Source organism: Magnolia sinica, chromosome 4 (assembly GCF_029962835.1).
Source record: "Magnolia sinica isolate HGM2019 chromosome 4, MsV1, whole genome shotgun sequence".
Lineage (NCBI taxonomy): Eukaryota > Viridiplantae > Streptophyta > Magnoliopsida > Magnoliales > Magnoliaceae > Magnolia > Magnolia sinica.
This window is the reverse complement of record NC_080576.1, coordinates 65267673-65339761: the sequence shown is the minus strand read 5'-3', so window position 1 is coordinate 65339761 and position 72089 is coordinate 65267673. Positions and strand designations below refer to the sequence as shown.

General features: G+C 41.1%; 1 protein-coding gene and 1 long non-coding RNA gene across 2 annotated transcripts; both read left to right on the top strand.

Moving 5' to 3' along the window:
• The first annotated feature begins 32416 nt into the window (after window positions 1-32416).
• LOC131243176 (uncharacterized) lies at window positions 32417-46903 on the top strand. The gene is made up of 4 exons (XM_058242324.1): window positions 32417-32760; window positions 38034-38136; window positions 46364-46525; window positions 46609-46903. Exons 1-4 carry the CDS (start codon window positions 32480-32482, stop codon window positions 46774-46776), a joined length of 714 nt encoding a protein of 237 aa, XP_058098307.1. The 5' UTR covers window positions 32417-32479; the 3' UTR covers window positions 46777-46903.
• On the top strand, window positions 32775-36213 carry LOC131243177 (uncharacterized). The gene is made up of 2 exons (XR_009169924.1): window positions 32775-34536; window positions 34578-36213. It is a non-coding gene; the product is annotated as an uncharacterized LOC131243177 (long non-coding RNA).
• Window positions 46904-72089: the final 25186 nt, after the last annotated feature.

Below are 72089 nucleotides of genomic sequence, written 5' to 3'. Positions count from 1 at the left end.
GAGGATGAGCTTCAGGCATCTCTACATCAAAAACACGAAGAAACCACGTTAGGGAAATTTACAAAATTGTCCCAAGTATTGAAGCTCCGTCAGAAGTCTTATCGAAGGTCTTACCAGTGAGCGTACAGTCCAGACCCGAACTAAGAAGCAAGTCGGATTAGAGAAGAACTCTCCAAGACCTTTTCTCCTCCCCAGTGCTTTTGCCCCTCTGATCCGAGTAAGCGACCCACTGTCGAGTAAAGGAGCATGCTTGGAAATAATTACAACAAAACATGCACAAACAAAATTTAGTAAAATTTGAAGAACGAGCAACTAAAGATGATCTAACAAACAACTACGTTTGAGGAACACTTATTTGGGTCGAAAAACGTGGTGGGAACCAAGTGCTGATCTGAGGTCAAAGGTAGGTCAGCTACCTCCCAACACCTAGAGGTCCATAACCACTTATCCCTCTAGTTCTTGTTGGATGATAAAGGGTCGGTAATAAGGATCCCCCCAGTCCCCTATCAAGTGGAGAGATAGTACTAGCCAAGTTGCAACTTATTCAGCTTCAGTCGGTACAGATGGAGGAACTCTTCAATGGTTAGTTTGGGCTGCTCTAGCTTGGACCACAAATCGCATAGCCAATCAGAGCCCCTCACCCATTGGGAATCATCTGTCCTGGGGCCATATTCAGGTGGGCGAGCAAACGCCTCACCAAACCTTGTAGAGGAAGCCGCAGGCCGCACTGAAGGGCAACTTGGAAGATCACGACAACTCCCTCTGGAGGCTAGTCTGGAAGCTCGTCCGGCGAAGGGAGCTGAAGGGTTACATACTCGGGAAATGTGATACCCGAGCTTGATCCGGGCCAGTTCCTCAGCTGTGAGGGTTGAGGGCATAGGACCCCTCAGACCCTCCTCAGCAGACTCTTCCGGGTTATCTTCACAGGAAGGGTCACGTTCCACGGTTACTAGCCTCTCCGCCGAGGACCTCTTCATTGCTCGTGACACCAAGAAGTCAACGTCCCACATCAACACCAATAGCGACGGTGGGTTTGACATCACCCGAAGACTATTGACCCCACTGTCGCCGCTGGAGGCCCCCTCTCGTGAACTAAAGGAGTTTGACATTACGGCTCTATATTGATGATTGAGAGTTACTGATTAAAAAGGGAAAAAGAAAGGAGGAGGGGGCAAGGATTTGGAGCTCACTAGGGAAGAAATAGACTTCTGAGCGTCAATGAGTACAGTCGCCGAAAATTACTTCTCAATGCTAAGGAAGATGACTAGATGCAAAGGACAAAATGCAAATGAGTGACGATGAAGGGTTAGGGCTTCCCTTATATAGGGAAGCCATGTGGCGTCAATTGAGTATGCCCATCAATGTTGGGTTGTATAGTGTCCTTTCGGCTACCCCTACCGACACGTGGCGTGACCCTAGGTGCTACTCGACCCTAATATCGAGTAATAAGCCACATGTCACACCCTTATTCACCCATCACTGAAACGACATCCTGCCGCCCCACGTGACCTCGAACTAGAAACGAAATGCCATACTTAATGACTGACATGCCTCGAGCATCGTGCTGGCCGTCATACCTAACATTTATGACTCCACAACTCGACCTAATCCCAACTTAAACCCGACCTAAATCGCAATAAGCTTACTTTCCAAGCCACTATAAGTTGGCTCAAAAAGTAAGGGGGGCTTACTGTTGAGTGAAAAATAGTTAAGTCGCTAGGTCGACTTATGGAATGGACCAGCTCTACTCACCGGAACGAACCCTTTGAGTTCCAGCCCCAAGGGGTGTCTACGTCTAAAAACAGACCGACCAACTAGGAGGTTGATGCAACTGTAAGGACATTCAAAGAGGATGCAACTATAAGTCCACTTAAATGGCCAATCGCCAACCTAACCTATAGGTCGGCCTTAGCTCGGCTATAGGTCAGCCATAACTCAGTCGTAGCTCAACCAAAGCTCGATCATAGCTCGACCAGAGCTCGGTTATTGCTCGAGTGACCTCCGAGAGAAGGCAAATACCAGCATGAAAAGCTCGGTAAACGACCTATCTCCAGACCAATAGTCCGAAGATCTTTCCAACGGCCCGAAGATCTCTCCCAAGATCTTCGGAGGATCAGATCAGATCCCAAGAACTTCGGATCGCAATAATCCCGTAAAGATCTCGGATCTGAAAGGATTCATCTCTAACGTATCAGGAAAGGATCCTTACGCCATAATCTTCCTTCCCTTATAAATAGAGTATCCCCGATCAATGTAAGGTATGCACATTCATACCCTAATACTCGATTGGTGACTCTTTTTCAAAGAGATCCTACCCTACAAAAAGACCCCAAAGTCCTGACTTAGGCATTGGAGGGTCCCCTGTGCAAGCCAGGGTCTCGTTTGTCTTTTGTTTTCATCTGTACAGGTATCAAAGGATCAACCAAGGAGAGTCTACCGGAAAACTACATCAATAACCATCAAGGGAGCAAAAGTTCCAATTTGCAGTGGCTCAAGTAAAATTGTTAGGGAAAAATAGCTTACTTATGGATGTTCTAACAAAATAGAACTTCACATATCTCATGCTCGAGGGTACTTTGGACTTTAGAGAAGCATTTTCTCGATTGAAGCAATGTGATCCTGACTTCAAGGTAAATCCATCCAATGAAGAATGGGAGATAAGAAGTGTTATTAGCAACTGTTTAAAGGTTTTCTATGAAGCTACTAATAACTTTTCAGGTTCCAAATTTTCAATTGTTAATATGTACTTTCTCAATGTTTGTGAAATTAATCTCAAATTAGTTAAATGGGAGAAAAGTGATTGCGATTATGTTAAATCAATGGTAAATAGAATCAAATTAAAGTTTGATAAGTATTAGCATGAGTGAAGTTTGGTTTTGGCAGTGCATTAGTTCTTGATCATCGGTTTAAAATAGAGTTGGTGGAGTGCTACTACTATAAAATCTATGGTGGTAGTGTTTATTTCTACATTAGCAAAATTCGACATATAATGATTGATCTTTTCTTATAGTATAATGGTGTTGACTTGGATAAATCAATGACAACTTTTGCAACCATTGGTGAAAGTAGTTGTAATAACAATTTTTCATCATCTAGTGGTGTTTTGGATAATATTGAAGATAAATTAGAGGATTTGATAAGTGGTATTCTCATACACATCCTGGCAGTCAAGCTTTATTTAAAAAATTAGAAATAAATTAGTATTTGGAAGATCCACCATTTCCTCGTAATCAAGAGTTTAACATATTAAGTTGGTGACAAGTCAACAATCCAAAGCTCCCAACACTTTTAAAAATGGCCCATGACATTTTAATGATTCCTGTCTCTACTTTTACATTAGAATCAACATTTCCTATTAGTGGTAGAGTGCTTGATAAGACTCATAGTTGCTTACTTCAATAAGTTGTGGAGGCTCTAATATGTGGACAAGATTGGCCGCGATATCCAAAAAAGAGTAAGTAGATTTTAATTTTATTTAGTTTTTAATTATTATTATTTTTTCCATACAAAATTTTCTAATTACTATTTTTTATGTATATGTTAGGTGTTTCTTCTCCAGTCACATGTACTAGTATAAGCACAAGTTAAAATTGTAATGGTTAGTCTCTTTGACTTGATGAAGAAAAATGTGTATCATATTTTCTTGGAGTTGATACTTGATAGAGTTTCATGTCTTTGTTTCATTTTTGTATTAGTTACTTTTAGACTATTATTTTGACTTGATGGAATTGATATTTGATATATTTTCTTAAATTTTAGAATAGTCCCGAGCTTGACATGGTAGATGTTGATCCATTGACAGGACCTGAATAGGTGTCTAGCAGATCCGATTCGGCTCCGACCCATTGACAGATTTGGCAAGGTAGGTCTAAATCCACTATATAGGTCCTATGAGGTAGGTCTGGATCTTAAAATGTTAGTCTGCTTATAATCAGATCGGTTCCAGATCTTCCTTGATCCAATCCGGCTCAAACTTGTTGAGAGGCCTAGATCTGCCCTAATCGATCAATTAGATGCCCGTGTGTCATGTTTTGAATCGTGTATATGATTTAATGGGGGTCAAATGAATTCAATAGCTGATATTTAGTTGAAGTTTACAATGGAGTGTCTATCGATCCCAAAAATGAGGAAGATCCAATTCTCAGGTGGACCATAATATAATAAACAATGGTGATTGAACGTCCTACCATTAAAAACTTCCTAGGGCCTACCTAATATTTCTATAATACTTATTTACCATTCAACCGGTTGATAAAGTCACCTAAACCTTGATGAATCTAAAAATAAATAAATAAATAAATATCAGCCGAATCTAAAACTTTTGCGGCCAACTAATGGTTAATCACCACTATTTCCTATAATATGGTCCACTTAAGAATTGGATCTACTTCATATTTAGGTTCATGCACTAAAATTATCAGGGCAAAATGTACGGACATTGTAGATATAGAATACATGCATCAAAGTGGGCCCTATGGTAAGGACCACAAGTGAGGTCGAGCCATTTAATCTGCTCCCTAAAATCATTAATTGGAAAACTCATATGGCCCACATACCAATGATGTTGATGAGATGCGATCATAGGTTTCTATGTGGGGCCAAGTATATATTCCATCAAACCATTAATCATGGATAACTCATTGAAGATGCAAAATACAAAGCTCACATGGTGTGAGTGCATGGGTGTGTGTGGTGTGATTGCGTGTATAAAAAAAATAATACAAAACTCATGTCAGGCCACACTGACTAATCTTGAGCGGTTTTGGGAGAAATTTCACATTGTTCTCAATTGGTGTGGCCCACATGGGCTTTTAATGGGGCTTATATTCTGTAAGTACTGTCCAAAAATAAATAACAGTTCTTACCTGATGGATGAAGGGAGTAGATTTCACGTATATAACATGGTGGAACCATAGAGCAGCTTGGGTGGTGTTGATTGGGTACTAACCCCACCAAGACCTAGTTAGAGACGAACAATCATGTGAGGAGCTCTATGGGGCCATCACAGTGTATATATTTCATTCACGCAATTCATCTATTTTGACAAATCATCTTAATGCATGAGTCTAAAAGATTCGGTTCATAAAGTCACGTGGAACTCCTACTATAATGAAGACTTCCTAGGGCCACCGTGGTATTTAGGGGGCATTTGGATCATAAGTTGATTAAGATAAGCTACTTATACGATGAGTACCTTATCTTAGTTTTTACTTTTAAGTAGATAAGTATTTTTGTTAAATAACATACTTATAAGTAAAAAAAGTAGAAAAGTATGTTTGGCTTTTAACATCATAAGTAATTATTCCTCAAGTCTGTTTGGTCCCCCTCTTGTCCACCGTCCATCATTTGTTATTGCAAATTATAGAATTTACAATTTCTATAAAAAATAATTAAATCAAAAAAATAAGGACAAGCTTAAGCATGTGTGAGCATGCTGTCCTTAAAACGTTATTTGCCCCTTCTTAAAAATATTGAGAATGCTGATAGGTTTCAGGCAAACAGCTTCTAGGATACGATGAGCCTGGGTGTAGATCTGTGTTCAACAAATACAAAGAACCATGAATGGAACTCTATACACAATTTTTCTAGCAAATAAATAAAAGAAAAATCCCAAATTCAGAAAGAGAATTAGAAAAATTTAGACCACTGGAATGGTCTGTTTCTTGAGCTTTTCTAGCTAAAGTTCATATGAACCTTGCTGACTTATCAGAGTACACTATTGCTTCTTTGCTCTGGTTCGTAAGTGGGTATGGTTTGAGTGTTGATGATGGTCTGTTGAACCATCCAGGCACTATTTATATAGGCTAGGGTGGCTGACCATTTTGGTCCAAGGCCATAAACCAATGTGACCGCTTTCTAGTAGTTGGTGTAGTTGGTGAGAAACTAGCCGTTATTGGTAGTTTCTGATCGTTGTGCATGTGAGATAATTGTTGTTGCATGCTAGCCGTTTAGCCTCATTGGCTAGTCATTTAATAGCTATTGGGCTAGCAACATGCAGTACTTTCTGCATGGTCCAAATTTATGTTGCATGAGGAGTTATACCTCACTCCAACGGCTAGTTTCCAGCCTCTATACACAGGTCTCATTCAGATCACTAACTCATTCCAACTACTTAACCCATATTCCCTGTCGCATTGGTTCACATAAGGTCACGAAAGAGTGACCCATCTGCGACACGATGCGCAAGTGCAAATTGCACCACTAGCACCTCTACAGCCACACTATCTCACATACCCACGCCCTCGCACTAAGACTGACACTAAGCACGAGCACAAGCCCGTGCCCATGCATGAGTGTTCCAGTGTGAAAGTCCTAATACTCCACAGATTAACCAAATAAATATAAAGGTACTCCACACCTCACATATAAACTCCATTTTTTCTTATCTCCTTTCTGATATGGGACTATTCCCAAAAACGCCAAAACGCAAATTATTTTTAAAAAAAAAACACTTATACTTATATATTTTTTTATTTCTTTAAAATATTTTAATCAATATTTTTTCACAACAATCCCCCACTTGACTAAAAGTATTTTTTGAAAAAATATCTGTCAGAATAGAAACAACTTATATGTGTAAAGAAAGATATCTTTCGATTTGAATCTTTCGTTAGTGTTATTATCTCAAAGTTCTATCGAAATTACTGGTAGTCGCAGCGTTGAACCAGTTATTCCTATATAACAGAGCCAGAGAAACCACACACATATTCACTTTTGTGTTTGTTAGAGTTTCCACAATCTTGCTCAGCAATTTAATGGCCATATGCTTATCCTATTTCATAAACGATCTCGAGAGAAACTCTAATTCTCATGAGAGATGACACCATCTCTACGTTTACATAGGTGAAATCCTTCTAGTTTCTTCGTTAATATTAAGACACTTGTCTCTTAGACTGGATTTCATTAAGAGTTCTAAGACTCAACCATCCTTTTATAATGCTCATCACTTATCTATTATGGATAAGGTTGTATATAATTTTAGTGCTGAAACTTTCCACATATCAATAACTTGTTTTTATCCATTAAATCCGAAATTAGAGATTTTTCTGATTTTAGGTTGGGTTACCATCACTAGTGAAACTTTAATTGAAGAGCTTCAACCTTATCCCTCTAGATGTTACCTTTACTACCTTTCTCGTTAGAGCTTTAGTAAAAGGGTCAGCTAAGTTATTGCTTGATTTCACATAGGAAGTTGTAATGATTCCATCTTGAATCAATTGTCTCACATAATCATATCAAAGACTTATATGTTTAGACTTTCCATTATAAGTGCCACTGTAGGCTCTAACTAATGTGACTTCACTATCACAATGTAGTGACACAGCCGGTATATGTTTTGCATAAAAATAGATTTTTAATTGAAGATCTCTTAGCCACTCAGCCTCTTTACTTATTATAGCCAAGGCTATAAACTCAGATTTCATAGTCGAGTGAGTTATGCAGGTCTGTTTCTTAGATCCTCAAGATATAGTTGCACCTCCTAGGGTGAATACCCACCCTGTAGTGGACTTGTTGTCCCCTGCATTCGATATCCAGCTCACATCAGTATAACCTTCTAATACAGTAGGAAACTCTAAGTAAAATAACCCTAAGCCTTTAGTTGCTTTTAAGTAATCAATAACTCTATTGATAGCATTCCAGTGTTCCACACTGGGGTTACTAGTAAAGCTACTGAGTTTACTCACATCATATGAGATATTTGGTCTCATGCATTACATAGAATACATTAGACTGCCTGTAACACTTGCATACTCAAGTTGTGCGATTGCTCTTCCGTTATTCTTATTCAACTTGATACTTGGATCAAATGGGGTTTTTGCTTTTTTTATATTGAGATTGTTAAACTTGTTTAGTATCTTCTCAATGTAATGAAATTAACACAAAGCATAACCCCCACTATATTTTTTAACTTTGATACCTATGATGATATCTACATGTCTAAGATCCTTCATTTTGAATACGGAAGACAGAAACTTCTTTGTTTCAGTTACACATTCCATTTTATTACTAGTTATTAACATGTCATCAACATATAAATAAATAATAATTATACAGCTACCATCAACTTTAGAATATATGCATTTATCAGTTACATTATGCATGAAACCATGAAATAATATTTTTGAATTAAACTTCTCATGCCACTATTTAGGTGTCTGTTTTAATTCATACAAAGATTTAATTAATCTACAAGCTTTATTTTCATTTTTTGGTAAAACGAATCCTTCCGGTTGTTACATGTATACCTCCCCATTGAGGTCACCATTGAGGAAAAATCTATTTGGTGGATGTGAAGATAATGTATAAAAGCTAACGCAAATAAAATCCTAATGAATGTTATCCTAGCCACAGGAGAATATATGTCAAAATAATCTATCCCTTCTTTTTGTATGAACCCCTTAGCTACTAATCTAGCTTTAAAGGTTTGGTTAGTTCCATCAGTGTGATATTTCTTCCTAAATACCCACTTACAACCTACGGATCTAGAAGCTGGAGGTAAGTTAACTAGTTCTCATGTTTGATTTAATACTATAGATTCCATTTCATCGTTAATGACTTCCTACCAGAATGTTGAGTCTCTAGAAGACATAACCTCATTGTATGTTTTAGGGTCATCTTCTATAGTTATTATTATAGGTATTTTTCTGATAATATTTTCTCTATGTCCTTTTACAAGATAGAAAAAGATACGCTGAGAGGCTATCTGATTAGCGTCAAGACTCTTCTTTATTCTTACCCTCTGACTCCTATGAGGTTCGCTTGGAGCTTCCACATCTTATTGAGTTATACTCATTGGTTCTCTATTAGGAGTTTGAACTTCATTATCCCTTGACTCTAATGATAGTGAGTTCTCAAAGAACTCAATAGCTTTTGATTCTATTATAGTATTAGACTCTTGATCTAAGAGTCTATAAGCTTTGTTACTTTATGCATACCCTACAAAGGTGCACTTTATAGCTTTGGGTCCTAACTTGGTTCTTTTGGGATCAGGAGTCTTGTAATATGCAGGACACCTCCATACTTTAAGATATTCTGGGTTAGGTTTTCTACCTTTCCATATCTCATATGGTGATATTTTATGTTTCTTAGAGGGAATTCTGTAAGACCCGTGTCCTAATCCTTACTGTTCCGTTGGCTTCCGCGGTCCTTCCGGTCAAATTCCGTCAACCTTCGTACCATATCCGGTGTTTGCACACGATCCTAGGCCAGGTTCCGCGCACCGATGATGGCTTGATCCGAAAGTTGTATCATAGCGACCGCTCCGTCGCTGCGGTTCCAACGCCGCGTCTTGTGCGTCAAACCGACGCTTAGATCATAAGTTGGGGGCTATGCATTATAATGACCGTGGACCGCGTATTGCGGGGCCCACCTATTCCATGTGGCACTAATCTCTAGGAAATTATGAGAACGATGACATCACCCTACCCTAGCTATAGCCACCCTACCCTAGCTATAGCCACCCTACCCTAGCTATAGCCACCCTACCTACCCCTATCCCTTCTTACAAGCATTTAATGCTAGCCACCCTCTCTTACAACTCATTATTACCTACCTAAGCTACTCTCCCTCTCTCTTATCTCTCCCTCTCTCCTTTATTCCTTCATTTTTTTTTTCAAGCAACAAATCCATACGTATGAGACTCTCTCCCATTTCTCCCAAGCTACTTGTGTGGCCCACCTTTCCTACCCCTTCATCTCTCATCTCAACCATCCATTTCCCATCTTCCTCCATCAAAGGGTAGCACAAGGAGCTAAGGAAGCCAAGGGAGCAAGAAGATCAAGTGGTGGGTGCCTTGATAGGGTAGATTTTCATATTTTAAAGATGGGCCAAGTGAGGCCAACCGATCAATGGTTTGGATCTCACTTTGGACCCTAAGATGTGGCCGATGGCCCACTTGGATCATCATGATCATTCCATGATGGGGCCATTCTCCATGGACCCCATCATGATGTTTATTTTCTTGTATGCTTAGGGTCATCTAGACCATCCATTTTAGTGGAGAAAGGATCTCCACCGTTGGATTTCAATTCCATGGACCCCACATGTAATGGGACCCACTTGATGTATGATTTAGTGCAAGGGAGGGCCCATAGTGCCGGGGTCCCTCCATCACACGGTCTCACTCTCTATATCTCTCCCTTTTTGTTTTATTTTTATTTTATTTTATTTTTATAAGGTTGTATGGCCCGCTTGAAGGGACCCCACCATGTAGTTAAGTATTTTATTTGAGTGGGGCCCACCTTATAAGTATAGTACCCACGCCACTCATCAGTGGTGGCCCACCTGAACAGGCCCACCTCAAATGTCCAGACCGTCCAGCGTCCCTGGACGCTGGACTTCTAAAAGGGAAGACACAAATACCATCTTTTGTCCCAAGCCTTGGGGTGGTCCACTTGTGTAGGCCCCACCTTGATGTATGTATTAAATCCATGCCGTTCATCCTTTTCCCAAGATGGTTTTAGGCGTTGAGCCAGAAGATGAGACCAATCAGACTCCCAGGCGGGCCATGACACGGCAAACAGTGGGTATACCATTGAAACTCCCTCTATCACTTCTATACACTGAAACAGGTCCAATATTGGGCTTGTTTTGACTGTCGTGAGGCAAGGAGAACTATTGGACGGAGCAGATCTGCAAGAGGTGGACCCCACCTGCAAAATCCAAGGAAAATCAAAGAAATCAAAAAAAAATATTTAACAGCAGCAGCTGTTGCTGCTGCTGTGTCAGTGCAGCAGGCGCTGCCTGCGCCAGCGCCAGCGACCGGGCGGGCGGACTGGCCGCCGTACAGCCACCCACGGCTGCAGCCACTCTCTGAAGTGGGCCCATCTCAAAAATCAGCTCGATCCAAAACTCAGATGGCCCACACCATAAGAAACAGTGGGACTGGACTTCTACCTTTGAGATCCTTTTGGGGCCCACAGAAGTTTTGGATCGGGGTGAAATTTGTTTTCACCGTTCATCTTGGCCCATGTGACCTTATCAACGGGTTGGATGACATAGAAGCATTGCGGTGGGCCCCACATGGAGCCCACCCAGATGTATGTATTTTATCTCCACCGTCCGCCTGGACGGTGGAGCCCTGTGTGTGTGTGTGTGTGTGCGGGTGCGTGTGTGTGCTGGTGTGTATGTGCGTGTGTGTGGGTGCGTGCTGGTGTGTATATGCGTGCGTGTGTGGTGCGTGTGTGGTGAGTGCGTGCGTGGTGTGTGTATATTTTATATATATATATATATATATATATATATATATATATATATATATATATATATATATACACATATATATAATATTATATTATATGTAATATTATATGTACTGAATATATATTATATATTATATCATATAAAATGCAATGGTGGTGGGAGGCCCATCTCAGTAATTGTTGGTCCATGATTGAGGCCCACTTTGATATGCATGTAAGGTCAATGGGTCGAGGCCCATTTAATGTATTAGGGGCCCATGGGTCGAGGCCCATTAAGATGTAATGGGGCTAATGGGTTGAGGCCCATTTGATGCACGTATGGGGCCCATTGGCGGGGCCCATTTGATACATATAAGGCCCATGTGAGTAGGCCCATTGATGCATATATGGGGCCCAACTGTCGAGGCCCATTTGACACATGTAAGGCCCATAAGATTAGGCCCATTTGATACGTTCTAAAGCCCACGGTTTATAGTCCATTGCAATGTACATAAGGCCCATTGGTGCGGCCCAGTGATGTGGCCCACTTGATGAATACAAGACCCCTATGATATGGCCCATTTGACGTATTTAAGGCCCAATGGGACATGCCTGAGGTCCATTGCAATGTACGATCCTAACATAATTTATGTAATGATGTTTATGACAGTTATGCCTTGGGAGCAATGGTGGTTTGACGTCCACATTGCAAGTATAATGTGGTTAAATGTCCACATTATGACTTTCCCTAGGGCCCATTGTTAGGCTCATGCGTGGTATGTGTAGGCCGTCTAGGCCCACTTTCGGTATGCACGTCATCCACCCCATATAACATGTTTAATTCCATGATTCATGATCATATGCATCATATGTATGCTTGATATGAGAGATGACTGATCATAGCATATGTCTTTGGGCAGATTGTTTAGGGACTCCCGTACAAGGGGTGTTGCCCTACATGAGCGCATGATACGGCAGGATTGTTGTATGACTGGATAGTGTGATTCATGCATTCGCATTGTGTGATATGGTTACTATACGCCCTAGCGACATCGGGTCGTAGCCTCCACGGATGTATCGTGGTTGGCGGGATTGGATACCTGGAAATCTTGTTCTACATGGGGTGCGATAGATATCCTGGGTGAAAGTCCCTAAACCCTTATGGTACCGGAGGTTGCTCCAACGTCTGACCGAGTGGATGCATGAGCGCCGAGTGCCGATTACCGGACGGTTGCGCTTTCCACCGTGTCGTGGTCGGTTGGAAGGGGGTGCGGCCTTACCCGCCCGAGAGTAGGGGGCAATCCTAGGCTGAGTCTCTGACCAGCTCGAGGAATGGGTCCGCTATTGACGAGCCGAGCCCGATATTGGCAGGCGGATAGTGAGGTCTTTTCCACTCACCTTATTGCGCGCGATGGGGCGGCAATCTGGCTTGGAGTGTACTAGACCCCGGTGATATTTCAGATTTTTAGCTATATTGATATGTGGACTTAGATGAGGATTTGTATGCTTGAGTTGCATTTCGCATTGCATGGTCTTGGTATGGCCGACATCATTCTTGCACCGCATGGCCTTGGTACGGCTAATGGGATTCTTAGCATTCATCAGCATGTTCCGCATGACTCTGATATTGCATAACTACATTATCACCTTGAGCATACACTTTCACCACCCTCTAAGCTTTCTATAAGCTTATGCACGACCGTTGCGTGCAGGTGACGTTGGATCGCAGCAGCGCTGAGGCTTGGACGCGTGGCTGATCTTTTGGAGCTCTTTCTTTGTCTATCATCATTGTATTTCCCTTATGCTCATTGTACTTGTAAAGTTTTTGATTATAGTGGAAATGTGATGGAGTTTTTGGTTGTTGTTTGTGGGTTATGCCTTTGGTTATGCTTATTACGAATCAAACTGATGTACAAAATCCTCCTTGTGGCATCCTAGGATCGGAACCTGGCGAATGGGCGCTGGGAGCCGAGAATGGGGTTCTACGGAGGCTGTCGGCGCCAGATTCGGCGATCGGAAATTTTGTGAGCCCGGTTTCCGAGTTTGGGGCGTGACAAATTCTATTTAGAATGTGACACGCTGCAAGCAATGCCTCACCCTATAGACTGTGTGACAAGTTTACTTGTATTAGCATTGAGTTGATCATCTCTAGTAACATCATATTCTTCCTTTCTGTTATACTATTCTGTTGCGGTGTATATGGTGTAGTACATTGGTGTATTAATCCATGTTTTTCACAAAAGTTAAAAAATTCATTTAAAAAGTATTCTCCCCCTCTATCACTGCAGAGAATCTTTATTTTTTTATTTACTTAATATTTTACTTCTGTTTTATATACTTTAAATATGTTTAATGCTTCATCTTTGCTCTTTAAAAGGTATATGCACACGTATCTAGAGCAATCGTTAATAAAGGTTATAAAGTACATTCTACCTCTACGAGTAAGAATGTCGTTCAACTCACAAATATCACTATACACAAGATCCAATACCTTACATGATCTGTTGACGCTAGGAAACGATTTCTTTATCATTTTGGATCGTATACACACTTCACATTTATCGTTCTCATTATCTATGTATGAGATTAAATCATTTTTAACCATGAATTTTAAGATACTATATCCTATATATACTAGTCTACCATGCCATAGTCCAACAAATTCAACCATATACATAGAAGTGCTACTTTCATTCAATAAAAACTTTATCATACCGTTACAAGTATATCCCTTTTCGATAAAATTCTCATTTTTTGACAGAATCAATTTTCCTGACTTGTACACTACCCTTATTCCAGGTTTACCCAGAAGATCCCTTAAAACTAGGTTTCGCCTTATGTCTGGGATATGCAATACATTTGTCAAAATCACTTTTATTTCAGAATAAATACTAGTTCCACAGTTCCTTTGTTGACGACCTTTGATCAAACTTCATTGCCCATTTAGACTTCTTGACTATTGATCAATTCCTCATAGGTTTTGAAGGCTGACCTATCATAGCAGACATGTACTGTAGCTGCAATATCATACTACCAAACAAGAACTTTTCTTTGGATTGTGTTAACTTCAATGATCATTGCCACTATATCGCCTTCTTCTGCACTTACTTCCCTTTTTTTATTTACAATATCAACAAACTTGAGCATAATGCCCAGTTTTCCCATAGACATGGCAATGACCTTGGAACTTTCCATTCTTCTTTTGAGTTTTCTTGAAATTTCCTTTATTGGGTTTTAGGAAATCGTCCTTCTCAGGATTCTTGTTATTAGTATTTTCTACTGTGTGTACTTTGGACGAGCAATTCCCATTTTCAGTCTTTTATCATGGTTGTGGGATTCTTCCTCAATTCGAAGATGTTTCTGAATTTGTTCCAGTGTAGTCCTCAGTCTTATGCAACAATTTCTTTCTATAGTCTTTCCACATCAGGATCAACTTTGCGATAATAGTCCCGACTTGGAATGATTTGGGAAGATTAATTTTAATAGTCTTGATTTTATTCACTATTAGTTGCAATTCTAAGATTTGGGGCAGCAATGGTTTATTATTTACCCTGTTATAGTCAAAGTACCTGGCTATTAGAAATTTGTTAGTACATTCTTCTTCAGATTTGTATTTGAACTCCAGGGCAGTCCAAATTTCTTTTGTAGATGATATTTGTGTGTACAGATCGTACAGTCGGTTAGAGAGTGCGTTCAATATGTGTCAATAGCATAAAAGTTTATCTTCAACTCATTTGTTACGGGCAACAACTTGTTCAGGTGTGTCCTCGTTAGTAGCTGCAGGCAGTGGTTGCAGATATGGATCTAAAATATAATAGATCTTTAAGGTCGTTAGGAGAAACTTGATCTTGTCTTACCACCTAATGAAATTGGTTCCATTGAACCGATCGAGGTGAATCAGATCTTGATTCATCAGTTTGATGGAATATACACTTTTGGTTTCCATTCAAATAATACTTTAAGATTGTTATCACAAATTACAGAATTTAAAATTTCTGTAAAAAATAATTAAACCAAAAAAGATAAGGACAGGCTGAAGCACACGTGATCATGCTGTCCTTAAAGCGTTATTCGCCCCTTCTCAAAAAGTTTAAGAATGTTGATAGGTTTCAGGTAAACAGTGTCTAGGATATAACGAGCCTGGGTGTGGATCTGCGTTCAACAAATATGAAGAACCATTAATGAAACTCTATACATGATTTTTCTAGCAGATAAATAAAAGAAAAATCCCAAATTCAGAAAGAGAATTAGAAAATTTTATACCATTGGAATGGTCCATTTCTTGAAGTTTTCTGGCTAAGGTTCATATGAAACTTGCTGACTGATCAGAGTACACTATTGCTTCTTTCCTCTGGTTCATAAGTGGGTATGGTTCGAGTGTTGTTGATGGTTTGTTGAACCATCCAGGCACTGTTTATATAGGCTAGGGTGGCTGATCATTTTGGTCCAAAGCCATAAACCAATGTGACCGTTTTCTTGCTGTCGGTGAGAAACTAGCCGTTATTGACAGTTTCTACCATTGTGCATGTGGGATAATTGCTGCTACATGTTAGCCATTTAGACTCACTGGCTAACCGTTTTATAGTTGTTGGGCTAGCCACATATAGCCACATTGCCTCCCACACCCATGCTCATGCCTACGCCCTCGTACCGAGCCCAAGCCAAAGCATTAGAACACTTGCACACGTTCACAATGGAACACGCAAGTCCTAATACTCCATAGATCGACCAAAGAAATATATAGGTACTCCACACTTTACATATAAACTCTATTTTTTTCTTATCTCCTTTCCGATATGGGATTATTCCCAAAAATGCGAAAACGCAAATTGTTTTTTTTTTTCAAAAAACACTTATACTTATTGTTGATGCTAAAATCTGGATCACCCTTCGCTGAGCACTGTGTGCTTGGAGCTAACCCTGGTCCTACACAAGTAGAAGACAAAGGAGACCTTGTCCAGAGCAGGGGACCCTCCGATGCCAAAGTCAGGCTAGGAAACCGGGTCTAAGTAGTGTAGAGTAGGGTGAGAGTACTAGATATTATGTACCTGTTCCTATAGAAATGATTCATATTTATACCTTAGGGTCATGCTGAACGTGTCCGATAATCTCGGCACGATCATCGCCATTACGCGAGAGCTACGTGTGTGTGGTCATTGGCCGTTACTCGGAGATTATGTTCTAGGCATTACTCCTATCGTACGTTACTAGATTTTGTCCATTAATGCCATTGCTAACTGAGCAATCATCCGAGCCGACCTCGCGGCACAGATTTTGTTCGGCGACCCGAGTCCACGAATGAGCCGATTATTGACGCGCTAAGTAAAGAGTATCGGGTTAGAGGTACACTGGACAGGTGTATTATGGTCTATTCAGGATGCTGAGTTGACATGAGAACTCTCACAAAAGGACTCGGAGGCAGGTTAGCTCAGATGTATTGCTACCGTTCAAAGATCTTGCTCGTTGGATGTGTGACAACTTCATCCGAGTCTTAGGTGTTGTAATTCTACAAGAGCCCTTGAACTCAGCTTGGGTCGAATGCTATTAGTTCGAGGCTTTGCTCATTGGTGCCTCCAAGTTTGACCTCAATGCTACTCGGTTCAGATTCACCCATAACAGAAGCCCCCTACTCTTTGAGTCTGAGCTCGGACTTAGAGAGTAAAAGACTTGGGGAAGCTAACCGCTGCTCTCCTCATGATGATAAGCTTAAGCGAAGCATCGCAATGATGTTCTTCGAGATTCTTCCACCGTATGGCGGTTGCCATTTCCTATTCTCAAGCCGTTGGGCGTTGTACACATGAAAAAAAGCGTTGGGACGATTCGACTAAGGAGGTGAAGAAACTGAAGGTCTAGCTGGGAGAGGGCCATCTGAGGGAGCTGGGGCTCCAGGGGGAGATCAACGAGCTGCAGTCTCGTGTGGACTTAGCTGAGTTCAAACTGGATAGCTTGAAGGCGGACAACGCTCGACTGGCTACCAAGCTCGAGGTTGTTAAGTATGAGGCAACCGAAGGTCTAGCCAGGCAGTGTTCCAAGCTTGAGGCTTTGGCCGCCTCCCAGGCTGCCACAGCTGTGGAGGAGTTTAAGTCTTCTAAGGAACGGTCTGACAAGCTGGACAAGGTCTACAGCTTCGCCTACAATGCCGCTTATAAAGCATGCTTAGGCGAAGTCCAAGGCATCTATCCTAAGCTAAACCTTGATGTCTTGGCAACGGATGACGCCGAGGGCACCCCGGAAGCAGTCGAAGCAGAGGACCTCCCAGCAGCACTGAAGATGATAAGGCCCCCAAAGCTGAGCCCTAAGTTGATCTAACTTCTCAGGAGAACTAACCCCTCTTTTTTTTTTTAACTTGTAATGGAATTGTAATCGGGTGCTTTAAATTTTATAAAGTTTATCTTTTGCCTTAGTGTGGATGCTTTCTTTTTATGTTGTTATGACATGTTTTTGCTTATCGCATTTGTCAAATGATGAGCCGACCTCTTCTTTAAGGGGTCGGTTCGTCAAAGGGTTTCATTTCTGCACCTAAGAAATGTCCCTTCGTAGCGCACTTAGACAGGGGAGTGACCGTTTAGTAGACCATTGTCGAATGACGAGCCGACCTCTTCTTTAAGGGGTCGGTTCGTTGAAGGACTTCATTTCTACACATGAGAAATGACCCTTTGTAGAGTACTCGGATAGCGAGACGACCATTTAGTAGACCAAGTAGAATAATAGAAAAATAGGCGATCTTTTATTAAGAGTTGAAGTGGCTAATAGATTCGACTCATACATAGCTTTCCCCTTCAAGGGTAGTAGATCTTCAGGTGCTCGGCATTCAAGAGATGGGGTAACAGATGTCCCCCCAAGTCTTCCAGACGGTAGGATCCCAGTTTAGCCGAGCCGACTACTTGATAGGGTCCCCCCCAGTTCGGCCCAATGGACCCTACTCCAGGTTCTGTAGTATTCTGGAAGACGCAGTGAAGGACTAGATCTCCTCATCGAAATCGCCTCGTCCTAACTCTGGAGTTGTAAAAAGGAGCAACTTGTCGATGCCGAGCGGTGACTCAGAGTTTAATGACGTCTCACACCTCTTTAAGTAGTCCAAGCTCGTCGCGATCTAGTCTGCATTCTACTCTCCTTGATAGCTCCTAACTCGAGCGGTGGGGAGCCCTATCTCGACTGGGACGACAGCCTTCGAGCCATAAGACAAGGAGAAGGGGGTTTCCCTTGTGGATGACTGAGCCGTAGTCCTGTAGGCCCAAAGAACAAATGAAAGCTCATCGGCCCAACTACCTTTAGCTTTCTCTAGCTTTGTATTGAGGTGATGCTTGATGACTTTGTTCACAGCTTCCACCTTTCCATTGGATTGCGGATGATGAGGCAACGAGTATGCGTTGGTAATATCGAGCCCCCGACACATGCCTTGGAATCAGTCATTATCGAATTGTCTTCCATTATCAGACACGATGGTGCACGGGATCCTGAACCTACAGATGATGTTCTTTCACACAAAGTCTATCACCTTTTGCTTGGTAATCTTCACCACCGGCTCAGTCTCAGCCCATTTGATGAAGTAGTCGACTGCCACAATCACGAACTTGGTCTGCCCCTTTCTAGGAGGCAGAGGTCCGGTGATGTCAATTCCCCATTGGGCAAATGGCATGGACTGCTCATGGAGGTCAGCTCTTCTGCAGGCTGCCTCGGGAGGGTAGGAAATCTTTGGCATTTGTCACACCTCTGGACAAAGCTTTTGGAATCTTCTCAGATCGTTGGCCAAAAGTACCCTTGACGAAGTATCTTTTGAGCTAAGGTGCGGCCCCTAGAATGATTTCCACAAATCCCTTCGTGGACTTCTCAGATCACATAATCCGCTTCGTCGGTTCAAAGACATTTGAGGTATGGCTGAGAGTACCCCTTTTTGTACAATGTATCATTCAGGATCACATACCGCACTGCCCTGATTTTCAGATGCCGAGCCTCCAACTTATCTTGAGGGACTTTGCCAGCGGTGAGGTACCTGATGATCGGATCCATCCAGCTCGGAGTTGCTTGCGCTGGGTTGATCATCTCTTAGTCGGTTCGGTCGATGCTCGGGTTATCTAAAAATTTCATGGGAACAATCCTTGAGATCTTCCCCTCAGTAGTGAGGCTAACTTTGTGAGGGTGTCAACCCAAGAGTTATCAGCTCTCGAGATCTGACTAATGACGCAGTCTTTGAACTTCCCTGTCAACTTCCTAGCTTCGGCCAAGTAAGCTATCATCCTTGCCTCCTTGGCCTCATACTCTGTTGATATATGGTTTACGAAGAGCTGAGAATCGCACCCCATGTCAAGGAGCTGAACTCCCATACTAGCAGCTAATCTGAGTCCGGCCAGCAGGGCTTCATACTCTACCTCGTTGTTCGATACCTTGAAATCGAACCTGATTGCATACTGGATGGTGGTCGAGTCAAGAGCGACCAGAACGATCCTCGCTCCAGCTCATTTTGAATTGGATGACCCATCCACAAAAAGGGTCCATCTACTACATTCCCCTTCTGTGTCCACGCTCTTGAGAAGAGGACGTGTTGGGGGAGCAACAGGGGCTACCTCGGAACTTGTCAAGGTCTCCAGACCGGTGTCTCCGATCTCGCAACTCGGAGTCATGAACTCAACTATGAAGTCAGCCACAACTTGGCCCTTAATCGCAGTCCTCAGTCAATATTGAATATTGAACTCTCCAAGTTCCACTGCCCACTTGGTCAGATGTTCGGATACTTCTGGCTTTTGGAGCATTTGTCGGAGAGGTGAATCCGTGACGACGATGATGGAATGCACCTGGAAGTACGGGCGCAGCCTCCGAATAGAGACAACTAGGCTTAGAACCAGTTTCTCCATGCTCAGGTACCCGGTCTCGGCCGGGACCATAGCCTTGCTAGTGTAGTAAACAAGACGTTGCTTGCCTTCCACTTCTCGAATGAGTGCCGACCTGACAACCGAGGTGGAAACTGCCAAGTAAAGAAATAGGGGCTTGCCATCCTCGGGCTTGGACAGGAAAGGTGGTGACCCTAGGTACTGCTTCAACTATTGAAAAGCTTGCTCGCAGTCTGAGGTCCACTCCTCTTTCTTATTACCCTTCAACTGCTGGAAGAAGGGGAGACACTTGTCAGTGACTCTGGATATGAAGCGCCTAAGCATGGCGACTCATCCAGTGAGGCACTGGATTTCTTTCATCGTCCGAGGTGAGCTCATGTCGAGCAAGGCCTTAATCTTGTTGGGGTTTGCCTTAATGCCCCTCTGACTGACCTGAAATCCAAGAAACCTGCCTGAGCTTTGATATGGTCGGATGCTTTGACACTTTTGATGAGCATGTCGTCGACGTAGACCTCCATGATTCGACCAATTTATTGGGAAAACATCTTGTTTACTAGCCTTTGATATGTCGCCCTAGTGTTCTTTAGGCTGAAGGGCATGACCCGGTAACAGTAGAGTCCCTTGTTTGTGACAAAGGTCGTCTTCTGCCTATCTAGGGGGTACATTGCTATCTAGTTGTAACCGGAATATGCATCCAGGAAGGTAAGAAGCTCGTGCCTGGCTGTGCTGTCGACTAACTGGTTAATCCGAGGTAGGGGGAAGCTGTCCTTGGGGCAGACTTTGTTCAGATCCGAGTAATTCACACAAACTTGCTACTCTTCACTGGGCTTTTTCACGAGGACCACATTAGCGATCCAGTCTGGGTAGTGGACTTCCTCAATAAAACCCACGCTAAGGAGTTTCGATACCTCCTCGGCTATGGCTGCGTACATCTCAGGCTTAAACGCTCTCCTCTTTTGTTTAACTGGTTTGTGTTTTGGGTTCACATTTAGCTTATGGACCATGATCTCTGGAGAGATAGCCAACATGTCTTGGTGCAACCATGTGAAGACGTCCTTGTGTTGTCGAAGGAAGGTCAGCATCTGGTCCCGCTGCTCAAAATTCAGTGATGACCTGAGCTAAATTGTTCTACTCGGATCGGCATCCTCAAGTGGGACAGTCACAATTTCTTCAGTGAGGGAGTCCTCTACAGGATTGTCTTCTCTGGGGTCGAGTACATTTATTAGGAGGGCCTACTTTGGGGAGCCCTTTCTCACTGCTACCATAATAGCATCTTCGTGCCTCGAGCTAGTCTCCTCGGTCATATCCGACCCCTCCCTTAGCAGGGAACTTCATCATCAGATGATACGTGGACACGACCTCCCCATGATGACATTGTGCACTGATGGTACATTTACCACCAGGAAGTCTACTAGCAGAGTCACCTGGTTTTGCCCTTCTCCCACTCTAATTGGGAGGGAAATAGCGCCTTCGGAGATCACCTTATCTCCGACGAATCTGTGCAGCAGAGTCTTCACAGGTCGTGTCACGCCCCAAACCCAGAAATCGGATTCACAGGAATCACGATCGCCGAGTCCGGTGCCGACAGCCTCCGTAGTACCCCATTCTCGGCTCCTAACGTTCATACGCCAGATTCCGATCTTGGGATCCTACAAGGAGGATTTTTTTTTGTACATTTAACTCATAATAAGCATAACCACAAGATTACCCAATTCACAAAGGCAACATCATCATCATATATCCACTAATATAATCATTTGAGTACAACGCTGAAAGGGAAATACATAAATCAAAATCAAAGCTCCAGAAGACAACTGCACGCTCCAAGCTCAACGTTGCTGCAACCTAATAACACCTGCACGCATCTATCGTGCATAAGCTTATAGAAAGCTTAGAGGGTGGTGAAAGTGTGTGCACAAGGTAAGTGCCAAGTAAGCAATATCAGAGTAATCAGAGTAAGCGGAAATACTGATAAACCCATAATGATACAATATCAAAAACACTAGTAAAATCATAAATCATACGAAATCAGAGTAAGCAGAATTATACTGGTATGCCCATGAGTCATACGATATCAGAGTAAGCAGAATTATACTGGTATACGATATCAGAGTACGCAATTCAGATTAGCCATATAAATGAGGAGTCAAAGAGAGCCAAATATCAGATACCGAGGGTACAAAGTAAGATGTAAATCCTGCTAAGTCCGTCTAGGCCATATAAATGCAGAAACATAGTAACCCGAAATGATAAGTACTGCGGATGCAATGTAATATACAGTGCGAATGTAATGACCATGCTGGAGTGTGAAGTCGGGATGATGGTACGTAGTATCGCAGACTACGGGGTCCACCACAAAGGACTTCTATCCAAACCAGTCCCATACCTAAATTTGGATAGTCAGACTCAATGTGGTAAACTCCTAATCTCAGGTTAGTCGCGCGCCCAACCGAAATCCTGGTCATGCGAAGGTACACATAACAAATAGTTACGCACCACCAGCCCGAGTGGATAGTGAAGGAATGAATGAATGAATATGCAATTCCTGCTCAATAAGTCCACATATCAGTACGGTTACTCTCTGGGATCATCACCGGGGTCTATTACACTCCAAACCAGATTGCCGCCCCATCGCGCGCAATAAGATGAGTGGAAGAGACCTCACTATCCGCCTGCCAATATCGGGCCCGGCTCGTCGATAGCGGACCCATTCCTCGAGCTGGTCAGACTCAGCCTAGCATTGCCCCCTCCTCTCGGGCAGGTAAGGCCGCACCCCCTTCCAACCGACCACGACACAGTGGGAGACGCGGCCTAATGGTATACGGCCCTCATGCGCTCATGCATCCACTCGGTCTAGACGTTGGAGCAACCTCTGGAACCAAGAGGGTTTAGGGACTTTCACCCAGGGATATCTATAGCACCCCATGTAGAACAGATTTTCGGTGTCCCATCTGGCCATCCACGATATGCCTGTGGAGGCTATGACCCTGATGTCGCTAGGGCGTATAGTAATCATAATGCAAGATGCATGAGTCATACAATCTAGTTATGCATCAATCTTGCGCATACTGTGCGCTCATGTGAGATAACCTCCGCCTATCAGGGGGTCTCATAACAACATGCTCAATGACATATACAAAGATCAACCACACCTCATAACAAACATGCAGATGATGCGTATGGGTAGATAACATGATGCTATGCTGTCACATACTCATAAATCGATATCAACAACCGACATCGACAATCGACCTCGAAAATGTGGACATTTAACCAACATTACCCCCAAGGAATGGCCCACATAGAGCCTAACATATAGTGGACTCATGGCCTCACACAAGGACCTAATATACAACACCATAGGCCTTACTCAAAGGCCATATATATACAACAGGTGGGCCCTGCTCATGAGCCTCAAATACATGACATGGGGGCCCTACACATGGGTCATGAATACATCAAATACCTCATACATCATGGGCCTAATACATATCACAATAGTCTTGCCCATAGGCCACTAATACACCACAATGGGCCTTGCCCATGGGCTATGAATACATCACAGTAGGCCTCAACTACGGTTCGCATATACATCATATAGGTCTCGACAATCGGAATCGGCTTCGATACTCGACCTCGACAATCGGGATTGATCGATAATCAAAATCGGTAAATCGGTCACGATAATCAGCCTCGATCACTAATCAGAATCAGCAAATCGGTCGCGACAATAGGATTGATTGATAATCAGAATCGGTAAATCGGTCACGACAATCAGGATCGATCGATAATCAGAGTCGATAAATCGGTCATGACCATCGGATCGATCGATAATCAAAGTCGGCAAATCGGTCACGGCAATCGGATCGATCGATAATCAGAATCGGCAAATCGGTCATGACCATCGGATCTATCGATAATCAGAATCGGCAAATCGATCACGACAATCGGGATCAATCGATAATCAAAGTCGGCAAATTGATCTCGACAATTGGATCAATCGATAATCAGAATTGGTAAATCGGTCACGACAATAGGATCAATCAATAATCAGAATCGGTAAATCGGTCACAATAATCGGATCAATCGATAATCAGAATTGGTAAATCGGTCACGATAATCGGATTAATCGATAATCAGAATTGGTAAATCGGTCACGATAATCGAAATCGACCGAACAAGACATAAGGGAAGGCCACATGTGGGCATTAAACCATCATTACCTAACAACGTGGCCATTTAACCATCATCGCTCCCAAGGAGTGGTCCATACAAGGGATTCATACACAACTTAACGGGCCATACAAACATTGCACTGGGCCTCAACCATGGGCCTTGAATACACAACAGGTGGGCCCTGCACCTGGGCCTCAAAACACGCAACAGGTGGGCCCCGTTCATGGGTCAAAATGCATCATGATGGGCCACAAGTATATCAAAGTGGGCCTCTCGAATGGGCCACAAAATATATCAAGGTGTGCCTGACGGATGAGCCACAAAGCCCAGCAAGGTGGGCCTCAACAACGGGCCTCATACACATCAAGGTGGGCCGTATCAATGGGCCGCACTAATGGGCCTTTATACACAACAAGTGGGCCCTACGCGTGGGTCTCATATGCATCAAACGGACCACGCCAATAGGCCTAACATATATCACAATGGGCCTCATCACATGGGCCGGGTATACGTCACTTTGGGCCCATATCCAAAAAGGGACAGTTTGGGTGTAAGACAAATACATCAACGGTGGGAATAGAACTCATATAACACGGTGGGTCACATAAAGATAATAATAATAATAATAAATCAGATAGATAGCGGGGATAAAATACGTACATCACGTGGGATCCACAGCCCTTGGGTGGCTTGAATTGAACCCGTACATCCTGGTGGTTCCCACCGTCCAGGAAGCTAGACGGTGTGAATATAAAATACATACACCATGTGGCCCCACATCCCATGTGTGGACAGCACACATAAGTGCAAGGTGGGTACCACCGTTCTCTGGATGGTGTGGATGTAAAGTACATGTGTCATGAGGGTCCCTCGGAGAGACGGTATGAGTACAACGCATACAAGAAAAAAAAATGGGCCGCATAAGTGGACAGTATAGATGAAACGAGTATAACATGGTGGGCCCTGGGATTACACAACGGGTGGGCCCACCCATCATGGCCGGACAGTGTGCATCATACAACACATATATCATCAGCTGTGCATGTTCCATGTGGACGGTATGGATGACCACACACGTGACTGGCCGACAGATGGCCAGGATATAAAATACATCATGGTAGGTGTCGCAGCACTGTCCAGAGATCACTGGACGGTGTGCATATAGAACACATTCATCAAAGTGGGTCCCACCATCTACACGCGTGACATGTGCAGGGTTGGCCTCAAATGGGTGGACGGTGTGCATGAAATACATGCATCAGGATGGGGTCCACCTTCCTGGACAGTTTAGGATATAACGCCTACCCCATGTGGGCTCCACCAGCAGGAGATGGGTGGACGGTATAGATGGATCCCATGTCTCACATGAGGTCCATACATATGGACGGCGTGGCCAAGGAATACATACATCAAGGTGGGGTCCCACCGTCAGGACAGATGGACGGTGAGGATGTAAGACGCATCCATTACAGTTGCGTCCCACAGCAGCCATATGCTGCTGTAGTCCAACCAACCCATAACCAAAAAGGTGGATCCCACGTGGGGCCCACCATAACGTTTATTCTCCATCCGATCCGTTCATAAGGTCACAGAGACGGGAATTAAGGGGAAAAACAAATTTCAAATAGATCCAAAACTTCTGGGACACCCAGAAAGGATTGCAATGGCAGACGTTCTATCTCACTATTTCCTGTGACGTGGGCCACCTGATCTTCACATAAGGTTGATTTTTGGCGGCCCCACTGTTCCAAAGGGGACCCACCAAATGCACCGAGTGGATGTCCTACACACATTATGGTGGGGCCCACGGCTGGGACCCAACAGTCCCTGTCCGTTCACGCCTGGCGCGGCAGGACGGTGCTGTCGTCCTCTGGACGTTAGCAGCATCAACTGCTTCTTATATTCATTTATTTTACAAAAATATCATTTTCTAAGGTTTTTCCCACGTGAGGCCTGCATCAGGTGTATCCACTCTACCCATTGCATTCTACATCTCATAACAGATCTAACAAGCCCAATATTGAGCATGTTTCAGTGTGTAAAAAATATCTGAGTAGTTTTCAACGGTAAAATCACTATCTTCTATGATATGGTCCGCCAGATGATCGTATTGGCTTCATATTTTGGGTCAACACCTAAAATAATCTGAAGAATGAAATGTACGGCATAGATTGGACCCATACATCAAGGTGAGGCCTACATGAGCGGCTCAGCCCAAAGCCTTCAACTAAGCTGATTCTGATTTTATTTTATTTTTTATTTTTGCTTTGCTTCACGGCAACGTCCAGATATTGTTGGACGGTCTGGACAATGCCAACAGGTTCTTGACTGGCCATGTTGGGGTCCACCAAATGCATTCTCTTTCCCATGATCTAGACCTTTCAAGTAACTGGGTAGCAAGGTGGGTTGATCCTACCGGATGAACGGTAAGGTTATTACATGCATCATCAGGTGAGCCACTTATCATAAAAGAAAGGGAAGAGAGAGAGAGAGAGAGAGAGAGAAATACCCACAAACAATGAAGATCCACCCACCTTTAATCTCTTCTTCCTTCTTCCGCCAACACGATCTAGAGCTCCAAGGGGACGGTTTCAACGGTCAAGATGATGATCCAAGGGTTGGATTGAGTGGTATGAAGGTGGGCCACACTTGGCTCCTCTCATGGAGAGCTAGGACGTTGGAATTTCATGGTTGCTTGAAAATGAAGAAAATGAGAGAGAGAGAGAGAGGTGTGAGTGATGTAAGAGGGTGATGGGTGAAAAGGTGAGTGATGGGTGATGTGTACTTTGACATGTAAGGGATGGGTGGCTTTGACTTTGGAGTTGCTTGGGGATGGGGTGTGAAGTGATGTGTATTTGACCCTTGATTGATTGATTGATGTGACATTGGGTAGAGACCCTCTTGGAATTGCAAATGCGCGGCGTTTTCTCAAACTGAACGCGGGCCCACATCTCCTGGCCTGGGTATTGGGTCGGTGCACGAGTCGCGACGTTGGAACCGCGGCGATGACGCGGTCGCAATGGTACAAGTCTCGAATTAAGCCGACTCAGATTTACAGGATACGACTTAGGGTTGCACGCAAACGTCAATCATAAGTCGCGGGTTGCTGGAATTCGTCGGGAAGGATCGCGAGAGTCTATGGAGTGGTACGGGTTGGGATACGGGTCTTACAGGTCGGAGGCGCAACCTATCTATCCCCATCCTGTTGAACGCCTCTGAGTACGGTATATTGGTCGAGCTTCCAATGTCGACCAGGATACAGTAGACCTTGTGGTTGGCTATTGTCATTGCAATCACCAGGGTATCATCATGGGAATGTTAGATTCCCCGTGTGTCGTCCTCTATAAACGTAAGGCTACAGGGGCTTACTCGGAGCTCTTTCCTTAGCCTTTCGGCCAAGTAGACATAGTACTCGAGGTTGGCGCTCCTGGAGTGAGCTTTACAAGCCCGATTCAAATCTCCGCCATCGGATGGGCCACCATAGATCATTCGGATCTCTATGGCCTCATCTGCATCTTTGCGAGGCTGGTCATCCTTCCCAGTCTGCCTCTCCTCCTTCACGTACTGGAGCAGATGACCCTTGCGAAGGAGGGTCTCGATCTCTTCCTTTAAGTCGACGTAGTCACTAGTGTTGTGGTCATGGTCGCGATGGAAGTGGCAGTACTTGCATTTGTCCCACTGGCAGTAGCCTCTGATCTCGAATGTCTAGCAAGATCTGTTCTGGAGATGTGTTGAGATGAGTGTATGAGTTAAACTTGCTCTCGGGCCTCCTACTCGGCCTCCTGTCCCAGGAAGCATTGTCGTCCGACCTCCTTTTGTTTGAATGTTGCAGCACTTCATCCCTCCGTCTCTTCCCTTTAGATGAGGGCTTAGAGGTCTGGTTGCTCTTGCGTGAGCTAAAGAATTCCTCAATATTCGTATACTTTTGTGCGCAGCTGATAAGTTCACCAAGAGTTGAAGGTGGGTTCTTCCCTATCAAAAACAGGAATCTCCCTTCCTTGAGTCCGCTAATCATTGTGGACAGTGCCATCTTGTCGAAGTAGTCATCTACTTCCGAGGCGGCCTCATTGAAACGGGAGATGTAGTCTTTCAACGACTCTCTGCTCTTTTGCTTGAGGATAAGCAAGTGGGCCGATGGCTTTCGACTCTTCTTGCCAATAATGAACTGAGTCAGGAACGACCTACTGAGCTTGGTGAAGGTGTTGATCGACCTCGGCATGAGCTATCGATACCAATTCCTTACGGCCCCAATAAGAGTTATCGAGAATGCTCGACACATCATCACCTCAGAGGCGAATTGAATCTGCATCCACGAGCGGTAGGATTACACTTGCTCTGTGGGGTCACCGGACCTCGAATACTGAGCAATGGGGGCATCCTGAAGCTCAGAGGCATTTCTGTGCTCATAACATCGCTGGTAAAGGGAGGTTCAGTTTCTTCCATCATCGCTTCCACCGCAGTCGAAGCCGAGGTCTGCTGGTTCCACTGCAGGGTCTTGATTTGATTCTAGAGCTCGTTAAGCTGAGCTTCCCATGGGTTCCGATTTTTCAACACAGTCTCCTGAGGAAATTCAACCTCAGGCGTTCTGCCCCTTCTCCTCTCTAGCTCGTGGCGAAGGTCTGTCGGGGCAGCACTAAGGTCGCAGATACGTAGGTCGGCTCCACATGCCGTGTAGGGATCCGGGGCTTGAGTAGATAAGTCTTAGGATGCTCTGGCATGGGAATTCACATGCGGCAACTCTTCCTCAACCACAGGGGCCATCTCTTCTTGATTGAGAGGCGGTTGTTGTCCCTACTGTTCTTTCATCTGGTTGATCTTATCCCTTAACATCTGTACCTCACTCTGCAAGGCCCTGTATTTACCTCTTCGGCTTCGGGTCCACTGAGACGGCCCCATCAGAGCCGACTCGGTATGCAGTAGTGAAAACGAGTGAGGTTACCCGCTCGGCTCAGGTTTCATAGTCGTTACTGAGAGCACTTTCTTCTTTCCTCTCGCCATTTCTAGTAAAGCTTTCTCGTCTTTTTATTTGATTTCCCACAGACGATGCCAAAATGTTGATGCTAAAATTTGGATCACCCTTCGTCGAGCTTCGTATGCTCGGAACTAACTCCGGTCCTATATAAATAGAAGACAAAGGAGACCCTCGCTAGAGCAGGGGACCTTCCGATGCCAAAGTCACGTTAGGAAACTGGGTCTAAATAGTGTAGAGTAGGGTGAGAGTACTAGATATTGCGTACTTGTTCCTGTAGAAATGATTCATATTTATACCTTAGGGCCATGCTGAACGTATCTGATAATCTCGGCATGGTCATCACCATTATGCGAGAGCTACGCATGTGCGGTCGTTGGTTGTTACCGGGAGATTGTGCGTTAGGCATTACTCCTGTCGTGTGTTACTGGATTTTGTCCATTAATGCCATTGCTGACTGAGTTATCATTCGAGCGGACTGAGTTATCATTCGAGCTAACCTCGCGGCTCAGATTTTGTTCGATGACCCGAGCCCATGGATGAGCCGATTATTGACGTGCTAAGTAAAGAGGATCAGGTCAGAGGTATGCTGGACGGGTGTGTGACGGTCTCTTCTGCATGCTGACATGAGAACTCTTGCAAAAGGAATCGGAGGCAGGTTGGCTCGGATGTATTGTTATCGTTCTGAGTTCCTGCTCGTCGGATGTGTGACAACTTCTTTCGAGTCTTAGGTCGATGCTGTAATTCTGCAAGAGCCCTTGAAATCACCTCGGGTCGGACGCTATCAGTCCGAGGCTTTGCTTATTGGTGCCACCAAGTTTGACCTCGATAGGAGCAAGAAACCATAACACTTATATATATATATATATATATATATATAGATATATATATATATATATATATATATATATATATAATATTTTTAATCAATATTTTTTCATAACATCATTTGGAGCCAACCTTTGATGTGGATTGTTCATTGTGTGGGCCCCACCTTTAATGCGGGTCATTCATCATGTGAGACCCACCTTGGATGCAGGCCATTCATCATTAGGGATTGGCCTTTTATGTGCATTGTTCATTAATAGGGCCTCATCTTTGATATCAGTCATTTATCATGTGGGGCCCACCATTAATGTTATTATCATCATGTGGGGCCCACCTTTGATGTTGACAGTCCATCTTGTGGGTTACACCTCTGATGTGGGTTGTCCATCACGTGGAGTCCTCCTTGATATGGGCCATTCATCATTAGTGCCGACCTTTGATGTGGACCATCTATTATGTGGGGACCACGTTGATGTGGATCATTCATCATGTGAGGCCCACCATTATTAATTGTCGGTCATGTGGAGCCCAAATTTGATGTGGACTATCTATCATGTGTGTCCCACCTTCAATGTAGGTTGCCCATCATGTGCGGCTCGCCTTGGATGTGGGTAGTTCATCATTATGGGCAAACTTTTGATGTGGACCATCCAAATGTGGGCTCATTGCAAATATGGGCCATCCATCATGTGTTGCTCGACTTTAATGTCCATCGCCCATCATGTGGAGCCCATTTTTTATGTGAATCGTCCATCGTGTAGGCCCCACCTTTAAAGCCATCCATCATATCAGCCTGCTTTGGATATTGGCCTTTTATCATTACGGGCATACTTTTGATGTGGACCATCCATAAGTGGACCCTAATTAATATCGGGCCATCCATCATCTGGAGCCCAGCTTTTATGTCAATTGTCCACCGTGTGAATCCCACCTCTAATTTGGACAGTATACCTTGGGAGCCCTCCTTTGATATGTAACATGAGAGAGCCTCCTTAGGTATGACCTGGAGAGAGAAAATAGAAAAGCCATAGGTTTCAAAGTTCTAAAAATAATTTGTTAAGTAGCTTTTAGTTACAAGTTATTTTTTAACATAAGTTAAAAAGTAACTTATTCATAAGTATCCAAACTGAAAGTCTATGTGGAAGAGTGAGCCCTCAAGATTTGACGGTCTACACAATATGAGACCTCCGCGAAGCCGAAGATGAACAGTCCAGATCTAGCGGTCCATCTAACCACTACTAGAGCAGATGAGTCTAATCACCCCTCTAATTATACCGTATAGATAGTCTCGTCTTATGATCTATAGCTTAGATCATTCTAAGGATAAGTTAAATGGACAAATTTTAGTTTATTGCTTTATTCTTTTTACTCTCATTGTTGCTTAACATGTTATTCACGAGATAGCCTCTTCCCATTTATAAAAAAGAAGGTAGAGCTTGGATGAGACCATAAATTATTTGGTTCTCTTTGTTTAAATCTTTATTTAAACTAGAATTTGAAATTCAACTTCATATGCAAATAAGAAAAATATAAATAAAAAGAAGCTAAACCCCAATGTACTCACCGACGGGTGATTGCCCACTAGTGAGCCCCACTAGCCCATGTCCAACACAAGGGGCTCTTTCCTCCAACGTGTTAATATGGTTAGGTATGACTACCGGTGAAAACTTTCATGGGCCGACTGCAATGTCTATTTGCCTCAAACCTGTTTGGCCGGGCAGGCTGGATTGGATTAGATTGTATTAGAAGGGATTGGAAGGAGTAATCCCGGGATTGGCCAGGCGTGCCAAACAAGGACGATGAAATTCTGCCTGGATTGGAGCAATCCCATGGGATTGCCAGCAATCCACTGACATCACCATCATTACCTTGAAATCCACCCAATCCCTTCTAATCCCACCTAATCCCATGATTTTTGCCTGGGACATGTTTAGATGAACAAATTGGAAGGGATTGGCTGGGCGTAATCCCGGATTGACCAGGCGGGCCAAACATACTTGGTGGTAGATTCCCTGGATTTAGGGATCCCATGGGATTGCCTGCAATCCACTGACACAGCCATCATTGAATGCAATCCACCCTATTACAATCTAATCCCGTGGGATGGGCCTGTCCAAACACGCCCTAAATAAGCTCGCATAGAACTCGATGGAGGGAAAACAGAAATTGTCAGTTTGACCGAAGACTTCCGTGGCCGCTTGGGAAGTTTTAAGGGTAGGCTTCCAGTCTCCGCTGTTTCATGTGGTGTGGTTCACTCGAGCCTTTAATCTTTCTCCAATTTAAGCAAATTCCGTAAAATCATCTTTCAAAATGAATGGACGGCGTGGATAAAATATATACATCATGGTGCTCCACAGAGCCCCTGACGGGACCGTCCGTCTCTTTATCAGGTCCGGCTGGGGGTAAGTATTTGCAGGAAATACCGCTGCATACGTAGAAGACTCCGATTCTCTTATAAATTCGTCGTATTTGCAGGAAATACCGCAAAACGAGAAGAGATGTCGAGTGGGCGTGAGAAACGAAGAATCTTATCCTCCTTCTTCCTTGCTTTGATATTCTCTTTCTTAGGTGGACGGACGGCGGATGCTCAGGTCGCAATCCCGCCCAGGTACGATGGCTTCCTGTACAAAGGCCACTATCCTGGACCGGACTCCATCATCATCGATGCCTTCTTCGACCCTGTCTGCCCCGATAGCAGGGACTCTTGGCCCCCTTTGAAGGAGGCCCTCAAGCACTACTCCCATCGGGTCTCTCTCTTCGTCCACCCCTTCCCACTACCGTAAGTATATCGGTTCTTCCTCGCCATCGCCTTTTCTTCTGCTCATTTATGTGCTCTTGATTGATTTCCCCTTTCTTAGTTTTTCGTTTGAGTGTATGCCTGCTTCTTTTCATTTCTAACCATTTTTTAACGCAGATTCTTATTTACTGTGATAATTAGTACTTTCAGGTGTGAAGTGTTTACAGTCTGTCCTATAAAGTGTTTAAAAGTAAACAGTTTTCTGTGTCTGGATAATCTGTAAAGTGCTTACAGCCTGTAATGAGGTATTCAAAGTAAATAGAGCTTGGAGTGGGAAATCCCATCTAAGCTTCATTTAAGATGAGTCATTGGGTTTAACCCATCTTGATAAAGCCTGGGCCGATTTTTAGGCTAGATCAAGCATTAAGTGTGCCACAAAACTGGGCCCACTGATTCAAATGTCCTCAATGTTTGACTCTTTAAGGCAAAAAAATCACCCAGTCAGATGGGTCACACCACATGGAACAATGATGATGGGATGCCAAACATAGGTTTGTGTGGGGCCACCATGATGTCCGTATGACATCAATTCTGTCTATTAGTTTCTCCAGCTCATGTTAGGATGTGAGCCTGAAATTGAGGCAGATCCAAAAATTGAGTGGGCCACACCACAAGAAAAATTGGGAATAGGAAAGTCTACCATCAAAATTTTCGTGGGGCTCATCATGATGATTATATGCCATCTAGCCCATTATTGGTGGTTCCTGCAAGGATGAAGGGAAAACACATCACCCATTATTATGAGCTGGAGAAAGTGATGGACAGCGTGGATGTCGCATGGACACCACAGCGGGCGCCATCGAACTTTGGGTTACATTGGCTCCGAATAACAAGGGCTAACAAATCTTGCATCCAGTGTCTTCTTCTTTACGTGTTCCTTTCCCTTTCTCTCCCATTTTAGCCCCTCCAAACTCATTTGTACATCTCTCTCTCTCATATATTTGAAGCAGGTGAGATCTTCCACTTGAAATGGGGAAAAAAAAGAAGAAGAAAAAACATACCTGCAAGTGGTGTGTATGTTGGTTGCGAGAGCCACAATAAAAAATAAATAAATGACTATTGGTCTGTAATCAGATTACCTGTAATACGAAACGCAACAATTTTCCAAGATTCCAAAAGCTCTCCTTTCACTTAATAGACAAAGTTAGGCATCTAAACAGCCTTGTAGTGTCTTTACTACAAACCTTTTATAACTAAAGGATTGTACAAACCCCTTATGTTACTACTGTTTTCTATGTACCGATTTAAGTGGCTGACCGTTGTTTCGTTTGCCACATTGTGTTAAATGGTGATGACTTCCCAGCTCATGTTGTACACTTATGTAGATATGGACTATTCATGTGCAAGATGACCCTGCGCAGGTACCTACTAGGTTTACGTTCTCTAACATGGGGGAAATGACTTATGTGCATGAAATCCATTCCATCTATCAGGTACACCACCTTTTGTTTGGCCTTGATATTAAAGATTAGGCACTCAGGTGAGTCACCTTAAAATGATACATGGATCCTCTAACATCGTGTGGCCCACCTAAGTTTTGGAATACTGTAATTCCGGGTAATTTTTTCATCCAAATGAGTCACATCAGATGAATGGATTGGATGGCATGCATCACCACTGTTGGTCCTTTATGAAACTAATGGTGGGTGTTCCAACACAACTATTTCCTATGGTGTGGCGTACTTGAGTTTTGGGTTCCATGCTTAATGCTGGCAGCATAGCTGATGGACGGTGGATCTTCATTAAAGTTCCAGCCACGTGGCTCTAGGTTTGCGGAAGTAACACCAATAGGTACCTAGTGTGAGGTATGCTAGTGCGGTTGCCGTATTGTGGATGGAACATGCACCAAGAGTCGCACTGATCATATGATCCTAAAATATCCACTTTGTTGCCATTGGATGAATTGGTAAAGACCTTCAGTAGTAATTCAACAGGTGAAATAAGATGGTTATGGTATTGTCATCAGTGTCCTTCTTTAATTGTGCTTGGTCCCAGATTTGTACTGCCCACACTGGCATGCATGGAACTTGGGCCATTGCTTAGTTACCATCAGTAAATATTATATATGGTAATGCATGCACACAAATATTTCAAACTATCAATGAGTTGGTGCACTTTACAAGACACAAGGTCATGCACAATTGGATCATTATTGACCAAGATGTTCATGTAGAGCCCTTTGCTTTTATTATTATTATTATTTAATTCTTTACAAATAATGAAGTAACTGACTGCAGACTAAGGGTGTGTTTATTTGTACTAAATTTAATGAAATATCATGAAAATTTGCACCAAATTACACTAATTAATCATGAAATGTCATGATATTGGGTTAAATCAAACGCATCCTAAACCAAAAGATGATGGATGACAAGCTAAGACAAAGATAGAAGTTCGGAGAATGAGTTCTGTATTCTTACTCAAAGTATGCAGAAGCAGCAACCCTGCTGCATGGGTTAAAGTGGGTGTCTCTCTTTTCCCGTAGCCAGCTGATCTTAGAAGGTGATTCTAGTGTAGTTATTAAGTGGCTTGAGAGCGGTTGTCATAATTCAAAGTGCTTCCCCAAGCGCATACTGTGCAACACTCATTTCATAGTCCCACTCATGAATGAGTCATCCTTCCCCAGGTGTATGCTTGCTATAAGCACCAAAGCTCACTAGAATGTAAGAGAGGCACAATGAGTGTATGGCAGAGCATTGCATATTTCATTAAAGCTCTCAAAACTATAACTTATCTTAGATGCTCTCCAAATGAGGACCCCTCATATGGAGCTAGGAAGAATGTAGAACCTACACATGTATGGCTAGGATTATACCACATGGCACTCATCCAACAGCCAAGAACACTCTAGAACTTTCCTAGAACATTCCACTCTTCTCTCCAAGACTCTACTAGAGTTCTTTAGAAACTTCTAAAGATCTCTGCACAATTCTACACCATTCTACACAACTCTAGACCTCTCCACACAATTGTAGAACTTTTTATAAACCCTCCTACCATTCTCTACAATTTTCACACACTCCTAAAATTCTCCATAGTACAAACCTCTCCAATGTGCAAGATGAGAATATATTTGGCGGCCAAGTCCACGAGTTAGGTCCATGGGAATGATTGGTCTGTGACAAGGTTCTGGCCATGCGAAATTGCGAAATTAATGGAAGAGGCAGTGGACAGCTGTTTGTCATGTTAAGTTGTTTGTAGGTACAGTGGGAAGACCAAGTCTCTAGGTTTTGGAAAGGGGTTAATGGGGACTTTGGTAGGAGGTGATGCTACTGCTGTTGTATTAGCATTGCATTTTTTTGGTGCCTTGTTTAGGCACTGGTTGTATCTTGTTTTGCTGTTTTCCCTTTTTATTTTCTAACAAGGTATCCATCCATTCATCTGATTCAAAGGTAAAAAAAGTATCCATTAAGTAAAAAATAAAAAATAAAAAAACTCAAATTCAACATGGAGGTTCCCATATCTTCAATTGAAGCTTGTTCGAAGCCAAAATCCTTCTGCTTGAGTAGAGTTTGCAATTGGTTCAAGCAACTATGAACTGTGCCCTGGTTTGACCCATTAGCCAAGGGCCCAAGTCCAAGCCCAGCCCAGTATGCCGCTAAGGAATTGGGCTTGGGTTGGGCCCACAAGGCAGATATCCAGCCCATTTGTTAATATGTCAGGCTGAGCTAGGATGGGTCAGCCTATTGGGCCTTGGCAGTCTCAAGCAAAACTCGGCTTGATCAATTGTTTGGTTTGGAAACTCAGCCTGGTTCCAACTTATGATTTTCTAGTGACAGCTTAAACACAGCACAATTTCAGCTGAATTTGCCCCAAGTCCATCCAAACACGGTGTAGTTGCAACCGTATGGATGAGCTTTTGAGGACCAATGATCCTTCTCTTAAGGAAATATTCATTTGTAGAAGTTGACATTGATTGAGATGTTAGATATCAATTTGTTTTTATAATGTTTTAGGGATTTCAATGATATGTATAATACTCTCCAAAGATTTCAAATAAGAGGTGGCAATAGCAAGATGAAAGTGCAATAGTTTCTAACACCATAATAGATAATGGATGGCATAGAAAATAAAGTATCCGTCCATTCATGTGATTCAAAAGAAAATGCTAGATTTCATTGGAGGTTGGCCAATGTCATGGAGGAAATTCTGGACATCTATCATGCTTTGCAGTTGTTCATGATTTCCATCAGGAAGCGTGGTTGCAGATCTGCTAGCCAAACATGGGGCTTCCCCTCTACCATGATCTGTGCTGATTCACCAATCATTTATCAAGCACGTTTATATTAGTTGTATCTTGTATGGTTGTTGTCCATGGTCCTGTTGTTGGGCTGTGTTTTTTTTTTTGGTTCGACTTTCCAGCTCCTAGCTGAGTCCTTTATATATATTTTTCTCTAATATAATATTCAGTAATTGATAAATTTTTTCCAGCTCCTATTGGGTCTTCTGTAATTTCTTCTCTAATTAAAACTCGGTAGAAAAAGAATGTACCGAAAAGTGGTCACGGTCCCATGTTTACAAATTTTGAAATGACCCATGATAGAACCTTTCAGTGAAATTTTCGTTTCCTTTTTCTTTGTGAGAACCACAGGTTATTGGGATTCAAATTTTGTGACCTTGGGTTCTTGAAAGAGCCTCCAAGAGTCAATTGGAGTGAGGCTTTTCCTAGTGGATGGGTTGCCAAAGGGATAGGGCTGTAAGGATAGCATTCCTGGAGTGATTAGATCTCTGCAAATTCCTCTTCGTCATGTATAGCGGAGTGGTATTCTTGCTTATTGATCTGGTTTACCCATTCAATATGAGGTCTCTTCACTTATTTGGTTGACCCATTCAATATGGTATCTCTTCAGTTCTCTTAAAACTTGAAAAAAGAGTAAATAGTTTATTGCATCTTTGAGAATTCCCTTTGTTAAATCTTAGTAAAGCTTGGTATGTTCCATCCCTAGCATTTCTGTTGTCTTAGGAATGTTATGTTGTTGCATACCACTCAATCTTCTTGGAAACATTCATGCACTTACTGCTGCAAAGTGAGATAAAAGCATGCATAACTCGATCTTTCTAATGATGTTTTCATCTGTTGGAACGTGAGGAAAAGGCTCATAATTCCTAGCACTGTGATAAATTTCCTTCTCATTCTCTTTCCGAAGCAGGGTTTTATTCCATCCTTAGAATGATTTCCTTGGCTTCATAATGTGTTTGTTATCATTTCTCTGTGTTTTTATTGTTACTTATTCTCATCTTTTTATGATATGCAGTTACCATGACAATGCATATGTTACTTGTCGTGCATTGCATATTGCTAATAAGCTGAATGCATCTACTACATACCCATTGTTGGAGCTGTTCTTCAAGCATCAGGTTGGGAGCCTCTCTTCTTTTAAAACCAGCTTTTCTAGGTTAACTAATCAGTCCTTTTCAATCATGGATGTTTTTATTATTATTATTATTATTATTTTATAAGAGCGCTCTAGTAGTATTGGTACTGGGCAATTGTGGGGCCCACATGATGTGTGCAGGACATCTAACCTGCCCATTAGTTGTATCAGCTCATGCTACATCCAGATCTCAAAAAATTGACCCAATCCATCATTCAGGTGGACCACAGCATGGGAACATGATGTCAAGGAAGGCACACCCTTGATTTGCACCATGGTCTACTTGAGTAGCAAAACAGCCTGATTTTTACCTTAACCCTTGATCCAGGACCGATGAAGGTTCTGAATGGCCTGTATTGCATACACACAACACGGTTGGCACCCCATGCAAATCAAGGGTGGGCACTCCTTTCCATATTGTTACTTGTTCTGTGGCCCCTTCCGGAATGAGGAGGGAGTTAGAGAGGTCATTTGTGAAGTGAAACATCTGGTTTCAGATTGGGCTGTTTGTGTCAAGATAGCTCCTGCCGTCCCTTTCCCTTTGTAGTTTTGTTTTTCTTTGTTTCTTTTCTTTCCTCGTGCTTTGCGGGGTTTTAATAAAATTTGTCATCTTTCAAAAAAAAAAAAAAACCTGTGCTGTGGCCCACCTGATTCACGGATCACCCAGATTTTTGGGTGTTGGGGGCAACATGAGTGGATGCATCCGATGGCCGTCTTGGATTGTGTCCATACATCATGTGGCCCCATATCTGTCCCATACCATTGTAGCTTACAATGGTACAGTTACGACTGGAGCGTGCTCCTCAGGGAAACTTTTTTTTATAGTTAGTTTTAAATACTATTAATATAATGTATTTTGTTTACTATTTTGTTGGGGTATATAAGGTATTCTGTAACCGTAATGGTGGCCGTAACGGCCACCACCATTACCTTTTTGATATGGGGCATAACGGCTGTAACAGCCGTTACGGTCTTTCTTTTTTATTTTGTTATTTATTGAAAAAACCCCCAAAAAACATGTATCGGCCCCATAATGTTGATTAAAAAGTATGAAAAACCTCGATATGTCCCATAATAGACCATTACGGGGCTATTATGGCCTTTATAGGGGATGTAATGTGCCGTTAATGGCAATTATGCGTCATTTTTTTTTTCCATAACGGCTCTTATGCCTGTTATGGCCCTGTAACGTGTAACGGTTGCCACCGTTACCTTTACGTAACGGCCTTTACAACACACCATGGGTATATTCCATTCCAAAGAATTTTGTTAGTTGCATTAATTTCCTAAACATTTGGCTGAGTTCTATGATAGCAATCCACATGATGGGCTATAGAGAATGCTAGTGTACTGTGTATGTGGTTAGTGGCCCTTAGTGTAAGTGCATGTGCACACTTCCCTCTTCTCCTGCAGTATACTATGTGCTTTATTATAATAAAATATTATGTGTTAGGGCAAGTAAGCCTAACACACCATCTCTCCCAAACTCTCCTTCTTCTTCTCTCTCTCAATATTCTCATCTCTTCTTCACATTATCATCATCAAATCATTCTCTACTTGGGCCACAGACATATTTTGTGTTAAACACCTCTCTAACTCTATATTTAGTTGCAGGAATATGGTGTGTTGTAAAGGCCGTTACAAGGCTGTAAAGGTCGTTACGTAAAAGTAACAGTGACAACCAATTACACGTTACGAGATTGTAAGGAAAAAATGACCTGGAAATGCCATTATAGCCCCCATAATGGGCCGTTACGCCGCCGTAAAAGCCGTAATAGTGATTATGGGGCCGATATAGGTTTTTCAGTTTTTTTTCAATATAAAAAAAAAAAAAAAGAGACTGTAATGGCCGTTACGGCTCCATAACAACCGTTACACCATGTCGTAAAGTAATGGTGGTGGCCATTACAGCCACCGTTACCGTTATAGAATACCTTGTTAGGAACCTTCTCCCTTGGTCCTACTCCGGCTTTGAATCATGCTTCGGACTCACACTCCTGTTTCCACTTTGGAGCTATTTATACTTGTTAACATTTTGAAGCATCTGCTTCCTCACTACCACCCTTGAATTTGTTGCCGCCCGTCTTGCCAATCCTAGATCTACACCCATAAACCCCAAAGCAGCCACTACATCCTAGCCATTCAAGAAAAATTCTTAGATCTGCATCACCAAATAAGAGAGGAGGTTGTGATACATTTTAACTTTTAGGGCCTGTTTGATTTTCCAAACCAATGGTAAATACAGGGAAAATGGGTAATAATGATTTCCCCAAGTAATTACAGCAGCAGTACCAATGCTTGATTTGACGCTGGCTTTTTTCGACACAAAAACCGATTGTGCTGTGAAATATACGTGGGGCCCACAATGATATATGTGACTTATCCACACCGTCTATCCATTATCCCAACTGAAATTAGGGCATCATCCAAAAAGATGAGGAAGATCCAAAGCTCAAGTGGGCCACACCACAGGATTTAGGAAATCAAATACCTACCTTTAAAAATTTTTTAGGGCCACTGTTTCCTTTGGTGTGGGTCACTTGAGTGTTGGATCGGCCTCATTTTTTGGTTCATGCTTCAAAATGTTATGCTAGAATGGATGGACGGCACAAATACATCATATATATCACAACAGGGCCCACAAATTTAAACCAGTCCATTTGGACCAGTTTTCCAAGCAGAATTACACATGAATTTTCAAATAGATGTAAAGAGTAATCATTACTCATTTACCGTGTATTTACACTGTATTTGAAAAATCAAACATGCCCTAAGATTTGTTGTTGGAAGCATTATGTGGTTAGATCTGTAATTGGATCTGCTGTTTGGCATGTTGTGTGTTCCCAATCTGCATCCAGATTTGTTGATTTATGTGATCTACGTTTCAAATTCTACGTTGAAATCACTCTATGATTGGATCTTTGATCATATTTTCTATTGGACATGTTCAGTGTCCAGATTTGCTTTTCGGATCTACCTTTGGAAATGTCCTACATTCTAGATCTGTGCTCTGATCTGCTATATTCCGAGCCAGGTTTGCTACCTTGGGAATTGCATGCACATGAAAAGCTAGACTTCCCACAGTCCTGAAATGGCGGGCGAAAGCCAAGGACATGGCGAGACCCATGCAACAATTGATGAAAATATTCACAAAATAGGTGAACAACCTGAATAATCATTTGAAAAAATAGATGAGTGACTTGGAAGGCCGGATGATCAATGTGGAAGAAAATGGTATGAGATACAAATGCTGACCCCGATAAAATGAAAAGCAACGCTGAGGGATTTATGGAATTGGGAAATAACTTCATAAGACAACTTGAACCATGTACACCAGAGAAAAAACAACACAACATTATTACCCTCGACAGGATCCGAGAGTACCAAATTCCCCGTGACTCTTTTCCATTTTTCAAACCTTAGCTTGAGTGGAGATTAGCTTTATTGGTCGGAATGTGGTGAGAGTAGAACAATAGATGCTTCCCCAATAGAAGTTTGGGGGCTATCGATGCGTTCAGGAGGGCCAGATCCTATGTAATAGATTGAGCTTCAAATATTAAGGGTCCGAAGGATTGTTTTTGTTGCCCTCTTCTCGGGTGTGTTTATAAATTCCGAGGCTTACGCCTCTTCTCAATAAAATATCAATACCTTTTGAAAAAGAGGGCTTCCCTTCCTTCCCATTTCTTTTTCACATCCATTGTTCCTCTTCGTCCCTTTTCATATTTTTCTCTCTCCTTTTATAATGGCGCACATAGACTCCTTTCCATTTTTCAAACCTTAGCTTGAATGGAAGAAATGCTACTTCATCTAGTTCTGGTATTAATTGGGGATATCGAACTTTGAATGGTGTTATGCCTATGGTCCAAGTTATCATGTATTGTATCTACTAATACACAGAAAATATTGTATTTATTTATTTTTATTTTTTTTTGAAACTTTGCATTTCTATTAATAAACTTGGCCACAGCCAAGAAAAAAGAAAAGGAAATATACCTATACAAAGAGAAAGAAAACAACTACAACTTTACCTAACTTTCAGGAAAATGAAACTCTGCCTTGGATGCTTTAACCCATTCCACTACTAGCGTCTTCACCTTTCTAAATACTTCCTCTGCTCGGCCTTCATGATTCCCAAAACATCAATTATTCCTCTCTAACCATACAGAGCAAATCCCCACCAAAAGGCATAGCCACCATACTTTTGACCCAATTTTGCTCCTCCTCCCCACATCATGAAAAATTGGCCTATTGATTTTGGCCCAACCCACATGACTTGGAATAGATGAAGGAAATTTTCCCACACTTGGCAAGCAAACTTGCAAAGGATGAATACGTGGTCCAATAATTCCTCATCATGAAGACACAAGATGCAAGCATTTGGAATTATCATGTTTCTCTCACGAAGATTGTCTAGTGTGAGCACCTTGTTACTTCCCACTAACAATGCTAAAGCTGCAACCTTTGTAGGAGCCCTGTAAGTCCCATACAAACGCCGTTGTGGAAACCCCAGAAGCCGACACACCTCCACTAAGCAATTTGAAGAATGATTTTACTGAAAATTTCCTGGATTTCTCTTTTAGCCACACTATCAAATCTAGCTTAGATGGAGTTGGCTTTACCTTAGATAAGAGATTCGACAAATTAACAAATTCCTCTGCTTCATCGTCATTTAGATTCCTTCTACATGGTGGTGCCCATATTACTTCCTGTCCCCTCATGGAGAAACAACTAGCCACTAGAATCCCCTCTTCTCTTGTTAGCTTTGCTAACCTAGGAAATATATTCCCCAACTTCCTCTCATCCACCCACATATCGTCCCAAAACCTGATCTTCAACCCATTGCCAAAGGAGAAACCCACCCCTTCCCATACCTTATGGAACTTACCATTTTCCACAAGTATGAAGATCGATACGGAGGTGAAGACCATGTCCACCATCCCCCAGAATCGGACCCATACTTCCTCACTATTATCTCCCCCCATAAACTCACTCCCTCCACCCCAAATCTCCATACCCATTTTCCTAGCAATGCTTGATTGACCACCACCAAACTTCTCAACCCTGCACCCCCTGGACTTTGGCTTACAAACGTCTTCCCATTTCATGAGATGGACCTTTTTCTTATCCTCCAAACCTTTCCAAAAGAAATATCTCCTAATTCTTTCCAATCTAGTGGATACCAACTTTGGGCATTTGAATAGTGACATAAAATAGATCGGAAGATTGGACAGCCGCTTGAATCATAGTTATCCTCCCCCATAATGACAAATATCTGCTTCTTCACTACGATAATTTAGTTTCAAATCTTTCGATGACTCTATCCCAAACCCTGTTGGGAGGCTTACCTACAACACAATGGTAGCCCAAGATATGTAGTTGGAAAGGACCCTTCCTTACACTCAAATAGCCTTGCAAAAAACGATGTCTCAGCTCCTGATATACCTACCCCCAATTGCTCGCTTTTGCCAATATTTATCTTTAATCCAGACACCACTTCAAAGCAAACCAGAATATATTGTATCATATCAGCTGGTACACAAATAAATCAGTCATATCAGTGTGATTTTTTTTTTTTTTTTTGAAACCCAAAAGTTTTTGAAAAAATATGTAAGCTACGGATGGCCCTTGATAGAGTGGAATGGTGGAAAAGGATTTATGTAACTGACCCCAATTAGTTGAGATAAGGCTTAGATAATGACGATGACGATGAGGAACTTTAGATTGGGGCTTTACAATTACTTTTTATTTATTTTTTACATCTTACCATCGTAATCTCTAGCTTTTAATTTGAGTCCATTATGATCCCACTTACAAAGTTTTTTCCCCCTTCTCTCTTATATTCTTAGACCTCATTTTCGTTGTGAATTTAGCGTTAGAACTGCTCAAAATTCCCCCAAACAAGCAGGTCAAGGTTTAGACTTTTTAAGTGGAAGGGCTAGGATACCTTGTACCAATAATGTCATGAAAATATTTTGCAATGATTGTGACAATGGCGGGTAATAGGTTCAGTGCGGTCTATTATCCTACGGGACCTGGATGTTGGTCGAGATACAATATTGTAACTGTGCCGAGATTGTTTTTTATTTATTTATCTATCTATTTTGTTTTGTTTGTGTTTTGTACCGGAGGTTGGGGTTGTACTTGGGGTGAACTTGAATTTGAGGCTGCACATTTGTTGGACTTGGTAGACCCTGAGTTTGAGGTTGATTCTGTTGGTAATACTCTCACACTCAGTTATTTTGGCCTTGCCAAGGTATCTGGTTGTTTCTAAAATTTCCCCCAGGCCTTTGATCATGATTGGTTGTTGCCTCTACCCCTGAAAATTTGGGTTGTTTGCAGCAGGGGCAGCATATTAACTTGATCTTTTCATCTCCTTTTCTGGCGCCCTTTAGGATTGGATTCCACTTTGATAGTTGTGTCTTCTACGAAAAGGCACCGAGATACCATTCTGAATGTTGGTTTTCATTCTACAAGCTCTATCATATAGCTTGGCAAAGGTCTTTGTCCACTTGATTTATTATTATTTTTATTTTTATTTTTTTTTAAATCATGTGGACTGCATCCCTTTCTTCCACGTTCACTTTGGACTTGGCAGTTGCTGTTCTCCATCTTTCTATGGTTGCATCCCTTCCTTACATCTTGACTTTGGACTTGGTAGCTGCTTTTCTTCACCTTTCTGTGAAGGTTGTGAATTCTGTCTGGTTTCTGATTCACATCTTGAAGATCAAAGCCATCCTCGAGTGATTTCAGTAAGATGGTTGTATTGTTTTAGGAATTGCTCCACAGTGTCTTCAAAAGCAGTCTAATTCATGAATTGGGATTAATGAGAACCAACTTAGAGCATCCCCCTCTAATGACCTTTGGAAATAATCGATAAGGGTGGAGTGGTTATTTCCTATCATCCTGCACTCAATGTAGAAGGCAACTTAATGGTTCTTCAGGTTGCTCGTCTCATTGAATTTAGGGACCTTGGGTAGTTTATTTGGAAATAAGACTGGCACATCTAGGTGGTGACAGAAGTCCCTGTATCCTAACCTATGATATTGGGAGGAGTATTTGCATTATTGTTTGAAATAGGGCTTCTAGTTCTTATGCTGTCCTAATAGTTGGGTGGCTTAAATGGCAAGTCCAATTTGGTAAGCAGTATTAAAGGCAACTCCTCTGAGTGGGAAGGGTTTATGAAATTATAACCATTGCCGAATTGAGTGGGGTAAGTTATTGACATAACCCGTAAAATATGATTTTGAGTGGTCTAGGTGAATGCCAATTATGAGAATCGTAGGTGAAAACCTTGGCTAGGTTGACGAAAGGTGAATTGGGTTCCACCAAATTGAACTAATCTCCTTGTGGTTGGTTGAATTGGAATTTGGTGCCTTTGTTCCTTGCATCTGAGGCATAGTACATGTAACTTTGGGGGGTTAAAGGCAACTCCTCTGAGTGGGAAGGGTTTATGAAATTATAACCATTGCCGAATTGAGTGGGGTAAGTTATTGACATAACCCGTAAAATATGATTTTGAGCGGTCTAGGTGAATGCCAATTATGAGAATCGTAGGTGAAAACCTTGGCTAGGTTGACGAAAGGTGAATTGGGTTCCACCAAATTGAACTAATCTCCTTGTGGTTGGTTGAATTGGAATTTGGTGCCTTTGTTCCTTGCATCTGAGGCATAGTACATGTAACTTTGGGGGGTTAAACCCTTAATGATGCGTTTAGGTCCCTTATTCTGCATCCAGGGAAGACTACACCAAGCCCAAAAGTTACATGTAACTTCTTGAGTGTTTTTGACAAGTTTGAATAGTTCTAGCCCAAAACGATGTGAGCTTACCTGTTTCAATGTCCCAAAGGGGAGCGAAATTTATTTTGAAACCAAGTTAAACCAAAGGTGTGTATCCTAACGCTTGCAAGTGTTCAATGTTGATAAAGTGGGCCTTTGCCTTTGCCCAAAGGGCTGTGTCTGGGCTTGAGTTGGTAACTCGTGGGGTTGGCTTGGGCAAGCCTTGTTTTCTTTGTTCGGTTTAACTGTTATTGGTTTGAAAATTGTTGAGTTCAAGCAATGACTGGTTCTTGTTTCCTTTTATTTGTAAGCATCCGAGGGGTTAAGTCATTTACTCAAGTGCCATTGTTGCATTTTATTTCAAAATCTACATGGTTTTTCTTCATTCAATTTTCTCAATTCCATTCTAAGCGTGGTGGACACTGACATAAACAGGAGAAATACTACAACAAACCAACCCATACAAAGTCCAGAGCCTTGGTTGTTGACCATGTAGTGAAGCTAATGTTGAAGGTTGTTGGGAATTCATCTTTATCTGCGGTTGAATCAGCCTTCGAAGACAGACAAACTGATCTGACAACCAGGATTTCCTTCAAGGTGAGTGCTTGACCCTTGCCTTTAGCTTTGTTTTGCCTATTGTTTCCATGCATGAGCTTCACCTTGTGGATGCTGTCTTGCAGTATGGATGCTCAAGAGGTGTGACAGGGACACCTTTTTTCTTCGTCAACGGATTTCCATTGCCTGATTCTGGATCGGCTCTTGACTACAACAAGTGGAGAAGCATCATCGATCCGCTGTTGGGTGAACACAAAGGAAAGAAGGAAGATACTTTGCATTTCTTCTTATGAATGAACATCCCATTAAGTAAATTAAGGATTAGATTTGAAACACGGAAATAGCTACATATCTTGCTACTATTGTCGACTTTCTAATTTTCAAACAAAAAATAAAAATAAATAAATGCATGTTTGTTAATATCATGCCTGTTCTGTCTAATATTGATTGTAACATATAAAATCTGGATATTGAGAATGAAAGCCAAGGGTGATGGCAATGGCAGGTGGTCTGCTTGACCCAGGTTGGTTAGGCTTGAGCTGTGGGCCATCCATTGTGGTGGCTTCATGGATGGTCCTTGTTACCATATAGTTGACATGTGCGGTTGAGATAGATGGTGGATGGTCTTTATCCCGTTGTTTAAAAAATGTGAGCCAGACTCAGGAATAGATCAAGTAACTCTTCCGGTTTTCCTAACATGAGTTTCCTTTTGGCCTCAGCGTGTGAGGTCATGAGTTTTAATCACATCGACGACTTCACCATTTTTTATATTTAAAACCGAATAAACTCATTGGGTGACTTGGTTCATTCATCGAAAAATCAGGCCAGCATAGCTCTCAAAATTGGTAAGTTTCTTCATTTGGTTGTTCTTTTCATGCGTTTGTGTGTGCGGGTCAACCTATTTATTGTTCCTAATGATGTATGGGTGAACCTTATTTTGTGTTGGAGGTACGGTTATTTCTTGGGGATATAAGAAACAAACTTACATAACGAACTCGACGATGAGATCTGAGTTAATAACATTGGCTGTAATTGACAAAGAGGCTGAATGGCTAAGGGATCTTCTATTAGAAATCTTATTCTATGCGAAGCCTATACCGGCTGTTTCACTTCATTGTAACAGTGAAGCCAATCTAGCGAGAGCCTATAGTGGCACATATAATGGGAAGTCCAAACACGTAGGTCTAAGATATGATTATGTAAAACCGTTGATTTAAGATGAAATCATTACGATCTCATATGTGAAGTCAAGTAATAACTTGGTTGATTCTTTTACTAAACTTCTAACAAGAGATGTAGTACGGATAATGTAGAAGGATGGAGTTGAAACTCTTCAACCAAAGTTTCACCACTTATGAAAACCTAACCTAAAATTAGAAAATCTTTAAGTTCAGGTTCAACGAGTAAAAATAAATAATTGATATGTGGAAAGCTTTAGCACTAAACTTTAAATAACCTCATCTAGGATGAACAATGATGGTTGTTACAAATAGTTGCTTGAATCTTGAAACTCTTAATGAAATCTAGTTAAAAAAACATATGTTTTAAATAGTAACCGAAACACTAGAAGAATTTCACATATATGAATGTAGAAGTTGTGCTACCTCTTATGAGAGTTAGAGTTTCTCTCAGGATCGTTCAAGAAATCTGATAAGCACATGGCCATTAAAAATGCTAAGCGTGTAATGCAAGGGAAGTCATATAATGCAAATGTTATTATGTGTGTAGTATCTTCGGTTCTATCATAAAGGAATAGCTGGTTCAAAGCTACGACTATTAGGAATTTCGACAAAATGTTAAGATACTTGCACTAAAAAAAGATTCAAATTGTAAAGATATCTTTCTCTAAGCATAAGAGTTGTCTCTTATATCCGGCATAATTTTCTTCTATTTTAAAACCAAGTGAGGAATTTTTGAGAATTCTAGTTTAAAAATAAAAAGAAAATATTTTTAAAAAAGTTCGAAAATTCTTTTTCCTTCAAAATAATTTTGAAAAAAAAAAAAAACAAAGAAAAAATTATTTATTTAGTCCCACATTGGATACAGTGGGATAAAACTTTTGGTGTATAAATCTTTGCATGTTGAGTATTCTTACTTGGAGTAGAGCAGGCTCGGGCACGGGCGAAGGCGTGGGCAGTGAAGCTATAGTGGCGCTAGTTAGTACATTTTGTGCAAGAGAGGTGCAAAGAGTGGTGGCTTGGCTTTATAAGCTGCTGGGGAATGCTTAGATTAATGATTAGAAACCGTCAATTGTTTCGTATAATGACAATTGCCTTAATAGCCAAAACAGTCCTAAAACGGACAACCCTTGACGATCCAAGGGTTAGATCGCTGATCTAACGATACGAAATGTATGAAATTTAGTGTTAATGGTAATTTTAAAAAAATAATAATAAATAAATAAATAAACAAGTGTTTCACAAACGTTCTGAACCATTAATAACCACGTAGCAACGGTCCATACCCCACATGTTATATAAACAGGACCCTCCAGGTCTAGAATCATCCAAGTCTAACAGATTCAATCAAAATCCAATCTGAACTCTCTAGACAGTTTTTCCTTTTAAGATTACTCAAGAACTAGCTGAGTGACTCAAACCTTGAGTCATTGAGTTCGGGCACTCAACGAATCTATCAAATAGGTGAATTGCGTTAAACGAGTCCTTGTGGAAGTCCCCTCGTGATTGCTGCACACAAAATTTTACAAAAAGCTTGTCTTATCCTAGAAGCGATTAGCTCAAAACCCACCAGCGATCTCAATTCAACGGGAGAAGGGGGCGAATTAAGCTTTAAGGACAGTGAATTACATACATGATTCAACCTGGTGTAAAATTTTAATTTTTATCTTTTAGTTTCCAATATTATTTTGTGAAATAATTTCCAACATAGCTCCACCTTGAAGATCACTGCAAACAAAAATCCGGCCAATCTCACATCATAGTGTGCCCAAATAATAAATAAATTAAAAAAAAAAAATCACTTGGTTGGCTAACATTATTATCTACCATGTTGTGGATTTATTGTCCCCTACACTCGATATCCAACTTGCATCGGTATATCCTTCCAAATAGGACAAATTTTGAGTGGAATAATTCTAATTTTTTAGTTTTCTTTAGTTAACCTAGAACTCTACTAATAGCTTTCTAGTGTTCTACACTAGTATTACTAGTAAACCTACTTAGTTTACTCACAATGTATGCAATATCTGGTTTTGTGCATTCAATAGTATACTTAAGACTGTCTATAATACTAGCATACTATAGTTGTGCAACTGCTATTCTATCATTTTCTTTTAATTTGGTACTTAGATCAAATGTGGCTTTTATCACTTTGATTTTTAAGTGGTTAAACTTGTTTTGTATCTTCTCAATGTAATGAGACTGACACATCGCATAACACCCACTATACTTTTCTATTTTATTTTGATACCTAATATGGTAACCACTTGTCCAAGATCCTTCATTTTGAAAACAAATAAGAGAAACCTCTTCGTTTCAGTTACACCTTCCATTTTGTTGCTGTTAATTAACATGTCATTTACATATAAATATATAATCATAATATAATAATTACACACCTTAGATTATATGCATTTATTAGCTATGTTATTTATGAAACCTTGAGATAACACCTTTGAATCAAACTTTTCATGCTATTGTTTAGGTGCTTGTTTTAATCCATGCAGAGATTTAATGATTATATATGCTTTATTTCATATCCCGACAGAACAAACTCTTTCGGTTGCTCTATGTATAGCTCTTCATCGAAGTCACCATTTAGGAATGTTGTCTTCATGTCCATTTGATGGATATGAAGATAATCTATGGATACTAAAGCGAATAAAATCATAATGATGTTATTTTAGCCACCTGTGAATATGTGTTAAAATAATCAATTTCTTCTATCTGACAGAATCCTTTAGCTACTAATATAGCTTTAAAGGTTTGACTTGTATCATCAGTGGGGTATTTCTTCTTAAATACCCATTTACACCCTATAGGTTTAGAACGTATAGGTAGATCTATCAATTTTTATACTTGATTTGATACAATTGAGTTTATCTCATCATTAATGACTTTTTTCCAAAGAGTGGAGTTTTTTAAAGTCATATCTTCACTAAAGATTTTAGGTTCATCTTTTATAGTAAAAAAATAAATAAATATTTTTCTAATGATATTCTCTTTATCACCCGTTACTAGGTGAAATAAGATATGATGAGAGTCTACTTGATCAGGATTAAAACTCTTCTCTACTCCTACTCTTTAGCTCTTACAAGTAGAGTTGTACACGAACCGAGTTAGCTCAGTTAACTCGCTCAACTTGCTCGAAAAAGCTCAATTCGAAACTAAGTTCTGAGTCAAGTCGAGCTGATTTTTTGAGCTCAAAATTTTTTTAAGCGAAGTTCGAGCTTGTCCGAGCTCGAATCGACTAGGATCGAATCAGTTCGGTGACTCAATTATTTTGATATTGATGTTGTTCACCAAGTGTTCGTTGAAATGACTCAATGAAGTGTTGTTTCAAGTGCATACATTCTCCGCGGAATCGGTTGGTAGCGAGGAAGGTATGGATATGAAACAAATCACTACAAAAAAACATTACATGATAAAATTATCTTTATATCTTGATTTTAATGCTGCCAACTAAGTGTTTGATGAAATGCCTGTAAACTGCTGCTGTTGTTTTGCATACTGTGAGAAATTAAAGGTGCACTCCATGTGTTTGAGAAAATGTTGAATAGGCTCGAACTTGGCTCGAACTAGTTTGAGTTGCTGACCGAACTGAGTTGAGCTGGCCAGTTAGGCTTGAGGACCAAGCTGAGCCGAGTTCGAGCTGGGGTAAACTAGTGGCCGAGCTGAGTCGAGCTGTGCCAAGCTCGACTCGTGTACAACTCTACTTACAAGGTTCACTGGGAGTTTCAACCTGTTGAGTTCCTTCTATAGTTTTATTAGGAGATATGATCTCAGAATTATTTGTCTTCATAGATAGCGTGTTCTCAAAGAACTCTACATCTTTATATTCTATGATTATATTGGATTCTAACTACAAGAGTATATAGGCTTTATTGTTTTGTGCATACCCTACAAAAGCGCACTTTATAGCTCTTGGTTCCAACTTGATTATTTTAAGATTAGGAGTTATACAATACGCGAGACACCCCCATACTCTAAGATATCCTAGGTTTGATTTTCTTCATTTTCATATCTCATATGAAGATGTCTTGGTTTTATTAAATGGGATTCTATTTAGGATATGACATGTTGTTAATAGTGCTTCTTCCCATATGTTTAACGGAAACTTTACTTGTATTAGCATTGAGTTGACAATTTCAACTAAAGTTCTATTTATTATTTTGGCTACACCATTTTCCTGTGGCGTATAGGGTATTGTGCACTGGTGTAATATGCCGTATTCTTCACAATAGCTAGAAAAATCATTAAAGAAGTATTCTCCTCCTTGGTCACTACGGAGAACCTTTATCTTCCTATCTGATTGATTTTCTACTTCTGATTTGAAGATCTTAAAGGCATTTAATGCCTCATCTTTATATTATAGCAGGTACACAGCACATATCTTGAACTATCATTTATGAACATTATGAAGTACCTTTTGCCTCCTTAGGTAAAAATACCATTCAATTCACTTATGTTAGTATGCGCTAGGTTTAGCATTTGAGACAATCTCTCAATACTAGGGAATCGTGTCTTAGTTATTTTAGACCGTATGCATACTTCATATTTATTATTCTCATTTTCATTGTATGCGATTAAGTCATTCTTAACTATGACTCTTGATACTATAGCGTATATATGCTAATCTACCATGCCATAATATTACAGACTTAACCATATAGGTAGAAAAATTCTTTTCATTATAATCATCCTATTACAAGCACATCCATTTTCCACAAAGTTCCTATTTTTGGATAAAATCAACTTGCTAGATTCATATACAACACTAATCACATGTTTGCCCCAAAGATTTCCTAAAACTAAGTTTCTCATTATGTGTATGACATGTAACACGTTGGTAACGATTACATTATTTAAAGAAGTAAATATTAGTTCCACGGTTCCTCTGCCAATGACCTTCATTTCCTGTTTGAACCTCTTGACAGTTGCTTACGTCTTCATAGGTTTTGAAGATAGATTTTTCGTAACATACATGAATTGTGGCAGCTGTATCATACCACATATTGGAGACTTTTCTTTTAAATATGTTCACTTCTGTGACCATTGCTACGAGGTCCTTATTTGTTGCGTTAGTCTCTTTCTTATGCTTATTGTAGTCTCTACATACTCGGACGAAGTGTCAAGTCTTCCCATAAACATAGTAAGGACCCTTGGGGTTTGCCATTTTTTTTCTTTTAGGTTTTCTTGAATTTTTCTTAATCTTTGTTGGGTTTTACGGATTCATTCTTCTTAGAGTTATTGGTTTGGAATGGTTTTTCTACTATATTTACCTTAAATGATGATGCATCATTACTGTCATCTTTTATTTTTTTAAAAAATCTTGATTGCGAGATTCTTTCTCAATACGAAGATGTCTTTAAATTTGTTTCAAAGTGAACTCTTAATGTAGAGCGGGTTGTGGAAAGTTTCATGGCCAAGATGGATAAGAAAAGGCCTGATCGACGACAGAAGTGATCCGGACCGTCAGACCTTAAATCGAGCGTAACTCGCAATCCAAAATGAGTTATTTCACGTACCATATATGATTTTGGGGTAGGACGAGCTACTTTAGCCACTCAACTCGGCTTTGCCTAGTTACTGACACCGAATTTGCAAAATACCATTAGATCGACAATCATTTCCCTATTTTAATTCTGTTTTTAGTATAAATACTAAGTTTTAGTTTGATTATAACTCTTCATTCGTTGGGCTTTAGGAGTTGCACCCAACATGAAAAGTGCTGAGAATAATTAGGAAAATAGCGTGGTGAAGCCAAACAGGACACTTACTATTTTTGGTCGAAAACCTTGCGCACTAGTAGAATTCTAGGAGTTTTAGTTGTAGTTTGATTCTAAATTTCTTCCATTGCTTATTATCCCTATTTAAAAGGATTGTGAACTCGTTTATTTCATTCATCAATCAAATTATGAATTTTATAGAATTTATTTCTATTTTTTCCCTCATGGATTCGAGAAGTCTCTATGAGTAGTCTAGAGAAGCTCTGTGGATTCAGAGTAGTTATCCTTGAGGGAGACAGTGATTGACGTCATCACGTTCATCCGTGCCTCATCATGTTCATCCATGTGTCAACTTTTGTTATTTATGTAGTAGCTTTTTTCTGTAGTCTTTTCAGTTTGGAGGTAGTTTGGCTACAATAGCTCTGACTTGGAAAGATTTAGGTAAGTCGATTTATAGTGCATTTATTTTGTTTATGAACAATTGTAATTTATAAATTTAGGCCAATAGCGGCTTATTGTCTACCTTCGCGAAATCAAAGTACTTGACAATTAGAAATATTGGTGTTCCTTTTTCTTCAGCCTTGCACTTGTATTCTAGCATAGTCCAATTTTTTTTTGCTGAAGTTGTTCCTGTATATATGTTGTATAGCCAATTAGACAGGACATTGGGGATGTAACCACGACACAATAATTTATCTTCTTGTCGTTTGACTATGGTAATGATTTGCTTTGGAGTGTTATTGTTAGTCACTTCTGGTATTGGCTGTAGGTTGGGATCAGAATGTAGAATATCTTAAAGGCGATGAGAAGAAACTTTAATTTGAATTGCCATTTGGTGAAGTTTGTATCGTTGAATCGCTCTAGTCTTATCAAATCCTTGTTCATCAATTTAACTGATGCAATATTTTCGGTATCCATGAATTAAGCTCTAATAAGAACGTATTACATACGTAATTCAGCTTGGTGTAAATTCAGCTTGGTGTAAAATTTTATTTTTTGTTTTTCAGCTTCTAATGTTATTTTTCTAATTTTGTGAAATAATTTCTAACAATATAACTGGGATATCAGCTGTATATGTAAGGAGGATCGGTAAATTTGCAGTTCATTGAGATAAGCTGCCACAAGGTGCTCGATGCAACCATAGTTCAAAAACCAAGAAACTCAAACTTGAGTACTTGATAGTCTTTAAAAGCCCGTTCGGATACCATGCAAAAACGTAACTTTTTTAACGTAGACAGGTTAATAGGTTAAAAAAGTTACTTTTTAAAAACTTAAGTTAGTTTAAAGCATTGTTACAATAACATTGAAAGTGGGCACCTCATAACAGACGGCCCACATTAAGGTAGGCATTCACATAATGGACGGTCCACATCAAAGATCAGCTTCTAATAATGAATGGCTTGCATATAAGGTGGGCCCCACATAAATGGACGGTCCACATCAAAGGTCGACCCCTAATGATGAATAGCCTACATCTAAGGCGGCCCTCACGTAATGGACGGTCCACATCAAAGGTCGGCCCCTAATGATGAATGGCCCACATCTAAGACAGGCCTCGCATGATGGATGGTCCACATCGAAGTCGGGGGCCACAGGATGGATAATCCACATCAAAGGTTGGCTCCAAATGATGGGTGGTGGATATTAAAGGTGAGCCCAACATGATGGTGGGTCCCACATGATAGATGACCCATATCAAGGTGGGTACCACATGAGGATAGTTGGCATTGAAGGTCACCTTTGCTTGATGGATGACCCACATCCAAGGTGGGCCACGTATGATGTATAACCCAATTGAAGTTCAACCCGTAAGCTGGATGGTCCACATTTAAGGTAAGCCTCACACAAGGGACAATTTGCATTGAAGTCAATGCCAAGGTGGGCCCAACAATGTGAACGATCCACATTCAAAGTCGGGCCATGCATGATGGGTGGTCCACATTAAAAGTGAGCCCACATGATGAATGACCCACATCCAAGGTGGGCAACATATGATGGATAGCCCACATCGAAGGTGGGCCTCACAAGGTGGATGGTCAACATTTAAGGTAGGCCCCACACCAAGGATAGTTCACATAGAAGAAAGCGCCAAGGTAGGCCAAACAAAATGAACGGTCCACATTCAAAGATGGGCCATGCATGATGGATGGTCCACATTAAAGGTGAGCCCACATGATAGGCGATCCACATCCAAGGTGGGCCACGCATGATGGATAGCCCACGTCAAAGGTGGGCCTCACAAGGTGGATGGTCCACATTTAAGGAAGGCCCCACACAATGGACAGTTCACATGAAGCGTCAAGGTAGGCCCAACAAAGTGAATGATCCATATCAAATGTTAGGCCCACATGATGGACGGTGGATATTAAGGGTAGACAAACAAGCTCGAGGGATTAATACTTACGTGATGTTAGAAACAAATACACTTTTCTACTTTTTAGTTGATAAGAATATTGTTTATCTAATATATTTATTTGTTGAATAAGTAGAAACCACAATAAACTACTTAAGGCATAAGTTACCTATGTAAAGTAACTTCATATCCAAATGCCCCCTGTATGGCTTGACTCAATATTTGATGAGAAATCAGAATACTAGGGATATGTTAGTGAGAAGGTTTAAGTCCAATCACTTGGACCAAAAATTAAGGTCCACCTAGTAGAGAACTTCACTCCTATTAAGTGAATGCAACTAGTGGATAACTTCACTCCTATTAAGTGAATGCAATAACTAAATCTTCAACAGGTTGGTCCCACCATGAGATCACCGTTGCAAATTTCAGCCCCATACACTCATTGAGTGGGCTACACCATCGGAGAGAGTCGGCCTCCTGCGAGTAATTCTGTGTAGGGACCTCGGAGGAACCAAGTTGGGCCAGCTCGAGTTAGCCTCATCATCACGTGTACGTGAAATCTACTTCGATCATCAGATGAGTTAACTCATGTTAGACCTAAGGCCTAACAATTAGCCATTTCTATAATTCAAGTGGGCCACACGAATAGAAGCAGTGTTCAGGTGAACGCCCACCATTCAAACTATTTCACTTTATATGGCCCACATAAATCAGCGATGAGCCTAAGTTTTGGGCCCTTGGTATAACTTTTCACAGGGCAGCTGATGGTTGGAGTGGATTTCACATAACCATCATAGTAGGCCTTACAAAAAATCAATGGTGGAAATCCATCTCTTAACCGTTTCCTTTAATGTGGCCGACCTAAATCACACGCCACCCTGATTTTTGGGCCCTGGACATAACAATGGATGATACACAGATGCTCAGAGTGGAATGCGCACAAACATCACGGTGGATGCCCTAAAAAATTTTGGGTAAACATCCTTCCCAATTGTTTTGGTGTGGCCCACAATAATCACAAATCTCCATGGTTTTTTAACCTTAGGAATAAATTTTCGTCACACACTTAATGATCAGAGTGGAATTTGGAAACAAATCACTGTGGGGCTCATCTAACTGGTTCAATGTTTTTTCGCAGGAGGGTCTCTTATGAACCAGACCGTATTTACTGTTGTGCAAGCAAAGGGATGATTTGACCCTTGGCATTGGTGGGTCCGTTGATGCTTGAATGAGCCAACGAAGGACTCATCTGTTTCTGAGAACTTATTCATGGCATAGATAGATAAGAAGGATCAAATGTTCATCAAATGTCCTTTTCATTGAGCTTAATACTTAAAATGTTTTCAACTATTAAGGGTTTTTTTTAATTGTTAAAATTGTTTGCATTACACTTAATGACATTTTGATGGTCCAAATCTAATAGTCTACCATTTAATCGGCATAGCATAAGGTGCTTGAAGGATGACCATGATAGTGGAATGATTGGATTCGATGTACATGCACAGATAAGGCAGGTTTATAAAATTGCAATGATGTGGGGGCATATGAAAAACTCTAGGATAGCGGAATAACATAAGTAGTATGTCCCTACTGTTTACATCTATTTTTTGTGCACTAACACGGACTAATAAGAAGTCATTACATGTCGACACGGCGGGTTCAATGCTGATAAAATCATACTCATGTTTGAAGATATCTTTTCTTGATCCTCCTTTGGCGATACGATTTTCGTTATTAATGTGGTGGCACAGAACCGTACACATGCTTTTAGGAAATCGAAACAACGAATGCCATGTGATCATGAATAGCATGCCATTTAAAGAGGTAGTGAGCTAAGCACGTCTATAAAGGACCTATCGAGGGAAAGAATCCTATAACGGATCTGGGTATGACACGCTTAGTAAGGTCATCTTGCGCAATCCTTTTAAAATAGGAGATCTTCCTAGAGACGTTCAAAGGTGTTGTGAAGATCATGAAGATTCTGAATATCCGAAGATCATACCAGTATCTAAGTATATTGGTTGTAATACGGACCCAAATCAGGAGAGGATCAACACTAATAGATCGGGCCTAAAACCATGCATTAATTGGAATTTAAAAAATGGGAGATCAGGATATGGTGGATCCAGTTTTACCAGTTCTACGATCAGAAGGGATCGAGATCGTAGAAGGGTGGAGATGGCACTGATCGGGCCATTTAGATGCAACAATGACTGGATCGATTTTAGAATTAGGACCGAAGGTGGAGATGGCTTTGATTAACCCAATTCTAGATGTAGTAGCATCCAATAAGGGACCATTTATGTAAAAGTGGAGATATGAAAACTAACAATTTTAGATTTACAAAGATCTCTTTATTCGGAATGCAACTGTAGATGTGAAGGATCCTGAACCATCAAGAAAACTTGACGAGGGTTTTGCCGCCTCGACAACCTATAAAAGGAACAATTGACGAATAACTCGATGCCCATGCTAAACGCAATTGATCTTCTTTTATATTTATCTTGGCATAACCTAGTCTTTAGCATAGATCGCTATTATCCAGCGCCACTGCTACAATATTGTAGGATTAGATTAAAGATCTACAACCCTAAGTTACTGGATTCCTATCAATCGAGTCCTTATTTGGAAAATCATCTTTCTGGTCACATCCTGGTGACCATCTGCTTCGATCATATGTTCTTACATATGAATTAGTTATTTATCTCTCGTTTTGTTTATTTCTCTAATTTATTTGATACTCTATCGCTTGTAATGAGCTTCATTTGCATATTAATAAAATTGGCATTGTTGTAATCTTCTTTTATTTATTTGCTTACCTTTATTCCTTTGAGAAATACGTTAATTATTGGTGAAAGAACCAGTCCTTAGACACAAGGCAAAAACAATCCATCAGGAAGGACTAGTATATGCCCTTTCGCAAATCGCCCGATTGTTGATTACAACCGGTGATTGAATTGATAATTAGATTTCTGAATTCAGTCTTAGTCATTTCAGCGCAGGGGTCACCGGCGTTCAATCAAACATTGAGTCATATACGACTCTAGCACGACCACACTTTCTAATTGCACATGTAAACCAAATACGGGTCGTCGATCATATATGTGGCCTTATGTTTGATTGAATTGTGAGAACATATTTTTTTGGCATGCCTGGTGGGACCCACTAAGCTACCATTAGTATTTCTCCATAGAATAAGATGCATTCTAAATAATAATAAAAATGACTAGTTCTGTTGCTGACACTACGGCAAAGCTACAAGAGTTGGGCCAACAATATGAGCCCATCATCAATGTAGATGCATAATCATCTTCCCAACCAATATCTAACAACCTTGCTGCATTTTTCGTTTGAATGAATGGATACATGTATCAGATGGCCAGAGGGTCCGAGGCATAAGTAGAGGTATTCGAGAGAATGGTTGAGAGTTTCTTCTTAAGACTTGAGACTAGTGATTTCCACTCTGCTCCCGCTCACCCTATTGAACGAGAGGTGTAGGACGGCCGACTAAGCTCCCAACAAGAGCCAATCAAATCAAACACAAGGTCGACCTTCACCGTTTCCACCGATGATGAGGAATGACCAAGATAGTTGAACTTACAACTAGCCAAAATATCCTGATCGACAGAATTATTACACACCTAAGGGGAAATACCCGGTTAGTGCAGGAAACTCGAGGGGGCAACTGGCTGCCCAGTCGTTACCATATGGTCCCACGGTTGGACAACCTAGGGAGCAAACTCTAGCCAGTTCAGCCATCAATGGTGGTTTCCAGAGGACCGAGTTCTGAGGAGGGCAACTTCTAGTAGGCTCGGTCGTATAGCAAGGATATTTAAGGACAAAGGCACTCGAGGGGCAACCTTCGATCGTGCCTTCAGTCCTCAACCGTTACTGTAGGATAGAGGCCTCCCCAAGCAACCATTGACCATGCGGCACAAGGGCCATTCCCTGATCAGTCACAAAGTTATCTCGGACAAGAAGAATTACTAGGCCCGTAATGGCCGCTTAGCTGAGATGACATCATAGGACTTATCTTGGATATGGGGTCTAGCCGAACAATCGACTAATTGCTCGACCAATCTATACTTATCCTAAGTGGATTGACCAACATACAAATTCCCTAGAGTTTTAGTTTTCCCAAGTTCACTATTTTCTTGAGAGGCTGTGAAACCTTTACAATCGAGCATGTCGGCCACTTCACCATGCAACGTGGCGAGGAGTCCTGTAATAACTTCCTAAGGCTTGGATTGTTCGGGAACTCCTTGACAGGGATTGCATTCACATGTTACATGAACATCTCAGCCAACTCGATCCAAACATAGAACAAGATGGAAGAGAAGTTTCACGTTCAGTTTCACCATATTGAGCTGGAAGTATCTATGACTAACTTGTACAGACTTCAACAACTATATAAAGAGTTGACCGAGCAATTTATCACCCAGTTTAAGAGCACCAAAAATTGTTGCCCAGTCATTCTTCTAGAAGTTTAGTTCATCAAGCTGATCTTGGATGGTATGGGCCTTGAGCTTTGCAAGAGTTCAAAAGCATACACTTTGGGGACTCGTTCGAACTATTAACCAGGGCTACCAGATACGAATGGATCCTCTAGGAGGAATAGCAATGGATGAACATGTAATACCTCATATTCAAGTCGCTCTTTCTCTGTACGTGAGCCTGTTGAATCCCGGTAACATCAATATACACACATGCACTTGCCCGTGCTCTTATGAACGTATAACTTGACAATCCCGCACATGTGTGCATGCCCATGAGAGAGAGCACAACCCTTCAAGTGTGTAGGTATGACTCTCATACCTGAACACTCTCGAATGTGCACGATATTGCTTGAAGAATTTGAAGAGAAAAAAAGATGAGAGACTGTACGTCACCTCTCTGGACACGGGACGTTCCTCTCTTCACCTTAGTTATAAGTGTGTGGAGCCCCATTGTAAGACCCACCATGTCCACCTTATTTGTCAGCTCACTTTAGGGTAGGGGCTTAAAAATCATGCTGGTCCAGAACCTAGGTGAGCCATGTTATGATTGAGGTGGAAAAATAGAAACTGAATCACTTAAAGATAGGCTTAAGGCATGTTACGATGTCATTATCTTTAAATCGATATTCATACCCTACTGGTGATTAAACCAATTTGCAAGAGGGTTACAACAAATCCGCTTCCAAGATATAATCAGCCTTTTCTCCAAGACTGGATAAATGTGGGTTTCGGCTTGCAAAACCAAAAAATCGCGCCCGAACATACTTTTACAGTGTACACCCCTGACTCCTATGTTGTTACAATTTAACCCCTGAAAACTGTTTACAATTTACAACCTGAAAAACTGTTTGCAGTTTAGCACCTGAAAACTGTAACTTTCCAAAAACCATCCAAAACAAAAAATGGAGAAGAAGAAGAAGATGGAGAGGAGATTGTTGGAATTGTATTTTGGATTGACCCAAAGATGAGTTTATATAGAATCACAAGAGATGTTTTACGACCCTTTTCATGAAAAGACATCTTCTTCCATGGTGTCTTTTCAACAATGGTGGAGTCTTTTTATGGATTGACCCAAAGATGAGTTTATATAGAATCACAAGAGATGTTTTACGACCCTTTTCATGAAAAGACATCTTCTTCCATGGTGTCTTTTCAACAATGGTGGAGTCTTTTTAACAATGGCGGAGTCTTTTCAACAATGGCATCTCTCCATTTCAAATTCAAATGATGCTCTCTTTACTAAGAGGTGCCACCATTTACAAATGAATTGTCATGAACAATCACCAAAAGCCACAACCCTTTTTCAAAAATTTCTTTATAAATTAAAAATCATTTCTTTCTTATTTTAAACAAACCCAACAATCCCCCACTATTTTTCAAAATACAGAGGTCAAGGTATGTATGGAAAATATGTGCATAGGAGAAGATGTTTTATGAACTTGAACCTTCACTTAGCGTAAACAAATCAAAGTTGAATCAGAATCCTTAGTGACTATAGTCTTAAACTAAGTATTCTATATGATATAACCGGACATGTTACACATATATATATTTCAATTGCCATGTGTTCTAAGAATTATAGCACATTTACGGCCTTGTACTCTATCATGGATTCATGAGTTCATGAGAGTAGCTAAAACTCTCTAACATCAGGAAGCGGCTTTACTTCTACTACTCATATAGGTGAGTACTTATGAATACCCATGTAACTATAACACTCTTGAAAGGACTCATTAAGAGCAGTACTCATCCTCTTTTTTATCATTATAGGTACCCGGTACTATACATACATCTAAGAACGAGACAGATAGAAAACATACAGTGCTGCTTTAGAGACTTCCTATGAGGTACTTTGCCCATTGAACCTATTAAGTTAGGTTGGGTTTTCCTTATCCGGTGTCTGTGAAATTGGCTTAAGTCCCATTCCTCTTGATGTTCTACTGACAACATCCCTTGCCAGTCCCTTGGTAAATGGGTCCGCTAGATTTTGGATAGATTGTACATACTGTATTGTTATAACACCATCACCAAGTAGTTACCGCACAAAACTATGCCTTAGATTGATGTGTCTGGATTTTCCATTATAAGTCTTGTTATATGCCTTTAATAGTGTTGCTTCATTATCATAGTAGATAGAGACTAGTGGTAATGGCCTTACCAATAATGGTATTTCTAATAATAGGTTTCTTAACCATTCTGCCTCTTTACTATTAGCCGCCAAAACTATGAATTCAAATTCCATGGTAGAGTGAGATATGCAAGTTTGCTTCTTGGATCTCCAAAAATGGTAGCTCCTCTAAGTGTAAAAATCCATCCACTGGTAGACTTGAATTCAATAGAATCAATGATCTAACCTGTATCACTACAAGTTGAGGGTCAAATATTGCATATTATCCCCCATTTATATCTTGGTTTTATGAATATGGTACTGCTTAATGTCCTATTTTACTCATGTTTGTGTTGTAAGGTGAATTTGAGAGCTTGAATTAGAAAAGGTGCTAAAAGCATGGATTTGATACTTAAAGATCACCAATGTAAAGAATGGATCTTAGGAGACAAAGATTGAGGATTTCAAGGTTCCAAGATTCAAGAAAACCAAGTGGAGAAGGAAAGAAGTCAAAAGAACAAGGGCAGAATTCACATTGACTGTGTCATCGATCACAGTTCGATGACATCAAAGCTACCATTCGATGACATCGAATACTGGTTGATGACATCGAATTTATGAATGAAAATTGAGTTAGTTACTGGACAAATTGAAGACATTTCTCGATGACTCGATGACCCGTTCGATGGCTCGAAGCTTTCCTCGATGACATTGATGTAAGTGCACCCACATTTGCACACTTGTTTGTCAATCATGTGACTAGTTGTGTCTAGTAGTCGGATGAGTTCTTGGCAAATGAAGACCAACGATGCAACTGGATCAGAAGTATCGAAGCAACATTGAAGATAAAGGACTGCTTCTACGAACTTAACCTTACAAATAGATAATCCCAACCCAAATAGAAAAACCCACTTAGGTCATCTATTCAAAGCCAATTCCAAGTTCATAGTTTTTATCCTTTAGTCTTGGCTTAAGCAAGTCCCAAGTTGGTGAATGATTAAATGGACAAAACAGGAAAATCTGTCCACTGTCGGTAGGACAAAGGTGTTACCGAATAACACCTTTAGTACCATTGAAGATACCTTCAGTGTCACCGAAGGTGCTCAATACAGTCCAACAAGATTACAATGTTAATTCGATGTCACCGACTGCCACCGATGAACAAAGTTGCGTGCCATCGAAAGGGATTATTTTCAGTCAGCAACTTGGGGAATTAATTTGGTACTACCGAAAGATATTTCGGTACCACCGAAATAAGTTCGGTGATACCGAAGTTAGATTTGGTAGCACCGTAAATTAGCCGTTTTCTATGCATTGGAACTTTTTATCTATAAAAGCGGCTTATAGAAACTTGAAAAATTAGTGGAAATAGGCGTCATAGAGTCTCTAGTGTATCCCAAGCTTATCCTAGCCCATTTAGACTCTATCCATATGAGTTTTATGTTCTCTTTATTGTGATCCTTCACTCTTATGAGCATTTAAAGCTCCTATTAAATGAAGAATATGAACTCGTGCCTTATCTAGAGTACAAAGGCCAAACCAATAGGAAAATCCTTTGCTTTTTGATACTCTAGAGCACCCATAGGTTGAATCCCTAGGAAATCTACTCATTATCCTAGATAAGAGATTCAACCAACTCTCATTACCTTGGTTACTTTTATAGGTACATCTTATGCAAGGTTCTCGATCATGAAGTCAAACCAATAGGTAAATCTAAGCTACGCGATTGGGGGAGCACCAGGAAGCTGATTTAAGCATGAAAGTATGAAGATCGAGCTACCTAAGAGAAGCTACACAGGAGGACTCAATCCGACAGGTAAGTATCATTATTAAGAGTCCAAAGGTTAGCCTCCTTCCTTGCGAAGGATTGGGGCTAAGAGTTTGCTATAAGCAAACTTGATTAGGTGCCTTGTGTGAGACCTTGGCTGGTGGGCCTAAATGGAGGTGCCTTGTGTGGGACCTTGGCCGGTGAGCCTAAACGGTAGGTGCCTAGTGTAGGACCTTGGCCAGTGGGCTTAAAAAATAGGTGCCTAGTGTGGAATCTTGGTCAGTGGGCCAAAACGGTAGGTGCCTTGTATGGGACCTTGGCTGGTGGGCCTAAACATCAGTTCTAGGTGTATGACCTTTACTCTTGCGGAGAGCATAAATTAGTGTCCTTAGTGTAGGACTGTAAAGGTTATTGGTGAACCTATTTTAAAACCATTAATAGTGAAATCCGGTGCACTCTGGGATTGAGTGTGGATGTCGGGAGTGGAGTAGGCACGTAGCCGAACCACTATAAATGCTTGTGTTTGGAATTTTCATTTGCGCATCTGTTTAATCATGCTTATATATGCTTGAATGTTTTAACTTCTCATGCACGATTGAATGAATGCTATGAATTGATAGATAGCACATTCCACACACATGCTCACAACATTAGCTAGTTGTTGTTTCTGCATATCTTTAATAAACTTTGTGATTGGATCCTCTAACTAGCTTGGAAGCAATTAGAGTTATATTGCCTTACTTGCTTTAAATTGAATGAATATTTAAGTTAGGCAATCTGGACTTTAAATAGGCAAAAATATTTGAAAAGTCCTATTCACCCCCCTCTAGGACCTTAACTCAGATTCTTTCTTCAGTATCAGCGGTATAAACCGTAATTTTAGTTGGTATCAGAGTGAGGTTCCTCCGAAAAAGGTTTAACAACCTAGAGGAAATCTTGACTGAATAAAGAATTATGGGCAAAGGAGAGGGACCATCTGTCTCACGACTACCCATCTTTAATGGAACAAACTACACATATGGGAAGGCTAGAATGATATATTTTCTCCACGCCTTAGATGATGATGTTTGTGAGATTGTCGAAAATGGATATACTGCACCTACAAAACAAATTGTTCTCGAGGATGGTACAATAATCACCAAACCAAAACCAAAGGGCAAATAGACTCAGTATGACAAAGAGATGGGGATGTGTGAAGCTAAAGCCATGAATGCAATTTACTGCAGAGTTTCACAGGAGGTATTTCATCAAATAAGCATGTGTGTAAACTCTAAGGCAGCATGGGAGTTATTAGAAACTACCCATGAAGGAACCAATAAGATAACAATGTCAAGGCTTCAACTTCTAACATATCAGTTTGAACATATAAAGATTGGAAGAAACTAAGATGTTCATGGAGTTTTTCACAAGATTAAATGGTATAAGCAACTCCATGGGTGGACTTGGAGAAAGAATTTTGGTACCTAAAATATATAGGAAAATTCTGAAATCCTTACCAGAAAGTTTTAACTCTAAGGTCACTACAATTGAAGAGTGTAGGAATATAGAAGAAATGAAAGTAGAAGAATTAGTAGGTTCCCTATAGACTTTTGAACTACACTTCAAATCACCCACAAAATCCAAAAAAACTGTTCAAACCTCTAAGGCATGAATACAATAGAGGAAGAGAAATTGAGAGCGAAGATTGAGACGAGAAGGTTACCCTCTTGGCTAAAAAATTTAAAAGATTCTTAAATAGGAACCGTGGGAGACCATACAATAACAAAGGAGTTTAACTGGACCACAAACGCCAAATAGGTAAAACCTTCATGAAGTCCAAAGAACTCTAATGCTATAATTACCAAAAGTATGAACATATATCCACTGAGTGTCCATCCAAGAAATTAAAAGGAAAAGTTATGGCATCAGCATGGGATGACTTAGATGAATCCAATTCTGAAAACAGTGAATCCGAAAGTGAAGGTGACTAAAAGTCACTAAAAATACTTATGGCATCTATGTCACGCCCCAAACTCGAAAACCAGGCTCACAAAATTTTCGATCACCAAATCCAGTGCCGACAGCCTTCATAGTATCCCATTCTCAGCTCCAAGCACCCATATACCAAGTTCTGATCCTGGGATCCTACAAGGAGGATTTCCAACGTATATTTATCTCAAAAGAAACATAACCATAAGCATAACCCATAACAACAACCAACAATATCATCACAAATCCACTATGATAAAAAAAACTTTAAGTACAATGCATGAGGGAAATATAATATCAATATCAAAAGCTCCAGAAGACAGTTGAACGCTCCAATCTCAATGCTGTTGCGGCGTCCTAGAGTCACCTGCACACAACGATGGTGCATAAGCTTATAGAAAGCTTAAAGGGTGGTGTAAGTGCGTGTGCAAGATAAGTACCAAGTATGAAATATCAGAGCATTGTGAAAACATGCTGGTAAGTCCATGAATGCTATCAGCCTACCAGGGCAATGCGATGCAAGGCATGAATGCTATCGGCTATACAAAGGCTATGCGATGCATGGCATGAATGCTATCGACCATGCCAAGGCCATGCAATGTGAGGCCTATGTAGTCAAATGTCATATGCGAGATGCAACGTAAGCATACCAGTCCTCATTTTAATCCACATAACATTACAGCTCATCTCTGAAATATTACCGAGGTTTGGTACATTTCAAACCAGATTGCCCCCATCGCATGTAACAAGGTGAGTGGAAGAGACCTCACTATCTGCCTGCCAATATTGAGCTCGACTCGTCGATGGTGGACCCATTCCTCGAGCTGATCAAACTCAGCTTAGCTTTATCCCCTCCTATCGGGTGGGTAAGGCCGCACCCCCTTCCAACCGACCACGACACAGTGGAAAGTGCGGCCTCCTAGTATTTGGTACTTGGCGCTCATGCATCTACTCGTTCCAGACTTTGGAGCAACCTCCTGGTACCATAAGGGTTTAGAAAATTTCACCTCGGGACATCTATCGCAGCCCATGTAGAGAAAAAGATTTCCAGTGGCCAATCCTGCCATCTACGATATGCCTGTGGAGGCTACTGTTAAGGGTTAAATATTGCATATCAAACCTAGTTATTGCCTAAATTTACGAGCAGGATATTGTTTAACAACCCGATTTACTTGTGTTTGTGTTGCAAGGTGACTTTAAGATCCTGGACTGAAAAATGGTGCTAAATGTATGGATTGACGCTCTGAATTCACCAAAGCATGAGACAGACCCCAGGGGACTAAGACTGAAGGATTTACACATGAGGGATCCGAGGAATAAAGCCGTTCACGTGAAAGAGGCCCGAAACTGGCGCAGAATGCAAGATCACAGGGTTCTCGCCATCCGATTGGCTTGAAACTTCATACATGGGATTGGGACCATAAATTAACCATTCACGTCGAATTTCATCTGTTATATCCCTAGGGAAGTGGCCCAACGGACAGATCAGCCCTTAAAACTCTGATTCTGGGCCCACCTGCTATCTGGATATGCTTCAAAATTAGTATCAATGCGTTAAATGAGATGAGAATACAGATGGACGGAGCAGATTTCTCATCAACATCACAGTGTGCCCTACACCAGTACAGGCGTGCATATGGAGTGGCACGCTCGCCGTGCACTGAACACACCAGAGTCGGTCAGCATACGCTGACCGACATATCTCCTAGTCCGATTCTTTCTCAAACAGCGTCCGCCCATGCCTTTCATCAGTTTTGATTGTGGGCCACCATCATGGTCCATATGATGAATCTGGACCGTCCATTAGAATCCCAAGGTCCATTTTATCATCGCCTAGGTGACGAAATTTAAAGAGGACAGCTTGATTGGTTTTCAACCGTTCAAACACGGAACGAACGGCAGAAAGAAAAGTTCTGTAGGCCACATCAAATCTGATCCAAATTTGACCATTTCCAAATGGTTTTTGGATATGAATCCGGTGGACGGAGGGGATCTCTCAAACATCAGCTGAAGTGGGCCCCATCAAGAATCAGCGCAGCCCCTGTTTTCGCAGCCGGACGCTGTCCGGTTTTTGCGGCCTGTTGCGCAATCTCGACGATGATCGAATAGCCGATCTGTACCATCCATCGTGTAGGTCTACTGATAACATACCAGGTGACGTTATCCTTTTTAGAAAGAAAGTAAGGGAAGAAAGGGAGGGCAGCGTCGTCTTTTCGGTGTGAAAGTCCTTCCGCACCTTGTTACGCAGCGACCACCTTCTGCTGCGTAAACTCAAGCATGAAACCAACTCCAACTGAATGACGAACGACAGCACACGTCTTCAGGGCCTGCATTGCCTATAAGGTAGAAAGAGAGAGAACGGGAAGGGAGGACTTGGGCAAATAGAGGGAGGTCTCGGCTTGAACGTGGATAGACAGAGAAAGGGAGCAGAGTTTGTACTTTTTTTTCTTCTTCCTTTTTTACTTTATTTTCTAAGAGATAAGCCCCGTTATGTCTATGTGTGGCTGAACCTCTTAGCTCCCCGTTATGTCTATGTGTGGCTGAACCTCTTAGCTAGGGCTAAGAGGTGAAGCTTGTAGCGTGATGGGAGAACTTGATGCATGTACCTTTTGTTTAGATTGAAGGGATTTTTTTATTTAATTTTATTATGGGAATATTTGTAGTTTTTAATGGCCTGTTGTGACTGAAATTACACTAGGTTTGCAATAGCTTTGAGTATTTCTTTTTTCCTTATTTTTATTATGGCGTCAGGAAGCCCTGTTGTTCGCCATCGCCTCCTGGACGTGGTTAGATGGCGGTACCCTTCCTAACCTTCATAATCATCTGATTGGTTGGTAATTAGTTTAATTCTGTTGTTGACTTTGTCTCCTGGGCTTGGTTTGGTGAAGGAATCCATTGTAATTCATATACCTTTCATCCCTTTAAAATTTTATCAAAGGAAGTTCAGTTTAAGTTCTATGCTTTTTGAAGAAGGTATAAAGATCTCCCTGATCTCTACAAGTGGATCCTCTGAATCCCTAGTTCCCTACCTTGGAATTCTACATATTTTACTAGTTCATCATTTTTCCTCAAATCCACCTGATTTAGATTTCATCTTTTTTCTAGTTCTAGTTATTTTCAGGTAACGTACAGGTATCAGTCTCTTGGGATTCGACCTCGGTCTCATCGATTTTATTACTACATCACAACCCTATCCTTGGGGAGTGAACAAGTTTTTAGCGCCGTTGCCGGGAAACTGACGGTTGCGATTCTCTAAAATTAATTAGGTTTAGAATTAGTTTAAGATTAGGATTTTACTAACTTTAGTTTTAGATTTTTATTTGATTTCTAGAACTAACTTGTTTTCCTGTTTTGTAGGATCCTGACATAAGTTTCTAATTTGGTAATTCCTTCCTAATTTCTCTACTTTTTCTACTTTTAAAATTAGGGTTTAAATTTTGAAAATTTTCTAATTCTAGTCTTCTCCTATTTGTAGGAAATAGTTTATTTTTAGAAACTTTCTAATTTTAACTCTTTTAGAATCTAATTTTGTTTCCTAATTTTCTACTTATAGAATTTTTGTTTAGAAACTAACTTTCCTATTGTGTAGGCTTTTAAGGTAGAAATTTCTAATTCGGTAAGCTTCCTCTCTACTTTCTATTTTTCTAGTCTCTTTTAGTAATTTACTTTCTAGATTAGAACTTTCCTAATTTATTTTAGAAATTTCCAATCCCTTTTAGAAATCAGTTTACTGCTATCTTTGTTTTAAGGATTTTTCTTCTCTTTTTTTCTAACTTATTTTGTCTTATTTTGCAGGTTTTTAACTTAGGGACTCCAAGTTAGTAACTTCTTTCCAAACCTCTCTTTCTTTTTAGATTTTCTTTTCCTTTCTTAGGATTGGGTTTTGAATTTGATTGAGGGCTGCGAGTGTTTCATGCCCAAGTGGGCCCGTGACAACACTCGACGTCTCTTGACTGAAGGAGGATTGGTTGAAGGGTTGACTATCCATCGCAGGACTAGACACTACTCGAAATCCCCTGAGTTAATTGAAGTGATGGCTGAAAACCAACCTCTTCTACCCCAACCTAGGGTGGAGGACATTCAGGACAAAAATGAGGTGTATTAAGCACCCCCGTCACATACTTTACAAGATTATTTACAACCAGCGGGGGTGAGTACGCCCTCATGCATGATTTTTTCTGAAAATACAGGACATATGGACATCAAGCCAAGGGTTATCCAACTCCTTCCTAAGTTCCATGGGCTTGAATCTGAAGAACCATACATACATTTGAAAGAGTTTAAGAGATCAGAGCCACCTTATATTTTCAAAATGTGTCTGAGGACACAGTTAGGCTAAGACTCTTCCCTTTTTCCTTAAAAGAGAAGGCTAAGACGTGGTTACATTCACTGCGTCCTAGATCCATTGGCACATGGAATGATATGCAAAGGGAATTTATAAAGAAATTCTTTCCACATCATAAAACAATTACCCTTAGAAAAGCAATCATGAACTTCACCTAAAAGGAGGATGAGACATTTTACCAATGTTGGGAAAGGTTCAAGGATTTGGTCAGTTCATGCCCATAACACGGCTTTGAAACGTGGCACATTACAAATTTTTTCTACGATGGACTGACATCTTCCATGCGCCAAATGGTCGAGACAATGTGTAATGGAGAATTAATTAATAAAAATGTTGACGAGGTATGAGATTACCTCGATAGTCTTGCTGAAAAAACACAATCATGGGACTATTACCCAAAGTCGAACACCACGTCTAGGCCGACTCAATTAAAGGAGAAAGGTGGATTGTATCTCTTGAAAGAAGAGGATGATCTTAAGTATAAAGTGACTACGCTCATAAGGAAAGTTGAGGCCATGGAAGGAAAGAAGGATAAGGTTAATGAAAGTATTTACGGCGTCTGTGATTGCAACATTCAAACAACTGAAAATTGTCCTACAATACCCGCCTTTCGAGAAGTGTTGAATGAACAATCCAATGTCGTAAATAATTATCAAAGACCTTTCAATGGACCAACCTCTAATACGTACAATCCTGGTTGGAAAAATCATCCAAACTTTAGTTGGAGAAATGGATAAACTGCTACCCCTCAAAGTTTCTTCAATCAAAATCCAAATCAGGGGAAACCTCAAGAAGAACCGGTTCAAAATTCCATGCAAGAGCTGACCCATGCAATGCGAGACTTTATGCAAAAGATGGATTCACGTATGACGGTTATAGAAAAGGGGATGCTTCCTGTACAACCGCTCCCCAATCCTAAACCGCAATACGAGACAAGCGATCCCAGCTCTTCAAATCAAATGGGGTACGCTAAATCCATCACCACTCTTAGGAGTTGGAAGATCATTGATAAAACCCTTTCGGTTAGGCCCGAAAACCTCAAGAACTAGAAGAGGACAACAATAATGGATCTAGTGAGGCCCCACAAAAATTAGAACCGAAACTTCTAGAAAAGCCAGTTGCTCCATTTCCCTAATGGTTTGTCGCACCAAAACCTCTCTCTAACTCTCAGGATATCCTAGAGGTGTTGAAACAAGTGAAAGTCAACATTCCTTTACTTGATGTCGTAAAACAGATACCTTCATATGCCAAATTCCTGAAAGACTTATGCATGACCAAACGACGGCAGAGTATTCAAAAGAAGATCTTCTTGACCAAGAAAGTGAGTGCTATCCTAAAACAAGACATGCTACAGAAATTCAAAGATCCCGATAGCCCAACCATATCATGTGTAATCGGGGACCATCGAATTGATCATGCACTTCTTGACTTAGGAGCGAGCGTCAATTTGATTCCCTACTCGGTATACAAACAGTTAGGTTTGGGTGAATTAAAACCCACCCTAACCACACTACAACTTGCTGATCGCTCTGTTCATGTACCAAGAGGGATAATTGAGGATGTGTTGGTCCAAGTTGATAGATTTTACTATCCTGTAGATTTTATCATCCTGGGCACCGAACCCATTAATAACATGAGCACTCAGATCCCCGTCATCCTTGG

What these genes read in the sequence shown, in the direction of transcription:
- LOC131243176 (XM_058242324.1), top strand. Translation starts at nt 32,480, where the DNA reads ATGTCGAGTGGGCGTGAGAAACGAAGAATCTTATCCTCCTTCTTCCTT. An exon ending in GTCCACCCCTTCCCACTACC is followed by an intron (nt 32,761 to 38,033) that starts GTAAGTATATCG and finishes TATGATATGCAG; the next exon opens with TTACCATGACAATGCATATG. An exon ending in CAACCAGGATTTCCTTCAAG is followed by an intron (nt 46,526 to 46,608) that starts GTGAGTGCTTGA and finishes GCTGTCTTGCAG; the next exon opens with TATGGATGCTCAAGAGGTGT.